Here is a 50,869-nt window from a genome sequence, read left to right as displayed (position 1 = left end):
GATAATATCTGATTATTACTTAATGATATTACTTTGATTGCAAGCTCCACAGTGGCAGGAATTTTTGTGTTTTGCTCACTATTGTATCCCCAGTGCCTTGAGCAGTGTCTGATGTGTGACAGATGACCAATAAATATTTGTTCCATGAGAAAATAGAGTCTACAGGGGAGCCCCTAATATGAAATGAGTTCTTTTTACATGTTGAAAAAGTACTGAGAAAAACTGCTAATGATGTCCCCAAAGTCAGATCGGTCTTATTTGAGGCATGCTGTGAGAGTGCCATACAGCTGAAGATAGTCAATTATTATCTCAGTTTACTTATTTATTTATTTAGTTAGTTAATTGGTTAGTTTAGATGAGGGGGGTGGAGGAGGGCAAAGGAAGAAGAGGGAGAATACCAAGCAGACACCCGCTGAGTCTGGAGCCTGACTCAGGACTCTATCTCAAGACCCTGAGATCACAACGTGAGCTGAAACCAAGACTTGGAGGCTTCACTGCACCAGCCAGGCACCTCTATCATACCAGGGTTTTTTTAAAAGTTAAAGGAGAATGTTGTAAATTATACATAAAAAGCTATTATTATGTGAAATCATACATTTTTGAATCCCGGGAAAAATTTATAAATCTTTTTACTCTGAGCACTTATTAAAAGGATACAGCAGAGAAAGCTTTCGTTTACGAAATCATGGCTGATAAAGAGCTAGTTCTTTCAGTGATGGAATTATCAGGTTGTTGGATGGAGAAACATTAGGCATCAGAGAAAAAAACAAACATACTAGCCTTGTACACCATACAAAAGAATTTACTTAGGGGATGGATTACAGTTGTTTAAATGATTAACTTAAAAAGAAAATTCAACTGAGAGAGCTATGTCTAATGATAGGTGGTAATATGAATAATTGCTCTATCCTAGGCAATCAACCCTTTTTGTAAATAACCTGAATAAAGACAGACATGGCATTCTTCCCAAGTTCACAGATTTTATGAAACCAAAAATAACAATGTGGTGGGTGGCAGAATCAGGATCCCAAATGATTTGCAGTGTTTAGTATGCTAGATATTCTCTCTTGGATCCTACAGATTTTTTATGTTTTTCTGTTCTGTACCTCAGAAGATTTATATATAAAGACTGTGCCATCTTGGGTTCCAGGGACTTCCTGCTTCCAGCTGAGGCTGGCCAACTGAAGTCACAGGGAAGGGATCGGAGGAGGGGAGGAAAGAGAAGTACAGTATGCATTTCCAGGGCTCCCTCCCCATCAGGCCATTTTGACAATGGCTGTGCACCTCCACCTAAGGCCACTGCTCCCTTCTATTCAGCAGTAACTCTCCATGGCTACAAGTTTTCCAATGTTCTGGTAACTTCTCTTAACCACTCCACTTTCTGTCCAAGAGGTTGCAATGGCTGTCTACTATTGCTAGATTCAAGGTGCTTTTCCATCTCCTGAATGTTCCCTCTGTCTACACCTTTGTAAATTGACCCTTTATTAAATTATCTTTAATTCCTTTTTGAGTAAGCCATCTCCCCCCAACCCCGCAAGTTTTCAATTCTACTTGGGGTGGGCGGGGGCAAAAACATGCAAGATGGAGATGTGAAAAAAAAGCAGGATCAAAAAAATTATAATTACAGGTGCAATATGAGACTCCAAGTAATGTGATGTGGCTCCTGAAAAGCATTTAACTTAGAGTTATCCTAGTGCATCTATCGGTGACCAAAACAAGAAAAGTCATACTCACATATACCTGGTTCTGCTGTTCTGTACTCTACTCTGCCACTGATCTATTTGTCTTTTTTTGTGTGAAAATCACACTATCGAATGATGTTAATTACTACAGGGGGGCATTTGGAGTTTGTTTTTAATGATAGGGATAGAGGAAATGCTCCTATATTCTCAGTAGCTATCTGCTTCACCAGGCAAAGCACTTATATCCCTGTTTTAACTAGTGGCTAAAGGCCTCCACTGCTATTCTTCAGCAAAAGTAGGGATGGCCGGGGCGCCTGGGTGGCTCAGTGGGTTAAAGCCTCTGCCTTCGGCTCAGGTCATGATCTCAGGGTCCTGGGATCGAGTCCCACATCGGGCTCCCTGCTCAATGGGGAGTCTGCTTCCTCCTCTCTCTCTCTCTCTCTCTCTGCCTGCCTGCTTGTGATCTCTCTCTGTCAAATAAATACATTTTTAAAAAAAGAAGAAAAAAAAGTAGGGATGGCCAAATGCCAAATGCCCAACTCACCTCCCAGCCCATACCAACACACTCTCCCCAGAAAATACCATTCATAGTCTCAGCTTGGAGCAGTTCTGGAATGATTCCATCTCCATAGAAGACCTAAGTATACATGATTTGTGGCTCCTTTTATCCTTACTCAGAAATTACTCAAAATTTCTACTCCACTGGTGATAGTGTTTCTTGTTTTCCTGTGCTCTTGAAAACTTATGTATTTATCTTTCTAGTCAATTCTAAGGAAGTAGGTTTATCAGATGAAGCTGCCACCTGGATCCAACCCCAGTAACTATTACACTTTTACTACTTTAATAATAGTAACTAATACTTATTGAGAACAATGTGCCAGGTACTGTGCTAAAAGATTAGCTTATATTATCTCCATCTTTGAAACAACTTAATGAAGAGGACTGGAGATGTTAACTTACCCATGTAAGCAATGGAGTAGAAATTCAAATTAAGACAATCTGACTTCAGAGCTCCGGCTCTTATTTCAGAAAAAAATACATTTGCTTTTATAGAAAGTATATATACACAAATCCCTAGTGGCAAGACATTATGTTTTCATTTACCCCTCAGAGTTCATGAAGTTGCACAGCAGTAATTACAATGATTATTAAGTAATTCACAAATTTATGAGAACTGAACTACTGAAAGAGAATGGGAGCTTGGAGAGTGCAAGCAATGGGACACATTTCTTGCCCTGCTGACATGCAAGTGGAAGAGTGGGTTAAAAAAAAACAGGAATAAAAGCAGATTGTATTATTTATGGTTTTTTAAATATTTTATTTATCTATTTGACAGACAGAGATCACAAGTAGGCAGAGAGAGAGAGAGAAGAGGAAGCAGGCTCCCCACTGAGCAGAGAGCCCAATGCAGGGCTCAATACCAGGACCCTGGGATCATGCCCTGAGCCTAAGGCAGAGGCTTTTACCCACTGAGCCACCCAGGTGCCCTTATGTACTTTTTTAACCAAAGAATTCATCATTCTGTAGATAATAAGCATTAACAAAATCAGGCTATATATTCTTACATTGGACACCATTTATATTGATAGAATTAAACCCTCAAAAATATTCCAACATTAATTACAATCTGAGCTGTTATTATGATAATCTGTATGATTGTAACATAACCTGAACTGCTGTTAAAATACTTCACAAGAACCATTACTAAAATAATTGACTGCACACTATAGGCTGAATCAGCCTGGATCCAATCAGTAGAGATAAACCACACACTAATTTCAACAGGGAAAGTTTAATAAAGGTTTATTAACTAAAACAGGATTAGAGTAATTATGGATTGTTTAGAAAGTCTACACAACATAGGAATAGCAGATATAAAGAGCAGTAACCACCCCTGGGGCTGAGAGTTCAAGGAAGAACACTCCTCAGGGTTGCAGTCTGAATCTTGTTGCAGAGTGAAGCCATAGCTCATTGGATGGCGGAGATAGTGCTGTGATATTGACTGGTACAACTTGCTGGGAGGTCACCCTCTAGGATGCCAGGTAAAGCTGTTGACAGGGAGATGTCTCACCACATGCACTACTACAAAACCACCACAGTGAGTTATATGGGAAGGCTCCTGGTCACCGGGTGTTACAGGAGCCAACCGCACAATACCAGATGGAGAAACTTCGAGCACCGTAGGAGTCTCCCTGTACTCCCAGAGAATGGTCTGGAATGCAAGAGGCTACCCTGGGAGCAGACCAGACCTTCCTCCTGAAAGGTCTCTCTAACACAGTGCCTTCCACTGACAAAATTCAGCATCATACCAGTGGTCAAAGGAAAAAAAATCCTTCGGTGGTCCATTCTCCTTTTTGCAGAAGCAATGAAGGGTGGGTTTAGAGCTGAGAGACAGTAGATTGATAACTGGCACTTAAACCATTGTTTCCGTATCATGAGTGAATGCAAAATACCATATATTGAATACGCTTGCTAATGACCTGATTTCTAAATCATTTTGGGAAAAGACTTTACCCTAGGTAAAAGGCATTCACATTTGCTGCTGCTCAGAGTCCCATGTGGATCATGTTTCAGACCTATCATTCCAAACTGTCATCCTCAAGCACTATCAGATGTTGCTACTGATGTACGGTGTGGCCCATTTGCCAGACCCTGACTCGAAACCTGCAGTGGCTAGTATTAAACTACCACAACAACATGCATTACATGAAAGTCTACACAACATAGGAATATGTCCTTCCTCCCGCCCTTTCTTCTAACAAGCAATTTTTGAAAGACTACAGTGGAATACACACTGGTATAAACAACATAGTAAAAATCTCTGCCCTGTTCAGGAGCCCAAGTTTTGATGGGAAAAACAACAAATTAAAATATATATAGAATGTTGGTAATAATTAGGGCATGCAGTAAATAAAACAGGAAAGGGAGATAAAATATTAAGAATGGGGCAATTTCATCTGTACCCCAATGTTTATAGCAGCAATGGCCACAGTCGCCAAACTGTGGAAAGAACCAAGATGCCCTTCAACCGACGAATGGATAAGATGTGGTCCATATACACTATGGAGTATTATGCCTCCATCAGAAAGGATGAATACCCAACTTTTATATCAACATGGACGGGACTGCAAGAGATTATGCTGAGTGAAATAAGTCAAGCAGAGAGAGTCAATTATCATATGGTTTAACTTATTTGTGGAGCAAAACAAATAGCATGGAGGACAAGGGGAGTTAGAGAGGAGAAGGGAGTTGAGGGAAATTGGAAGGGGAGGTGAACCATGAGAGACTATGGACTCTGAAAAACAACCTGAGGGTTTTGAAGGGGCAGGGGTGGGGGAGGTTGGGGGAACCAGGTGGTGGGTATTAGGGAGGGCACGTATTGCATGGAGCACTGGGTGTGCTGCAAAAACAACGAATACTGTTACGCTGAAAAGAAATTTAAAAAAAAAAAAAGGAAGGGGGTTAATTTTGAGTAAGATGGTCAGAGAAGGCTTAGTAAGAGTTAACACAAGCACAGATCTGATGTTTCTGGGCAGAAAAGTATTATAGGTAGAGGGAAATGCTGGTAATGTTGTGGAGTCTTGATTATGCATTTTCTAGCAACAGCAGAGGCTGGTGTGGTTGAAGCAGTTACGGAGAAAGCAGCAGCAATGAGGTCAGAGAATAATGGGTGAACATGGGAAGTAGGAGCCAGACTGTGTCCAAATAATCTCAATGCTGTCTAGAATATTCAGTAGTTTGAGTAATTTAGCATATTCTCTTGATTTAAAATACTAGAATGTTTTATTGAATTCTGTCATTTCATCCACAGTAATGTCAATTATAAAATCTTACTTTACTTTTTCAATTCTTGAAGCAACTGCCACAACAAATCTCCACAGGCCTTTAACTAACTTATATTCCAAAATGTATGATTTTGTGTCCTGCCAACAGGTTTAACCCAGAATTTGACAACAAATAGGTAGTAAATCTTTTAAAATAACCTCAAAGAAATACATATATTAATAGCAGAAAATAGTAAATATATTATTTTTTATTAAAGTATATCAATACCTAGAAACAATAAAGGGTACATACATTATAAATACAGATACAAAATAAGTAGGTCAAAGAGTCACTTGAAATAGAAAACTTTTTAAGTTATTCTTAAAAGTATATCAATGGAAAAAAACATAAATTTGTTAACTTTAAATGCCCCTATATGTACTGTAAGAATATATAACTTTAAGATCTTCTTGTTTAAATTCTTAAATAACTAGAGTGACTAAATATGTTCAGGATCCTTTGGGCACAAAAATTATTTAGACTCACCTAACAAACCAAATACAGTTGACCTTTGAAAAAAATGAGTTTCGACTACATGGGCCCTTTTACATGCAGACTTTTTTGCAGTCCAGTACCATAAATTTATTTTCTCTTCACTATAATTTTAATATTTTTTCTCTAGATTACTTTATTAGAATACAGTACATAATGTATCACCTGTTTACCTTATTGGTAATACAGCTTCCGGTCGACTGTAGGCTATCAGTAGTTAAGTTTTGGGGGAGACAAAAGTTATACATTGATTTTGGGGAGAGTTTGGGGGAGTCAAAAGTTAGACGTGAAAAAAAAAAGTTATACATGGATTTTGGGGGGAGTCTGGAGGAGTCAAAAGTTATACATGGAGTTTTGACTATGTGGAGATTTGATGCCCCTAACCTGTAATTCATTATGCTGTATTTCTGTTCTTTTACAATTTTGCTCATAAAGGTGTTAATTCATTAATTCAGAGTAATACTGTAAAACAATACTGTGACTTGTATTTGCTACATTTTGAATATTTGGAGAAGTTACTTTTGAGGGGGACTTTATATATTTGAACCATTTGAGTTACTAATAATCACACTGACAAATTCAGAAAATTTCCCCACCACCACTGAAATTATCCATCAGAATCACAGTAAGTTCCCTATGTCACATGCAAAAATACCTTCCAAGTTCTATATCCATATATTTCAATCAGGTTCAAAAGGGAAGAAGGGATGCAAAAGTAAAACTATAATAACAATTTTAAATACCATACTCCATTTTCCCTGAAATTTTTGTCTTTGAGTTAGTATAATGGTCTAAATTTTGCCCCCCCCCCAAAAAAACTAAGAAAAATATTTCTTCGGTCTTCCAAAAATTTAAATACTTCTTGGATTTTCAACTCAAATTATATGTAATCACAAACCTATAATAAAGCACAAGGTTAGCAAAACATTAAAAAAAATATTAACCTCAAATAAATATAATTTTATCTTATGTTATAGTACCTTTATTCTACTCACTTTTTTTAGCTTGCTAAGAAGACTCGAGATTTCTTTTCAATGTTTAAAAGCAACTGATATTTTCATTTCCTCTTCCCTTTAAAAATGGTAGAAAAATCTATTTTAAAATAGAGGCAAAAGCTCCTTGAAACATTTTTCCTCGCCTCAAAACAGACCTATATTTGGTATATATATATTTTTTACATTTTTAAAAAAATATTTTTTATTTGTTTATTTTGAGAGAGAGAGAGAGATAGAGTGAGAGAGAGGATGAGAGGGGAGGTCAGAGGGAGAAGCAGACTCCCCATGGAGCTGGGAGCCCAATGTGGGACTCAATCCCAGGGCTCTGGGACGATGACCTGAGCCAAACGCAGTTGCCCAACCAACTGAGCCACCCAGGCGCCCTTTTTTTACATTTTTAAAATGAAAGAGGATCAAAATTAAACAATTTTCTTTTTATAACTAGGTCTGACAGAGTGACATATCCATGGGACACACAAGAAAAATACTGTGTGTGTAATTTTTATACGTATATATATACATATGTGTGTATATATATATGAGACACACCATTGCCTTATATAGTACCCCTAATTTAAAAGACTGCATTAAATTCACTTATCTATTTATCTATTTTAGATAAGCAATTACTGTCATTTAAGATAAAACAATACTGATGTTCAAAGTACTTCTGTAGATGATACGGAAGATAAGTGTTTGCCCCATAACCAGATAACTACAGGCAACAACTAAGCACACAAACCAGAAACATAAATAATATACTATTCATTATGAACAAGCTCTAGTCAGGCTTCATATCATATTTAATGGCTAAAAACTAAAAAGCACCTAGCAGAAGAAATAAATGCTTTCATGTGAATAAAAAAGGTTCACTTAGCAAACCCTCAGCAATACTAACCATAAAGACAACATTACACATCAGCCTCTTAAGATTCTTAAGATTCTATCTCCTTGGTCTGCTTCAAAGAGCTCACTATAGGTTGATTACATACATTTATGCTACTTCTCAAGAGAAGCAAAGTTCATAGCTTTGCATGTGATGGCATCCTTGACAGGATGACAGGATGTCTCAAATACATAGAGGTACTCAATGTGCACCTTCCAACTTACACATAGGAATATGCTTGCTTTCTATAATGTGTATTTAAGAAGAGCTCAAGACTTTCTTAATAAAATCTAGATGGCAATGAAATTTTCTAAGTCATGAAAGACTATCTGAAAGCTATTAAATAAATTCTATCTTAATTACTGTAATTTTAAGTACACCTTATTCTGAAGAATTCAAATAATATCTTTAAGCAAATTTATAATGTACAGAGTTTAGCCTTGCCAATATGGAAACTTAATTTAAAAAAGAGAGAAAGAAAAGAAAACTATTCAAAGCCTCTAGCCAGAGATAAAATTGTAAATCATTTTAGGCTTTCTAACAAAGTATTTAAATTTTCATACAAAACCATAACTCTTCTTTCCTTAAAAATATATTCTCTAGTAGAATACCAAACTAGAAAAGAGAGCTGAATAAATCATACCTAAAGCATGATCTTTCAGTGTAAAATATTTTCCCACAGATCCAAGGAGACCAAAAACTATGACATATAACCCAAAAACAGAAGCCTAGGGACCCAGGATATGAAAAACATAAGAGGGGCGCCTGGGTGGCTCAGTGGGTTGAGCCGCCTTCGGCTCAGGTCATAGGGTCCTGGGATCGAGTCCCGCATCAGGCTCTCTGCTCAGCAGGGAGCCTGCTTCCCTCTCTCTCTCTGCCTGCCTCTCTATCTACCTGTGATCTCTCTCTGTCGAATAAATAAATAAAATCTTTAAAAAAAAAAAAAACATAAGAGACCACCAGATCACCAAAAGAAGCATAAGCTCACATCACATAAGACAGAACATCTATACAAAAGTTGTAAAAATAAAAAATAAATACAGGCCATAGAATTAAGTTAAAAGTGAAAAGTCAGTACATTTTCATGAAAGGATATAAAAACTTTGTGAATACTGTAACCACTATGTAAATACAGGCCTATACCAGAGATACTGTGGGTTCAGTTCCAGACCACTATAATAAAGCAAATATTGCAACAGTAAGTCAAATGAATTTTGTGGCTTCCCAGTACATGTAAAAATTACATTTATACTACACAGTAGTCTATTAAGTGTGCAATAGCATATTTTAAAGAAACAATGTCTATATCTCAACTTAAAAATATTTAAATTAATTAAAAAAATTTTTATTGCTAAAAAATGCTAACCATCATCCGAGCTTTCAGAAAGCCTTAATTTTTTTGCTGGTGGAGGGTCTTGCCTTGATGTTGATGGTTGCTGACTGATCAAGGTGGTGGTTGCTGAAGGTTGCGGTGGTTGTGGCCATTTCTTAAAATAAGACAATAATGAAATTTGCCTCACTGATGAACTCTTCCTTTCACGAACAATGTCTCTGTAACATGAGATACTGTTTGACAGCATTTTACACACAGAACTTCTTTCAAAATTAGCGTCAATCCTCTCAAAGCCTGCTGCTGCTTTATCAACTAAGTTTATGTAGTATTCTAAATCCTTTGTTGTCATTTCAACAATCTTTACATCATCTTCACCAGGAGTAGATTCCATTTCAAGAAACCACTTTCACTGCTCACCCATGGGAAGCAATTCCTCATCCATTATAGTTTTATCATGAGATTGCAGCAATTCAGTCACATCTTCAGGCTCCACATCCAATTCTAATTCTTTTGCTATGTTTACCACATCTGCAGTTACTTCCTCCACTGAAGTCTTGAACCCCTCAAAGTCAACCATGAGGGCTGGAATCAAATTCTTCCAAACTCCAGTTAATGTTGACATTTTGACCTCTTCCCATGAATCACGAATGTTCTTAATGGCATCCAGAATAGTGAATCTTTTCCAGAAGGCTTTCAGTTTACTTTGCCCAGATCCATCAGAGGAATCACTATCTACGGCAGCTATAGCCTTACGAAATGTATTTCTTAAATAATAAGACTTGAAGGTTGAAATGACTCCTTGGTCCATGGGTTGCAGAGCAGGTATGAAAACAACATTAATCTCACTGTACATCTCCATCAGAGCTCTTGGGTGACCAGGGGCATTGTCAATGAGCAGTAATATTTTGAAAGCAATTTTTTTTTCTGAGCAGTAGGTCTCAACTGTGGGCTTAAAATATTCAGTAAACCATGTTGTAAACAGATGTGCTGTCATGCAGGCTCTGTTATTCCATTTATAGAGTACAGGCAGAGTAGATTTAGCATAATTCTTAAGAGCCCTAGGATTTTCAGAATGGTAAATGAGCATTGGCTTCAACTTAAAGTCACCAGCTGCATTAGCTCCTAACAAGAGAGTCAGCCTGTCCTTTGAAGCTTTGAAGCCAGGCATTGACCTCTCCTCTCTAGCTATGAAAGTCCTAGATGGCATCTTTTTCCAATATAAGGCTGTTTCATCTACATTGAAAATCTGTTGCTTAGTGTAGCCACCTTCATTAATTATCCTAGCTAGATCTTCTGGATAACTTGCTGCAGCTTCTACATTAGCACTTGCTACTTCACCCTGCACTTTCATGTTATAGAGACGGCTTCTTTCCTTAAACCTCATGAACCAACCTCTGCTAGCTTCAAACTTTTCTTCTGCAGCCTCCTCACCCCTCTCAGCCTTCATAGAATTGAAGAGAGTTAGGGCCTTGCTCTGGATTAGGCTTTGGCTCAAGGGAATGTTGTGGCTGGTTTGATCTTCTATCCAAACCACTAAAACTTTCTCCATATCAGCAATAAGGCTGTTTCGCTTTCTTATCATTCTTGTGTTCACTGGAGTACCACTTTTAATTTCCTTCAAGAACTTATCCTTTGCATTTACAACTTGGCTGACTGTTTGACGCAAGAGGCCTAGCTTCCGACCTATCTCTGCTTTTGACATACCTTCCTCACTAAGCTTAATCATTTCTAGCTTTTGATTTAAAGTGAGAGACATGCGACTCTTCCTTTCACTTGCACACTTAGAGGCCATTGTAGGATTATTAATTGGCCTAATTTCAATATTGTTGTGTCTCAGGGAGTAGAGAGGCCCGAGGAGAGGGAGGGATGGAGGAAGGGCCAACTGGTAGAACAGTCACAACACATGTAGTATTTATCAATTAAGTTCACTGTTACTGGGTCTGGTTCGTGGCACCCCAAAATAATTACAATAGTAACATCAAAGATCACTGATCACAGATCACCATAACAAATACAACTATAATGAACAAGTTTAAAAGACTGAAAATTATCAAAATGTGACACAGAGACACTAAGTGAGCAAATGCTCTCATTAAAAATGGTGCCGACAGACTTCTTTGATGCAGAAGTACCACTTTTGATTTGTAAAACACACATCTGCGAAGCACAATGAAGTAAAGTTCAATAAAACAAGGTATACTATATCTGTATAGTATACCTATACTGTATTAACCTGCAGATTTGGGTTATCTCTTTTGGGAGGTTTAAGGTATTAATTTTTAATCTCAAATTCTTTACAAAGAAATTTACCTCCCTCTGAAATAGTAAGTCAGGTAGTACTTCAAATTTTTTCCTTCATGGAAACAGTTACTGCAATAGAAAAATCTTTTCATGCTCTAATAAAGATTTTGAATGTAAATCTTTTTTTTCTACAGAAATCAATTATTGGTAATATATCTTCTTCTCTTAGCAAATTAAAGAACTGTTGAATCACATATTTAATACCAAAGAAAACATGATATAATTTAAAAATGTGTTTATACACCAGCTCAAGACACTCAATTAACATCCATTTCCACTTGAAAAACACAAGACAAAAGGAAGTTTTTCTGTCTACTCTTCAAAAAAGGGGACAGGTGGCTATAGGGGCTAATTCAGCAATTAGAATTGTCCTTTATCTGCCGGAGTTTAACTTATGAACTGTCACCCCTTTCTAATTCCTGTATGTTGTCACACTTATTGCTTTCTTTGCCCTCTTGGTATGTACGAAGCTGCTCCATGAAGCCAGCATTTGGACATATGGAAGGCCTTGCATTTTTCACCAAAGAGAAAGCACTTGTAAATGAAATTTCTTCAGAATTCATCAGGAAACCTATTACAATTGCAGCAGCCCTGGAAACTCCTGCATTACAATGAACAAGAAGCACTCCATCCTGCAATAAAACCAATCAAAAATCCCCATTATTCACTTAGAAAGGTTATTAAATCACTTGTGCATTCTTATGCTACTTGAAATTATTAAAAATACTCATTTTATCAATTTGTTTGATTCAATGTATTCAATGACCAAAACACAATTCTTTATAAGCAATGAATGGAAAAAATCAATTAATCCATCAAAAAACTTTTCTTCCTACGCCCCAGGGATTGAAATGCTTTGATAATGTATTTGGAATTTTGAAAAAGGTATCTTTTATCAAACTGAAGTAATCTAGTAAAGTATATGTAAAAGCCTGTGTTAGGAGATACACATCCATAAATAAAAGTCACAGGTAATATACGTATAGAAATAAATAAAACCATAGTCATAACATTAAACAGAAAGACCCAAACATCATAGGCACACAGTGTTCCTACAAAGAAACCAGTGTCACTGGCTTGGCAATCTATGTAAAATGACCAGAAAGGAAAAACTTTTCTACCCTCGGATATACTTTATTCTGGAAGGGAGTAACTTAAAAAAAAGTTAAATTTATGAGGTAGTAAAATGATGACACAAACAGCTCATGACAATGTGAAGTAGAAAAGGCAATTAGATACTTTAGCATCGGGTCAATAAATGAAAAATGTCTCGGATAACTTGCAAATGATACTTTACATGTGAAAAGGGACATGGTGCAAGACCAATGCTGATGGGTAATACTGCATTAATAATGAAATGATGGAGCTGATGGAAAAGCACTCATCAGGCTGTCTTGTCTCAGGCTTTTAAAAAGTTAATTATCTAAGCAAAATGAAGTGAACTGGAAGCACACCTTACAGAATTAGAAATTTTAGTTACTTCATTTCCTGATTCTTCTTTTGGTACAACACAAAAGAAAGATTGGAACAGGGTAGGGAGAAAAAATAAAACCTAAACTAAGTCTCTACCCAAAGCATATATTAACAATACCGTATTTATGACTCATAGGATCATTTCACTTTTGCAAGGTAGTTTTCTCACAATTGAACATCTGTTGAAAATTCCTTTCCTAATCTATTGCAATAAATTTACAAATGCTTCTCATTTCAAGAAAACCAAATGATTCACAATAAAATTAGTTAATCTTTTGAAAATCCCCATATCAAAAAGACAATTTCAATTGTTTTCTTATATATATGATTATTTCCAAATTTTAACTGTTTCTGTACAGGATGGGCTAACACCAATAGTCACTATACATACATGCAACTTTCTTACTTTGTATAATAGCTCATTTTTATGAGATTAAAGGCATTTAAAAATCATATTACAGTAAATTATGAAAACTAGCAAGGAACTTCTTTTATCTCAAAACAAATCAGATGTTCAAAAGAAACCTAAAATTGTAAGCGAAATAAGAGATATCATTCAATGTCATTTTTAATATTTCCTGACTACATACTAGTCATTAGTTTTGAGTCACAATATGTCTTTGCAAATGAAACAAGCTTTATTTTCAGCCTTACATACTATGTATCCATGGTCGGCTCATGTTTAATAATGTTAAGTATTCCTGGGTGGCTCAGTGGGTTAAGTATCTGACCTAAGTATTCTCAGGAAAGTTACTGGCTTTTGATCCCCCTTCAAAATAGTAATAATTTAAAAATTTATAAAGAAACTTTTTCTTTTACACCAGTTATTGTCCTCTGCCTAGAAGGCCTCTGCTCTACTTCTTGGTCTAGCTAATAGTGGGTTCTATTCTAAGCAGTCTGTCTCTTTCTGAGTGAGATGGGGTCAGGGGAATACCTTAGCCATCTTTGTATGCTGTGTCCTTAGTGCAGTTTTAGGCACATAATAGATATTCCATAAATGTTTGCCAAGCAAATAAATTAATTTTGTTTTTCATTTCCAAAAAGAAAGTGTTCTCTTAAAAATTTGAATCATCATTTTGCTCTGGGCAGGTAGAAATCATGTAAAAGTATTTCTAGTTTATCAAGCATTCTTTGTTCTCATGCTGTTGTAAATAACTTTTCAACTAGACTGCAAGCTCTGTGAGGGCAGTAGTATGTATGTTTCCCTCATATCTTCTCAGAATAAGTAATTAATATTTATTGACAGATAAACCAAGCCAAGTTTAGGTCTTTTTTAAATGAGTCTTTTGATATCAAATGTTAAAATATATATATATATATATATATATATATATATATATATATATATAACCAGTAGTTACGTCTACACGGTGTAAGGACAGTAAACTTTTAATTATCTGTATTTTTAAATTTTTCTACAATGACATTGTTTACTTACATCCTGTTTTTAAAATCACATCACATAAAATGAATAATAGAGTAAACATGGAATATCAAATACACCTTTTCATATTAACAAAACCTTCTGCACATAAAAATAGGGAGTCAAGTAAATTTTCATAAAAGAACTCTTAAGGCCACAAAGGTTACTCTACTACTTTCCTCTCATGTGTATTTCTGTCTCTTAATGCAAAAACCTAACAAATAATGCGTGAGGCAGAGATAGAGGAAAGGCAGAGAAACCAAACAATAGGGTTTTACAAGTACAGAAAACAATGAGAAAAGACATGGGAAAAGAGAAGAGAATCCTTTTGGCAGCTGAATGTGGAAAGATAAAACAAGTAAGTATAGGGCCTAGAAAGGTAGTTTTAAGACATTTAATTCACTGAGTAATCACATTTAATAAAATCTGTACATACAACAGAGAAAGTTGTGAAAGGATCTCTTCTAGAAAAAAATGAAAAAATTCAAGAATTCTATTGCTAAAACTAAGTATGTATTACTCTGAACAGCAGAGTTTTCAGGGCAAGGAAATATAGGCTGAGTTTAGGACTGCAGTATAAAACATAATGCTTGAGAAAATTAGAACAGATTATGGAATTCTAATACATTTTATAGCAGAAACATTTTAGGTACCTCCTCAGATTCTCTTGGTACCATCACGTCATGGACCCTAAGCTTCTCCACCTCTGCCTCCACTTCTTGGCCAACTGCTCCCCTTAGGCCTGATGAGTTTTGCTTGCCTAAGAAGGCCTGGCTCTTCCCCTGTGGTGGTCTCTGCATAAACAAGTAGGCCCTGAGTTCTGGACTCTCCTGCTGCTTCTGAATGTGGATGAAAAGTCAGACCACAGACTACTGAGTTTGGCTTCAAGGCAGCTGCTAAAGGAGTGGATTGTTGTAACTTGGAATTGTGGTATTAGTTACCTCCCCGTGGGCAAAGTTTGATCGTGTAGAACAGGAGCTGACAGAGAGCCAGATGAATTCTCTCTTCTCTCCCTCCCAAAGTCTGTACAGTGGTGCAGTTTCTTTGTCCTCCCTGCCGGAATGACTTCAGGAGCAAAGGAGGTACACCTCCTGAGCACCCAACTCTTTCACCGGCAGCTCCCTGTGCAGTTGTGCTGAGCAAGGAAAATGCATCATCCTTTCGCAGCTTCCCAACCTTTCCTGAGTCACCTCCCTTTCTTCCCACTCTCACTGCCCATGGATTCCCTCTTTCAAATGAAGCACCAGCTCTTAATCTTTTTCTCGGGTTCTGTTTTTTTAGGAAACCCAAGAAAAGGAAACTTTTAATTGATTATTACCCTTTCCACAATTTACTTGCAACATGTACATGTCTTCAAATATGAATATGCATATGGATGATGCCTACATTTTTCTTTTACCATTTAAGGCATATTCCACATCTCCTTAGAGAAGCAGCTAATAGAGAAACATGATCATGTTTATTTTTAACACTATCACAACTGACACACTGGAATGTTATAATCTAGACTTCATAGAGGTTTTCATAAGAGAAAACACTGGCCAATATTAGGCCTTGAATTAGAAACCTTCCTCCTCTTCTTTTATCTAAATATCCGCTATTAAATAAAGCTGAATGACAGAGTTGAATAGATTTATATTTTCCAGATAATCTAAAGGAAAGCACCTAGAACAGTGCTGGACATGTAAAGCATTCAGTAAATTTTACTAAATATAAAGAAGGAGGGGCAAAGGAAGAAAAAAAGGAAAGGAGAAAAGGTAGAAGGGAAATCATTACCCAGATTCAACTAAGCTGGATTCTGATGTTAAGTGTCATTAATTGTTAGGTACCCCAGGACAGTTAACTTTTCTCTGTAAATGCTTCTACATTCCCATCTACTTATGTCACATAAAGTTTGTAAGAATTATATACTAACTAAAAGTGACCTCATTTCAAGGTATAATTACTAGTAACAGCCAACCTAGAAGCCCAGTGTTAACTTGGATCTATTACCAAAGCTGAAGTAGGAGATTATCTGTTGGTCTTTTAAAATCAGAGAACCAATGGACAGCTTCTTATCAGCATTTTCATACAATCTCAATAGAGCAATACACATTTAGTCTTTAGGGCACCCTATAATTTTCTATTGTTAAAAATGCATAAATTCAATATCCCTACCACACCCATAAAAATGCAAATTAATCTTCATAAATACATTGAAAGGACTACAGCAGCGTCCATCCCATACTCCATCTGATTATCTTGCAAAGTGGTCAGAGAGCAGGTAGTTATAAACCATCGAAGGAAATCTAAGTACATATAAACACAGGAAAATTCAGTAAGTGGAGAATTTCATCTCCTACCATTTCTCAGGAAGCTATAGGAAGATGAGAAATTAATGTTAAAAGTAAGTATCTCTGAGTGCCTGGGTGGCTCAGTGGGTAAAAGCATCTGCTTTCAGCTCAGGTCATGATCCCAGGATCCTGCATCCGGCTCTCTGCTCGGCAGGGAGGCTGCTTCCCTTCCTCTCTCTCTGCCTGCCTCTCTGCCTACTTGTGATCTCTCTGTGTCAAATAAATAAATAAAATCTTAAAAAAAAAAAAAAAATTGTTGGGGGAAATTTCATAGTGATTCTCTATGTATTCATTATAAAGATTGAATAATGGACTTGTCTTTTAAAATTTTTGCCTTTGAAGAACTGTGGACCAAAACAAAACTTACCTTCATTTTCACTTGTTCAATAAATTCAAAACATTCTGGAAAATAAGACAGGATATTGGTTTCAGGCAGATCCAGTATAGAAATGTTCTTATATATGAAGTCACCAAGGAAAGCATTTTCAACTCCATATGCAACATTGAGAATATGAGTCACCTTAAAGAGAAAAAAAAAGATGATTTTTAAAAACTTAGCTATGAATTAATATTAGGCAAGAGAATGGGATGTTGAGATTTGTAACAAGGATAAACAATTTAAGTGTAATTCACTTGAATAATATGTGCAGGAAGCCACCTCTGATACCTCCCTCACCAGAAGTGCTAATTCTCTGTATTCCCATAGCACCCTCTACCCACCCTAATTATAACTCTCCCCGCTTTGAGATTATTTGTCTCCCTGATGGCACTAGAAACTCCAAGAGGTTAGGGACCATGTTTGGTTTACTCACTGTTATAGAGGTAAGCACTGTGAGGGGCACCTGGGTGGCTCAGTGGGTTGAGCCTCTGCCTTTGGCTCAGGTCATGATTCCAGGGTCCTGGGATGGAGCCCTGCACTGGGCTCCCTGCTCGTCGGGGAGCCTGCTTCCCCCTCTCTCTCTGCCTGACTCTCTGCCTACTTGTGATCTCTCTCTGTCTCTGAGTCAAAAAAAAAAAAAAAAAAAAAAAGTAAGCTCTGTGAGTGAGCAGTGACCTTAGCACAGAAAGCACCTAAAATATTTGTTGGGAAAATCAATGAATAGCCATATAAAAAACTTGAATAAGGGAAGTATATCAATAACACAATTCCCTTTCAGTAACTAAGTCCCAATTTCCCTTCACATTCATTAAAAATACGATGGTTCTCAAGAGTGGCCGCACCGGAAAACAATATGGAGGTTCCTCAAAAAGTTGAAAATAGAGCTACCCTAAGACCCAGCAATTGCACTACTGGGTATTTATCTGAAGGGGCGTGTGCACCTGAATGTTTATAGTAGCAATGTCCACAGTAGCCAAACCATGGAAAAAACCTAGATGTCCATCAACATATGACTAGATAAAGAAGATATGGTATATACAGACAATGGAATACTATGCAGCCATCAAAAGAAATGAAATCTTGCCATTTGCAATGATGTGGATGGAACTAGAGGGTATTATGCTAAGTGAAATAAGTTAATCAGAGAAATATAATTGTCATGTGATCTCTCTGATATGAGGAATTTGAGAGGCAGGGTGGGGAGTAGTGGGGTAGGGAAAGAAAAAATGAAATAAGATGGGATCAGGAGGGAGACAAACCATAAGAGACTCTTAATCTCAAGAAACAAACTGAGGGTTGCTGAGGGGTGGGAGGGTAGGGATAGGGTGACTGGGTTTTGGACATTGGAGAGGATCTGTGCTACGGTGATTGCTATGAAACCTGATGATTCACATACCTGCACCCCTGAGAAAAATAATACATTATATGTTAATTAAAAAAAAAAAAAAGAGTGGCTACACATTTGAATCACTCAGTGAGGTTTTAAAAGATGTCAATGCCATAGGGCCTCAAACCCAGAGCTTCCAGTGAATGAGTCTGGTTGAAAGGATGGTCATGAAAGATTTTCTTTCCAATGGTACACAAAAGCAAACTTCTACTCCATCTGTGCATTTGAGTTCCTTTCCTACAGCCTACCAAGCATATGGAAGGAGCCATGTGGAAAGTCAGTTAAAAGATTCCAAAAGTAAAATGGATCAGGAAAATAAGGCACTGTTTCTTGTTATGACATGCTTCACTGTGCTTATTCTCTCTCTCAACATGGGTGTTAGGTTTTGCCTGATCTCCGTATTTTCATGTACTTCACACATATTTTAGACTATGTGTCCAGCTCTACCTCTCTTGCCCCTACTATTCTCATAGATATGGTTCTGACAGTGCCATACTCCTCCCCCTAGTACAGTTGACTGCATTCAGGCAGACACCCAACTTAAACAAGACTAACCAAATTATTTGATCCCCAAACTTGATAGCTATAAGATAACCACTTTCTTTTAAGTGCTCAAAGAAGCTGCAAATTTTCTGCTCCCAAATAATAAGAGTAGATTTGCAGAGAGGGACCATGATGCCTGTGGGAGAGAAGCACCATCTTGCATGGCGTTCTATTCTCCAGTATAGCTACTTTCCGCCCTCAGATTCCAGAGATCCCCCTAAAGCATTATACACGTTCTCTTTCCTTACTCGGGTTTCTGTGCTTCCCAACCCAGGATTTAGGCCTTATGAAAACAGGCCATAGGCCATTTACTGACCTAACTGCCTTGTGGAAGAAAAACAGAAAACATCTCATATGTCTACTCAAGAAAGACTCTTAAATAAGGAGACAGGAGAAACTAGAAAGAAAGGTAAAAATATTTTTAGAAGATAAAGTCTGAAATGTCCTTCTGTTTTCCCCAGTGAAGTCCTATCTATGTCAAGTCACTCACAGCCAGTATACTTCTGACCAGCATTATGATTCTGCCCTTATTATGTAACAGCTTCCAATGTTTTACATTATCGATGTGTTGGCCTTGTCTTTACAATTGTATTGTACATTCCCAAAAAACCAGGAATGAGGAATTTTATATATGGATGTATTCATGTGCATATATATATATGCACAAGCGCAAACACATACACCTCTCACTATCTATAGATCTTCACAGGATTATGGAGAAAAACAAATGACAATCTTGGGAAAACCTGCTGAAAAGTAAAAGTGCTTTACAAATATTGTGGATTACCAATGCCTGGGGAGTTTGGGAAACTGCTGGGAAATGCAGTTTACATGTGTATTGATTAGTTCTGATTAAAAAGAATGGTACTAGGTCACAGGTGGTGGTGGTAATAGGCATCCAGTCTAAAACCCTTTCTAAGCATACTTCCAAAATGTAGTTATGGAGGTCCTAACAATGATTGCTCTTGGGAAGCCTTCTGCAACAGGGATAGTAGTAGCCCCTTATCGAGAACCTAGTATGTGCCAGGATATAAGTTATCACACTTAATCCTCACAGTTAGGCATTCTTATTTCCAATTTTAATAAATCTTGTATTTTGAAAATGGTTAAAAAATCAGAACATTATAAAAAAGAAACATAAAGAAATCTTGCTCTCACCATGTCCCTATCTACTCCATTATCTCCCACCTTAATGGTAACCACCTTTTTGGTTTTTTGTATATCTTTTAGAGCATCTTTAGACAAATAATTTATTCCCTTTCTGACACAAAGGCAACACCTTGGGTTCCCCTCTCTCTTAAATTTATCCTGGGGATTTTTTCATATCAGTATTTACTAATGTTCTTTTATATAACTATACTGTATTCTAAGTACACTAAGTACACTATTGTTTATTTAAACAGTTCACTATCAATGAACAAGTAGGTTGTTTCCAATGATTTGCTATTATGAACAATGCAGCAATAAGTAACTTGGAACATTTTATGTTATACTCAACCTTCCATCTTTCACAGTGCTTTATAGGGCACACACCAGGCACTTGGATACCTTACCAATAAAACAACTACTATTACTATACCCAAACATTAAAATGAAATTCCTATTGAAATTTCTGAAATGATCCTCCGCAAGAGAATTTCTATTAATTATAGCACTTTACTTAAGTTCTAGAATATCCCTTCGAAATGTGCCATCCATTTAAGTGAATAATCTAGTTTTGCCAAATCACTAAATTTTTCAATAAACCCTCTACTTAGCTGCTCAGTTTACCTTTGCTTCTTTTAGGCCTCTAATAGGGCCACATGTACAGAGACAGAGGGGTCTTTTATTTAATTTTTTAAATCATTATTTATTTATTTGTTTGACAGAGAGATAGCACAAGCAGACAGAGCAGCAAACAGAGGGAAATGGAGAACCAGGCTCTCTGCTGAGCAGGGAGCCCAACATGGGGCTCAATTCCAGGACTTCGGGATCACAGCCTAAGCTGAAGGCAGCCACTTAACCAAGTGAGCCAACAGAGGGAATCAACCAACAGGCGCCCTCAGAGGGATCTTTTAAACAGCTGCTTGATTCACATCACCCGGGTGAAAGCAAATTTGAATTGGTGTACCCTAAGAGGGGATAGATCATGAAACACTTGCCAATGAATGAATTTATCAGTTTTTTAATTTTTCATTTTTTCCTTGAGAAATATTAACTTACTAAACAAGACTTTGAAACTTATTCTACTTATGTTAATCCATCTAAGATGGATTCTATTAGGAGATACAGTAATTCTCATAACCATATGCAATTCCAGGCCATTATCTCTACTGTCAGGCAGTTATAACGGTTACTGCAACTGCCCCCTTAGTTTCTCCACACTAGTTTGTGCAACACTCCAATTTATTTTCCACAATGCCTCTGACAAGAACCTTTCAAATTGCAAATTTGATCCTATTACTCCCCTGGGTAAAGAATTTCAAAGACTTCTGGAAAAGTCCAAAGCGTTTACTCTGGTTTACATGGACTTTAATGATCTTACTCTTGCTTACATGTCTGGCCTTGTTTCTTGGTCTCCTTCTTTCTCACTCTCTAATTCCTGGGTTACTGAAATTTTCTTTTTTTTTGTAATTTTTTTTTTTAAGATTTTATTTATTTGACAGAAAGAGAGCGAGATAGGGAGAGAGGCAACACAAGGAGGGGGGTGAGAGAGAGAGGAAGGCTTCCCGCTGAGCAGGGAGCCTGATATGGGGCTCGATCCCAGGACCCTAGGATCATGACCTGAGCCAAAGGCAGACGCTTAACGACTGAGCCACCCAGGTGCCCCTGAACTTTTTTTTTCCCATCTCTGAAAGCACTGACCTTTCTCTTCTGGGCCTCCAAACAAAGCATTTCTCCTAACTGAACACTTTTCTGTCTGCTCCCTCCCCATGCCATTCTGAGCAAACTTCAGTTATCATTCCCTCCAGGAAGATTTCCCTGATCTTACAATCCCCAACCCAACCCAAACAAACATGGACAAAGGGCATCATCTCATATGCTCTGCAACAGCACCTGCATTTCCCCATCAAAGCACAAAATACACTGGACTAAAGCTGCTTATTTGTCTTTCTTCCCTCTATGCCTCTCAAATCATAAGCTTCATGTGACTAAAAACCTCTTGCATTCTACAAATCACAGCAACTCCATGATGCTGAAATACTGTTTGACAAAATAGATGGCTGAAATTTTTTTAGTAAATTCTGAAATAAGTAATAAATCACATAGTTGAGGGTAGGAAAAGATAGCATTGGGGAAGAAGAAGTGATTATGTGAGTTGGGACTCGGGCATGGGTAGGTCTTGGACAAGAAAAGAAGAGGAAAGTCTATCCTACACAAAGGAACTACACAAACAGAGTTAAGAAAACATGCTTCGAAATCTGGTTCATAAGAATACATGAAGGGAGGGCACCTGGGTGGCTCAGTTGGTTGGACGACTGCCTTTAGCTCAGGTCATGATCCTGGAGTCCCGGGATCGAGTCCCACATCGGGCTCCCAGCTCCATGGGGAGTCTGCTTCTCCCTCTGACCTCCTCGCTCATGTTCTCTCTCACTGTCTCTCTCTCAAATAAATAAATAAATAATCTTTAAAAAAAAAAAAAAAAAAGAATACATGAAGGGAGACAGAGAGAATATAAAATTGGAAAGACAGATTATAAATCCACACATTTTAATTAGGTACAATAATTGTTGCAACTTTATTAAAATGACAGCCAAAAATGTTATCAATTAAACTCTGAAGTGGGGGCCCCTGGGTGGTGCAGTCGATGAAGCATCCAACTCCTGAGTTTTAGCTCAGGTCACAATCTCAGGGTCGTGAGATCAAGCCCCACATCAAACTCAGTGAGTAGTCTACCGAAGTTTCTCTCCCTCTCCCTCTGCCCCTCCCTGTGCTCTCTCTCTCTAAAACTAAATAAATAGATTTTAAAAAACCCCAAGTCTGATATGGACTAATAGTTTCCTAAATAAATGTAAAAATTAAAATACTTCCTATCCATTGTGCCAGATCTGAAGCATTTTTTTTTTACCTTGTACTTTTTCAGGGTATCCAGATCATGAGCAGCATCTTGTGACCCTATAAGAAATAAATCATATCATCTTGAACATAAAATAATCATTCTAACTTTTTAAATTAATTTTTGCAGCAATTCTATTAGTTATTTATTTTAAAAATGCAACTTGGAAGGACCTCAATCCAACCTCTAAAAGGCAATTTAGAAATATTCACTCAAAAATGTTCATCTTGCGGGGCACCTGGATGGCTCAGTTGGTTAAGTGTCTGCCTTCATCTCAGGTAATGATCCTGGGATCCTGGGATAGAGCCCCACATCATCTAGCTTCTTGTTCAGCGGGGAGCCTGCTTCTCCCTCTCCCTCTACCACTCCTCCTGCTTGTGACTGATCTCTCTCTCTGTGAAATAAATAAAATCTTAAAAAAAAAAAGAAGAAGAAATAAAAAATGAGGATGCACAGGCACCTGGCTGGCTCAGTGGGTAGAGCATGTTACTCTTGATCTGAGTCATGGGTTTAAGCCCCACATTGGGGGTAGAGTTTACTTAAAAAAAACAAAAACAAACAAACAAACAAAAAAAAAAAAACAAGGAAAATGCAGAAGAGTATCTATGGCATGGAAATACATTCTCAATATATTAGGTGGTGATACCATTAGGTTACAAAATCTATTTTTATAAAAACAAACAATATGTAAATGCCTAAAAATGGACAGGAAGTATAGAACAACATAGAACAAATGTTTACAGTGGGATTACAGGTGATTTTTTTTCTGTATGTTAATTTATATTTTTTTACAATAAATATTTCTTTCTTTTGTAACTTAAAAAAGGGTATTTAAAAAGCCATCCACAAAAAAACTTAATGCCCTTTGGTTTGGGAATACCCAATAGCTTAGAGCAAACACTGTTGGTCTATGAATTCTAGCCACTTTCCGAGTACCAATAGGGCTACCCCCTTTTACCATTTCTTCCTGTCAAAGTTGGCTCTCCAGATCTACCAAACCTGGAAAAGGACTCTAACTAATAAGCAAGTCCAAATAGGAGATAACCAGTTAAAGTGAGTTAAACAATTTGAAACTGAAAAAATTGGACATTTACTATTTAAAGATTTTAAGAATTTCTTTCCTAAGTTAGGATCCATTTCTACGCACAATATTTTTCTTACCTTACCGAAGGAATCTGCCAGCTTCTATTAAGTGATTTTGGGTAGCTGAAAAGCCAGTAATCTCCTTGTAACCTGAAACTCAGTTTCCTTACTGAGCCTACATTTAACTTTATTCCTAAATGTTAGCCTATGAAAATATTAACATTTGTTAAAAGCTGGATGCTGAATACATAGTTGTTTGTCATATTATTGTCTTTAACTGTCTATACCTTTGAAATACTTCATAATTAAAAAATAATTTTGGGGGGCACCTGGGTGGCTCAGTGGGTTAAGCCTCTGCCTGCGGCTCAGGTCATGATCTCAGGATCCTGGGATCGAGCCCTGTCAGGCTCTCTGCACAGGGGTGGGGGGGGGGGGGTACTGCTTCCCCCTCTCTCTCTCTCTCTCTGCCTCTCTGCCTAATTGTGATCTCTGTCAAATAAATAAATAAAAATATTTTAAATAAAAAATTTTTAAAAATAATTTTTCAATTTTATGCAGGAAGTTCTAACCATCTCCAGGGGGAAAATGGCTTCAAATAAATTAAATGTAAATAATCTCTTAAATAACAATTAATTCTACTCTGCCTGTCTCTTTAAAGAGAAAAAAAAAAGGAAGCATGCATGAATGAAATTCTTTAACAATAGATTGCCATTATTATATTTATCACAGCTGGATACTTCGATCATTTCCATTAAACACACACCCCAAACACAACAGGTTGATTACATTTCAGAATTGGCTGCTACATTTTGAAACTCACTTCCAGAATATGAACTCTATTGAAACAGAATTAGTATCCTTGAGGCCAAATAAATGCAACTTGTATGCTCTGCCTTTTCAAACAATAAGAAAATTATGAGTGTTAATAGGTGGGGAAACAATTTTAGTCAGCATAAATGGATTTCAGATCATTGGTTTGTATGTTACATTTATTACTTGGTAGTATTACAGTTCAAGTTAATTCTCTCTAAATTCTAGATATAAACATCAGCTTTTCTCCAATTTTAAGTGACTGGTTTGTGTTAGAGTCCTGTGTTAAAGTTTTATTGGAAAGACACATTAAAAAATAAATACTATAAATCATATATCATGACAATTGTTTTTTGTTATTTTTGTTTGTTTGTTTTTTAAAAGATTTTATTTATTTATTTAACAGAGGGAACACAAGCACAAGCAGGGGGAACAGCAGAGGGAGAGGGAGAAGCAGACTCCCCACACAGCAGGGAGCCTGATGTGGGGCTCAATCCCAGGACCCAGGGATCATGACCTGTGCCAATGGCAGATGCTTAAACAACTAAGCCACTCAGGTGTCCTGACAATGTGTTATTTTTGTGTGTGTTCCTTTTTTTCCTGAAAAAGTAAAATGTTATTCTTTTATAAACTACCTTGAGATTGAAAAATAAGTATCAATTTTAAGAATTTTACCGTTTTAACAGTGCTACATTAATCATAATTGTGTTAAAACTCATAAAACTAAATACCAAGTACTTTACTGTATGAATAGTTTTGAAAATAATTAAAAAGTTGATGTATAAGGAAAGAATTAAACAAAGAGGGCTAATAATAACAATTTACAGGGTTGGTTTTTTTTTTTACATTGATACTTCAAGCCACTAATATTCATTATTTGGCCAAGGATTCTTATGGAAATATAAAGAGGTATTTATAGTATTTTGCCGTCATAATATACATATCATCTGTTTCTGTTTAAGAGATTCTTTTTATGGGGGCACCTGGGTGGCTCAGTCGGTTAAGCCTCTGCCTTCAGCTCAGGTCATGATCCCAGAGTCCTGGGATCGAGCCCCACATCAGACTCCCTGCTCAGTGGAGAGCCTGCTTCTCCTTCTCCCTCTGCCTGCCAGCTCTGTCTACTTGTGCTATCTCTCTGTCAAATAAATAAAATATTTTTTTTAAAAAGAGATTCTTTTTATGAAAGTACTAATTATTGTATAAATTCTGATATAGTATGTCTTAATTTATAAATCACTATTTTCTTTCTTTTTTTTTTTATAAATCACTATTGCCATCATCACAAAAACAAACCATTATTGCAATGGAAAAGAAATGATATCCAAAAAAGAAATGTTTTATTTGAGAAAATTTGTAGGAGTGAGCATTCATAAATGAATAAACACAGGAGCATAAATTACTATAAGGATAAAGTAAAAGAATATTTGCGGAAGAACTGCACAAAATAAAAGAGCTAAACAAATTTAATTTATTATCACCTCCCAAGAATACGGGGCTTCCTAGATATCAAAAATTCTCCATACCCTTATAAAAGATTCTAAGATTTTCACTTAGAATTGAAGAGAGGACCTCAAATATCACCAGTTGGGACTTCTTAACAGAATATATATATGACAAATAATACATGTACTTTTCAACTACCCAAGAGAAATGAAATTTTCTACTTTTACAAAGTAAGTTGGTTTTAAGAAAAGTCCTAGTTATTTTGTTGTAGAAATATAATCTTAAAAGCCTAGGACAAAAATGCTATAATCTTTTTGTCAACTTGTTGGATAGTTCAAGGGCCTAGATAAGATTTTTGAAATGCAGAAGCTGGTCTGAATTTATGAGATAACTGAAAAAGGTTAGTTTTACGGCTTCACTTTCTTTATTCCCTGCAGAAAACAAAAATTAATTTTATATAGTCCTAGGTGGAAGTTGTGCTGCTTTGAAGAGATAAAGGAAGCTCTTTGAAGTAACCTAGAAACAATCCCCCCATCTCCAGAGAGAAACTCAGTCTGGTCAGAAAAAACCCCTGTATCATTCATGTGGAAGAACTTAAGATGTAATCATTCATGCGTCCCTCAAGAATAAGGCACTTGTAACTAGGCAGAAAAGGGTCCATCTACCTCTCACAGGAAAGGAGGGTGTACCTAATAAATATCCCATTTCCTGGTCCAGAGAGGAGACCATATAGGGTCTAGTTTCAGAAATCTCTCCCAGAACTCTCCCAGGATTCTGGGAAGGGTTCCAATACCAATATGAGAATACTACCTTGATCAACTCACTTTGGATTAAGTCTAGATTAAAAAATCATAAACAGGGTGCGTGGGTGGCTCAGTGGGTTAAGCCGCTGCCTTCGGCTCAGGTCATGATCTCAGGGTCCTGGGATCGAGTCCCGCATCGGGCTCTCTGCTCGGCAGGGAGCCTGCTTCCTCCTCTCTCTCTGTCTGCCTCTCTGCCTACTTGTGATCTCTCTCTGTCAAGTAAATAAATTTAAAAAATCTTTAAAAAAAAATCATAAACAAAGTTCATGAGAGTGAAACGGTATTTTAAAATTCTACAATAGAATTTTAAATCATTATTACTACAATGGAAGCCATATAACTGAAAAATGTGCCTGGGCGTATTTTCTTTCCTAGAAATGGTGTGCAAGTCCTGGATGAAACTTTAGACTAATTAAATGATCCCTTGATTTTCATGGGGCTTCAGAAACTTGTTGGAAATATTTATTTAAAATGAAAGATATCTCATGTAGCAATTCATGTAATACATAATACAATAAAAACTCATATGTATACTTGCAATTAATTTGTTTCAGAAACTTTTCACAACCTCAGGATAAACCTAAGAGAGAAACAGACACCTTTACTTTAGTTTTACAGGTGGTTTCTTGGAGGACCAGAAAGAACAAATGACTTGTGCTAGTTTATTTACCAAGAGGTAGAGCAGGACTGAAAACCTGGACTCCCTGAGGAAGTCTAAACGACAATGCAGAGCAGGAGTGGATCAGACTTGAGCTTGAGGTCCATCCAGCTCTGTTATTTACTAGGTGTGTTACCTTGTGCAAATTATTTGACTATTGTTAAATTCAGGTCCCATCTGTGAAATGGAGCTGATAATCCCTACTTCCGAGAGTTTTTTTAAAAGATGCTACTGTGCACTTCACAACAGGACCTGGCTATTTCTGACTCCCAGTTCAGTGTTCTTTCTACTCAAGAATGGCTTGACTGCATAAATACTGGCAAATCATTAATCTTTCCAAGTCTTAATTTCTCTATTCACAAATGAAAAATAATTCAAATCCTCTTGAACACACTAATTTTTTTTAAAAGAATGCCATGCCACATTCTTGCCAAGCTAACAAGTTTGAGCTTTTCATAACTGTTTCATTTACTATTTGCCAACCGTGCTTTATGTAGGGAAGCAATATTCTTCCTAATACAAGAAATTCACTATCAAACTATCAAATTCATAGCTATGAAATGAAAACACAATTTCTCCTTAACACTCCAAAAACAGGTACTTCGATAGAGGTGGCTATCGGAGGCATGCATTCCATGATTTGTAACAGCAGAGGCAGCAAACAAACATTCCGCAATTTCAAGTACTAACTTTTCTATACCCTTAACCCTTACTATTTACAGCTTTGCCTAATAAAAGCATTCTTTCTAATTTGATTATTTTAAAGGCTATATCCATTTATAATCCAAGAACATACAACATTAACATGCCATCCTCCAGAGACGAAAACAAAACAAAAAAAAAGGGTAAGTTCTAAAATCCATATGCCAGGTGCCATGTGGTACTAGAATCCATGCTTCTTATGGATATATTGTGGGGCAGAAACATCACCAGCCAGCTAATGGAAGTTCCCAATCTAAAAAAGGAAACATTTCAGCTTTTCAGCAGAATAGCTGATAGAACAGAATATTACACATTTGGGGGAAAAACAAACAAACAAAAAAAAAAAACCGATAAAGTAATGTCGCTAAAAGGAATCAATGAGTTAATGCCAAATCGATATACTCACCCAGGAGCAACCATGGCTTAATAACACCAATATGCAGGTCCAAGCTAAGATCCTGCACAAAACCACAACTACCCCCACTGCTCGGCTCTACTTCTTCCACAACATGAATTCTGGCATCTTTCCATGTTTCTATAATTTTCTTTCCAGTTAGCGTTGTCACCCTGGTACATTGCTTCCTGAGATTATCCCGGGAGAACGCTTTAATTTCCTGGTTAAGGGAGTGCATTACATGAGCAGTGGCTAAGAACAAAATACAAGCAAATCCAGCCAAGACTGGAAAAGGCCGGAACCTCTTGTCCCTTCACCGTCAAATTAAAAAAAAAAAACAACAACAGAGCCTCAGGTGTTCAATCCCCTCCAAGGGATGGCGGCCGCACACCGGAGACAAAGACTTCCAGGTCCGCTTCCCTTCAGCACGACCGAGTAAGGCGAAGTTTAATTGGCCATTGAGAAACGAGCCCCGATTGGTTGCTGTTTCTTCTTCCGGTCAGCCGAAAATCTGCATTCTTTCCACCGACTCCAACAATCTGCTTGAGTTTGTTATTGTTGCTGCTTAAATCTAGCTTTATTATTCATGCAGGGGAAAATAGAAGACGTAATTGGAGAGACGACGGGTATTTCCTCGCTCTCAAATGCAGTCATTTTCTGGCTGTGTTGTTGGATTGGCATCACTTGTGACCATAACCAAACGGGTTGAAGGAAGTATAGCAGCTGCTTTTAGTGGAAGGACAAGTGTTAGCGTAAATCGGATTACTTTGCGGGGCTCTTTTCGGTTTGTTGCTTATAGAATTTCTGCGGGGTTGCTGTAGATTTCGAAAGTAGTCTTAGGAGTTTTTTTGCTACCATTTCTAGGAAGAGCGTTTGTTGTGTAAATGCTTGTTGTATGAGTTTGTGAGATAAACCCACGAAAGTGCATTTTAATTTTTTCTTTTGGCCTGTTTTCGCAGCCGGTGGAGTCCTTTGTGAAGTGAACATACGACCGTTGTAAGTCTTCCATATATAGTTTCAGAGAAACGGGTACGCAGACATAAACATTTATAAAACAGATCAGTTAGGGAATGATAATTCTGCTTAGAAAAGAACGGTTTGTTTTGCAAAAGAAATCACAAGATTAAATGCGAATTTTCCTTACCTCACTTGAAATGCAATTTAAATGGTCTTACACATAATGTATGTTTACACATGTATGAAGTGAAGAAGTTGCACTACATTTCAAAATTTTTGTTGTTTTGAAGTTTTCTGATGTAGGATTAAGCCAAACTCCAGGCGCCTGGGTAACAAAGTTGGTCAATCAACTGCCTCTGACTCAGGTCATGAGCCTGGAGTTCCAGGTTCAAGTCCCACATCCGGGTCGCTGCACAGCAGGGAGTCTGCTTCTCCCTCTTACCTATCCTCTGTCAGGCTCGCTCGCGCTCTCTCTTGCTCAAATAAATAAATAAAATCTTTTAAAAAAAATAATAAACCATATTTCTCCCTGTTGAACAGTGAAATATAAGACCAGGCTATCTACAAGGTGCTCTAAAAAGAAGAACGGAAGAAATTATTTGCACCATTTAAACAATCATAGGTTCATCAAAATCAATTCAACCACACAGTACTCCATATGTTTATCATACAACAATAAAAACTATCAACTATTGAGCTCTTCCTACTTGCCAGGAACTGTGCTTGCAGGCAGTTTTTAGATTCTCATTGCTATCCATCAGGTGCTTAATGATGCTTTACACATTATCCCGTTTGATCTCACAACAAGTCTATTACAAATACAGTATTATAATCATCTACATTTTACAACTGAGCAAATTCAGATGCAGAGAAAGCAAATAATATATCTGATACTTCACAGCTCCTAAGTTTGTAACTACAAATAAACCTAGATTTGTTTTACTCCAATGCCTTAGCTCTTACTTTCTTTGAAATAGTGCCCCAACTCCCCAAAACTTAGAGCTAATGAATATTTGTTAAGTATCTGCTTTGTACCAGTCACTATCATAGTCACTGGGGATATAGCACTGAGTAAAAAAATAAAAGTCTCCTCTTTTATAGAGCTTGTATCCAAGTGGAGGGAGCAGATGGACAGACAATAAATAAATATATAACCATGTTAGGTCATGATTTAAGTGCTAAAAAGAAAAACTGAGTGAAATAAGGGAACAAAGTGAAAGGACAGTATGCTATTTGCTATGGGCCAGTAAGAGAAGGCCCCTCTGATAAAGTGAAATTTGAGCAGAGATTTGAATAAAGTTCAAGCGCCAGACCCTCTCAGCCATCTGGGAGAAGAACCTTGCAGATGGAAGAAATGGCAAGTGCTGAAACAGAATTGTACTGGTGGGAGGAAAGAGATGGAGATACACAAGAAGCTTAACAGGTGGCTAATGTGACTTCTAGGGGTGAGTAAAGGGAAGAGAGGGAAAAGATGAAGTCAAGAGAAAAATGATAAAGACTTTGGTTTTATCCCAAGTAACATGGGAAGCCCCTGGGGAAACGGGTAGAGAAGAGGTGGACCCTGTGTTGTGCTGCCTGGATGCCCCTTCAGTGAATGCCTGTTGTCTGGGAGCACTTTTGATAGTCCACCGCAGAGGGCTGCCTTGCCTTCGGTTGTGCCTTTCGCAGGATAGACCATATCTGTGACTGATGAGGAAGCATCAAGGTCTGGCCATCTTTGCCCAATTTGAAACAACTCTGAAGGGCACTGTAGTTCTGAAGTCCAACATACAGTTGGCCAAGCCCGTCACTGGTCATGCATAACCTCTTGACTTCTTTGTCTCCCCAATCCTGATCCTTCCCTTCATTACCACAAACGTCGATACCGAAGACAATCCTTAAATAAGTCCTGCATGCCAGAACCCTACCTCAGTCCGCTTCCAGGGAAACCCAATCGGTGACAAATGACATGAAATTATGCTTAGGCTGCAGAAGGATCTTTCTGGCTGCTTCTGAGGAGAGGGGATAAAATGGAGGCAGGGAGATTTGTTAGGGGGTTACGTGGGAGTAAACAGTTGCTTGGGCTAGAGTGGCAGCAGAAGGAGAAGTATCAGTAGTCATATCCTAGATATATATATGAGAAACAAGCCAAGAGGTTTTATTAGCAGGTTAATGTGGAGGAGCTTAAAATAATTACAAGGATTTTTGGCCTGAACAACTAATGAGATTTGCCATTTAGCACATATGGGGTGATGTGGAGATGAAAAGTTCAGTCTGGGACATGTTAATATGTCTATTAATCAACTAAATAGGTATGTCAAGTGCCCAGCTGCACATATGAATCTGGACTTCATAGAAAGAATCTCTGCCAGAGGTGTCAATTTTGGAGTAATCAGTCTAAAGATGCCTTTTAAACTATGAGACTAAATGTGATGATCTAGTAGTGAAAACTGCTAAAGAAGCCTGATGTATGCCCTCATTCAGGGGTGAGGAAGATGAGGAAGATCCAGCAAAGGAGACCAAGAAGGAGCAGTCCAGAAGATAGGAGGGAAAAAGGAGGGAGAAGTCAGAGAGTACAAATGAAAAATGTGTTTCAAGGAGGACAGTGTGATCAACTGTCACATGCTGCTGGTAGTGTTGATTAAGATGAAGACTGAGCAATGTTACTGGCTTTAAAGACCTCCTTAGCAGGAACAGATGCTATGTCCCAGCACTGTATGAATAATACCTGATTCAATCCTCATGACAACCCAATGAGGTAGATAATATCTAGTACATTTTTAAAGAAAGTTACAATTAATTTGGAACTTCAGGACCCAGCCTTCGGTCACAGAGTTAGGGTTTGTTTGTAAGATTCTAATAGCAAGGCTAAATACAATTCCACCTTTACACTAAAGCCCATGCTCTTGCACCACATCATTCTACAGAGGATAGGCAGAATTCTTGGTTATTCATTGATAGCTCCAGTCCCTGCTGATTATACTATAATACTAACATGCCTGCAGTAGCACTGGACACTTAAGCATTGATTCTATTCACTGACTCTACCCAACTCAGCCCTTCTTTCTACAGAACAACAACCAAGGTCCAGAGAAGTAAACTGATCTTTCTAATGGCACAGTGCTTGTGATCCCAGGTCTCTTGATTTAATAGTTAATGCTTGTTCCACTTCACTACATGGTTTTTCAAAAAGTCCTTTAAAGGCAAATCTCATACTTAAGGTCTCACATAGTTAGCCTGGATGCAGAGGAATTGAGAGAAACACCAGTTTTTCAGGACTAGACTGTTGGTAGAAGACACAGAAGAGGCAAAAAGTTATGAGACTGAGGCCAGAGGGAGAACTCAGCAGCATTTCATCCATGGAGAAAGCATTGTCTTTGCAGGGACATGACTGATAAAGAATTATCCTGAAAGAGGGGGCACATCCTTACAGGGACTAAGGGGCCCTGGGCTGGACAAAAAGGGAAGATGTGATGTGAATACACCGTGGAATATGTTCCTGTGCCCCCTGTATAATTTCTCCTTCTAACAGATTAACAGATTTAGAGTATTTATACCAGGCGCTGTACTAGGCATTTTCCAAGTATTATCTCCTGTCTTCACAAAAATCCCATTTTTAGATAAAGTAATTGAAATGCAAAGAACTGGTCAGCAATGGATCTAGTATTCAATCTCAGATCTGTTGGATCCCAATGCCCATGTTCATCCCACTACATAACACATTCAGGCATTTTATATAATAAAATCATCATGAAATATGCAATCTTAAGTAATTCAGATATGACTTACATGAGCAAAAACATCGATAAATAATAAAAAAGCTACTTTGCATTACAGTGTGGGGCTTGAGTTAATTATCTCAATTCTGCACTTTGCTGAGAATGTGCAGACGTAAGCTGAAATAAATACAGAGAAAATCCAAACTTCTCTCGTGATTATGCCACTGTTCCCTGTGCAAGCTTTTAAAGATATTTTTAAAAAATCAGTTCAACTGAAACAAGTTTGAATGCAAATTTTCTTTACTGATACAATGCCTATTGTATGAATTTGTTACTGGAGCATTTTGATTACAGAAGATGTTTTGTTTATATATGCATAGCTATAGAGCTAATATAATAGTTAAGGATCTCACAGGGTCCAAAACAAGTGAGATCTTTTCAAAGCCTGGAGAAAGAGAGTTTAGGATATAATTTAGAAATTTAGAGTTCAATTCTTTGTAATACACATTTTTTCTATCATCTTAAATTTATTTTTGCACATTTGTAATTGGTAATGACACAGATAGAAAGAATATCACATTTTCTGTACACTTTTATAAATGTCTTTTCAGTACTTGAACTCTTCCTACATTATGCAGAAATAATCTGTCACTAATTTAATAACTTCTTTTTTAACTTAAATTCAATTAATTAACATATAGTGTATTCTTTGTTTCAGTAGGACAGGTCTGTGATTCATCAATTTCTTTTCTCCCCTCAAAAAATATGGTTTTGTTGTAATTTTTGAAATCAGTAACATGGCAGGATGTGGATTCTCATTATTGTACCACTTTTGTGGTTCAAAACCATATTACTAGAAAACAAATCAACCAACAAGTATTTATGGCATATCTGCAATGAGTCTAATATTACTGTATTAGAGCTGTAAAAGTAAAAACATATAAGTAAATAAAAATAATAAAATAAGAATAAGAAAGGGAATAAAGGTTATATTAGATCTTTTGCTGATCTCAGTTTTGGATTTTGTTAATTTTTCAAATGAAGAATATACCCCAGCTCTAAAACTACATGATTCCTCAGTTTGAAAAGAATAGCAAATAGTAAGACACTCTACATGACCATTTTTTATGGAAAGACTGTAAAAGATGATGCACTCTTCCGTAGTTGTACCATACAACTTTTGCGTGCTCTTTTAGCAAGTATAGAGTATTTATCTACTAATCGAATATGTCAAAATTGCTCTCTTGGGGAAAAAAGCAAAAATACATTTTGTTTTGTTTATTTAATGTGTATTTCTTATGTTTCTATAAAACAAATCAAGGTTCATTTCTTCCTTTAAGTACATATACACTAATTAGACTAAGAAATTTAACTATGCTGCATTTGAAAAGATTCTTTTTACCCAAGAAAGCATCCAGGAGTACCTAGGTGACTCAGTTGGTTAGGCGTCTCTCTGCCTTCGGCTCAGGTTGTGATCTCAGCGTCCTGAAATAAAGCCCCACATTGGGCTCCCTGTTCAGTGGGGATCCTGCTTCTCCCTCTCTGCCCCCTCTTCCTTGCTTGTGCTCTCTCCCATGCTTTCTTTCTTTTCCTGTTCAATAAATAAATAAAATCTTTACCAAAAAAAAAAAAAAAAAAGAGTCCAGCAGTGCTTCAAAGCTAAATGTGGCTAAATCATCAGTGTATCCAATGTTTGAATGTTCAAGGAAGACTTATTATTCTAGTTCTAATCATTCTTACTTACACTACCAAATTTAGGGTCTCATATTGTACCCTATTCACAAAGAGACCTTTGAAGTTTCCAAGAAAAGCTGAAAAATCAAATTATGGAGGATGATGTTTTCTTGTTGGCTAATGGAACTGATTTGAAATGATGGAGGAAGGTAGGTTATAAATAAAACAGAATTATCTGTGGTCAGTAAGTACCGAAGCTAGGTGTTGGTTATGTGCGAGAGAGGTTAATTTCACTATCCTTTCTCCTGTTATTTGAAAAATAGAAAATATCCATTATTGAAAAGTAAACAAATAAATAAAATAAATAAAAACAAGTTAACTTCAATCAAAATATATACCTTTGTGGGGAGCTTGTGTGGCTTAATCAGTTAAGTTTCTGAGTCTTGATTTTGACTGAGGTCATGATCTTGGGGTTGTGAGATTGAGCTCCATGTCAGATTCCACAGTGGGCATGGAGACTGCTTTAGATTTTGTCCCTCCCTCTCCCTTTGCCCCTCCCCCACTTTCTCCTTTAAAAATAAATAAATCTATATAATATATAATAAATATCATATATAATAACATATATACTTTATAGTTTATATAATGTATTATTATAATAAAATTATATAACCATACACTACATAATTATATAAAATATATAATATGTAATATATTTACCATATAAAATGTATTTATATTTTATATATAATACAGAATATCTTTATTATATATAAAATATACTATACATATAATATTAACTATTATGTAATCTATATATGGTTATATAATTATATATGAATAGATATATGATTACATAATTATTATATACCATATGATCATATAATTATTATTTATTATTTAGACATTATATATCTCTAATAATTATATCTAATATCTAAATAATAAATAATAAATGTATTACTTAATATTTATTTATATAATATAATGTTATATTATCATATACAACAATATAGTATTATATATTAATATATTATATATTATAACATTGTATTATAGCATAATAATTATTATTTTAATATTTATTATTTAATATAAATAAATATGTTATTTAATAAATAATAAATAAATATTTATTTATAATTATATATGTTTTATATATATATACCTTTGTGATCTCCAAAAGGAGAAGGAAACAAATGAAAAAAAAAGAAAGAGAGGCAGAGAAAGACTAGCCAGAAAACTCTGCCCTAATATTATCATTATTATTAATAACTGTCATTAATATTAACAATATATTAATAAATTATTAATATAAAATGCTTTGGGACAATAGCTTTAATAAATTTTTAATAAGATACTCTGGGTTTCTTTTACTTTCTTATTTAAAAAAAATATATATATATATATTTTTTAAGTAAGCTCTACGTCCAATGTGGGGCTTGAATTCATGACCCCAAGAGTCATGTGCTCTACTTTTTGAGGCAGCTAGTCACCCCATTGTACTTCCTTATTCTTGCATTTCTACTTTAAAGAGGAGTGGTATTTGGATGTATGGCCTCACTATTTGTTTTATATGTTAAGTATGTTATTAATCTTTATGCTTGATTCAGGTTATTGTTACAGTGTTTTTAAAAAGTGCTTTTGTGTCTTTATACAGCACAACATTTTAAAATGTCTAGAGTTTGCAGGTCCTTTCACCATCAGAGATCAGCACTGCATGGAGTTTTATTATTATTTTACAAAAAGAGAGGAACAGTATGACTTCATGGTGTATGTGTGCATTGGCTGGTGTGCATGTATGTGTGTGTATGGCTATTTATGTCTTAGTAGCATAGATGACTTGTAACTCACAAGCTGTAGAGTCATACAACGTGTGCTCATCTCCATGGTAACCATTTCTAAGATAAATGCACTTCTGAACAATGATCCCAAAATAGTCTATTACCCATTTTTGTAGATTTCCATTGTAACAGCAAAAAAATAATTTTGAAAAATTTTGATCCATTCCTTAACCAACAAAAATAGAGAAAACATATATATATTCAAATCTTTGGAGAAACTGTGGTTAAGTGCAATGACAATTTCTATAATAAATTCAAGATTTTGTTCAGTCTCATTTTCATTTTATGAACTATCTATACTTACTGCTTCTCCTGCAACTTTTTGACTTCTTATATTTTAGTCATATATTCTTTTTGATATATGGATATCCTTTTTGGGTATATGGATATACTGTCTTGGCTATAAAATGAAGAGGAAGAAATGATCAATCTTGCAGGTCTCTCTCAGCTCTAAGATTTTATGATTTCTCTACTCAACTTGAGACATTATGAGAACATCAGCTTGGAAAATAAAAACAATTGAAACCCAAGTCAGGCAATTTTTTCTCCTTCCTAGGTTAGATAAAGAAGAGGGTTTTTTGTTTTGTTTTGTTTTTTAAGAGTGTTCTTTATTAGCAATGCACCTTTTCATACTTTTTTTTTTAAGTAGGTTCCACACCCAACATGGGGCTTGAACTCATGACCCTGAGATCAAGAGCTGTATGCTCTACTGACTGAGCCAGCCAGGAACCCCTCTAAAGGAGAGTTTTAAAACTATTTACTATAAGGGTGCCTGGGTGACTCAGTGGATTAAGACTCTGCCTTCAGTTCAGGTCATGATCTCAGGGTCCTGGGATTGAGCCCTGCATTAGTCTCTCTGCTCAGTGGGGAGCCAGCTTCCCTCTCTCTCTCTGCCTGCCTTTCTGCCTACTTGTGATCTCTCTCTCTCTCTCTCTCTCTCTCAAATAAATAAAATCTTTAAAAGAAAAAAACTAGTCACCATAATGACTGGATTGCTGCTCCTATAAATTCCAAAATTTTAGTCTTTTTTTCCTATGTAAGTTGTCTACATTTTCTTAACCATTATTAGAATATCTTAATTTTCTAAAATGTAGTCAAGCTGATGAAGTTCTTACGTTGGGGAAAATCCTTTCTATAGTTTTAAAGATGCTTATTTCACACATACGCCTTCCCATTTTCTCTGTTGGCATTTCAATATCTGAGTCCTCTGAGGGACTGGGAAAGTCTCTGTGACCCTCTCAGATGGGCTGGGTCAGAATATAAGTCAATGGAGAAAATGGTGAAAAGAAGGGCTGATTCCAACACACTTTCAGTTCTTGGGAAATAGAGGGCTAATTCCTCGGGTTTTAGTTTCTCTACCACTCCTCCTCCCTTACCCCAACAACTCCCAGGGCCCATACATTCTCTGTCTTCTAAGATTTGTACGGATATGGAAGAGGGAATTTCCCTAAACTTTCTCTCAGAGCACCCTGGGGCAGAATTTTAACACCATACTTCAGTGAGAGAAAACTTCCTCCTTCTCTTACCAGGGCAGACTCCTTGCTCTGTGGGGACCTGTTTCTCCCTGTCTCCCACTCTCCCTGCTTGTTCTCTCTCTTCCTCTCTGACAAATAAATAAATAAAATCTTAAAAAAAAAAAAAAAGAAATTTCTTGGTATGAATATGCTATAATTCCTGTAACTGTAAGGATTTAGGCTGTATCTAATCTATGTAGTTATAAATAGTATCCTCACACACAAATTTTTTTTTTTTATTTTGGATTTTTTTTCTTAGGGAATATTTCCAAGAGTCAAATATTCAATTTGTGAATATATATGTCTATATATATAGACATAGATGTAGACATAGATATAGATACATATAGATATAGATATGTCTATATATATCTGTATTTAAAAGTCTTGGATATTTTAAACGATTCTCACACATATGTCCAAACTGATCTCCAAAAGGGTTATAGCACTGTATAAAAGTGGTCTTTTAACCTCAAAACCAACTTACTTTTAAACTTAATTTTTCTTTTTTTCCAAAGTATGAAGTCTTGCTGCACTAAATTTTGGAGATTTCCTTTTTTCCCATATTGTAAATTCTTAAAGAAAATGCAGTTTGGATTTTTTGTGTTATAGAGAGGAAAAGGCATTTGATATCATCAATAACATGAAATTATAAAGATTAATATTTCTCTATTTTGTTATAGGTCTTTTTCTTACAATGAATCTTGGGCTTAACTTAAAATTTACTGAACAAAAAAATAAATGAGGAGTATATTTATCAAGCTTGTCAATATAATAAGTTAAACTTCCTAAAGCTACAGCCAATATTGCCGGCAAAATTGGTATTCCATCATTTTTTTGGAGATGAAAAAAGGAGAAACTGTTCTTAGACTGAATCAGTCAAAATGATTTTGTAATCTTCATGTCAATTAGTGTAAATACCCAGCAAATGTTTAATACTAACCTGAAAAGGTTTTGATTAACAAAAAACTTTGCTATGATTCTGAATATTATCTGATTACAAAAATTTTTTCTTTTACTTTCACCTACGTACCAGCCAGAGAGCTTTTTACATAACCAAATTCTCATAATCAAAGTTGCCTGAGATCAAAATTTGAGAACAAGTCCTGGGTGAGTATTGTTGTAGACAGGACAGATTAACACAAGACCTGGAGGCTTTAGAGCCTCCAGCCTCTCTGCTGGTCCTCAGAGACTTGTAAATCACTTAGAAGAAAAATATGTCATTGTTCCGTAGGTGGTTTATCTTTCTTCCATCCCAGTGACTCAGCACAACGAACGTATTCGGTGCATTTATTATTTGCTTTTCTGATCAAACCAAGATTTAGGGAGCACTACTCAGAGAGCTGTGATAGCACATGCTGTTAGTTTAGCTTCAGTTTGATAAAGAGATACGAGTTTAACTGATCTTAGCTAAGTTTTGCCCCTTGGTTCGGTTATTGCTAGACATGCCACTTTGATACTCATCTTCACACTCTTCTCTTTTAAAAATCTGTCTAAACATTACCACTAAAAAACATGAAAATCAAATTAACCCCATTTTGAGAATACTGTTTATATTCAGGTACTTCCTGAGGAAAAATAATTATTTGTCTTTTTTTTTTTTTTTTAAGATTTTATGGGCCCAGCATGCTTCCGCTGCACCACTCTGCTTAAAGATTTTATTATTGGGGCGCCTGGGTGGCTCAGTGGGTTAAGCCGCTGCCTTGGGCTCAGGTCATGATCCCAGGGTCCTGGGATCGAGCCCCGCATCGGGCTCTCTGCTCAGCGGGGAGCTTGCTTCCTCCTCTCTCTCTGCCTACCTCTCTGCCCGCTTGTCATCTCTCTCTGTCAAATAAATAAATAAAAAATCTTAAAAAAAAAAAGATTTTATTATTAAGTAATCTCTACACCCAACCTGGCCTTAAACTCACAACCCCAAGATCAGCATCATATACTCCACCACCTGAGCCAGCCAGATGCCCCTAAATAGTTAGTTTTTTAAAATAATTATAATTATTTTATAATTATATCTACATAGATATATATCTATATCTGTATCTATATCTATAAAAAATAAAAAATAAAAAAGTGTGGCGATCAAGTCACTGGGTGATGGGCATTAAAGAGGGCATTTGATAGAACGAGCGCTGGGTGTTGTATGCAATTTACGAATCATTAAATTCTACCTCTGAAACTAAAAATGCACTATATGTTAATTAAATTGAATTAAAATTTTTAAAAAAGAAAAGAAATAATTCAAAGTGATCTCCGAAGAGTTCCTAGTTACTTATTATTTATATTATAATCACTTATTATTTATCATAAATCAAAAAATTCTGGTTTAGATTATAGACAAGTTAAAACTCTTCACGTTTAAGTTTTGGAAAATATTGTGTCAAACCTGGGTAATGGATACATGGGAGGTTATTATACCTTCTCTACTCTTTTTATGTTTGCAAACATTTGTAATAAGTTAAAATTTTAAAAACCTTCCCTTTGAATAAGTACCTCTTGAAATATCTCCTGAATTAAAAGAGACATAAAAGAAAAATAAATCGAATTAAATTAATCTGTTCCTCATGGAGGGAAAGGGGAAAAAGTCCCTTAATCCTAATATTTGGTTATATATTTACATGACATCAAAGAGTTTGAGGCACCTTACCTAACTCCGATAATTGTAGTCAAGTTCATTGCTTTATGTCAAACTGTTATTTAATGTTAAATGATGCTGGTAGTAGTGGCGGTTGCATTTACTTATATTTACATTTTGCTTACTTGGAAAAGCATTAGCAGCATGAAACATAGGGCCAATTATAAGCTGGTAGATTGGGAATTTGCCACCTGGCATAGAATTCAAGAGAGGGATTATTTCATGCAAAGTCATGTTAATGTCTAGGTATTTGAAAACCAACCAATACTGGATTTTCTTGGAATTCATTGTTTCTTCCATTTTTGTGAGCCTTTCATGTATCCTATGTCCCTTTCTTTCTTAAGTGAGGTTTGTGAAGTCTTATTCTTATGAATAGAGTATGAATAGGGTGTATCAGCAACAGATTTCCAAATGTGCCACTTTATACAGAGCAGCTTTGAAAACTGAAAAGCTGGCTGAGTCCGCTTTAAGCAGCGGGTTTCTGAGACTAAATTTACGATTTTTCTGCAATCATTCCGAGGCCGGCTAACTATGGTTTATGTAATGTGCAGAAGCCACAGGATCTCTTTAAAGCACTGCACATTTCATTAAGGAGGCAGCCAACCTTGTACTACATATAACAATAGGAGAAAGGGATATGTAGGCAAATGATAACTTGCATACAATTCAAAGATTTACTGCTAAACACCAGTTTCCATCTTTTTCTTGCACTAAACTGTTTAGTCAAGGTATTCAACTGAAAGAAAAACAAAATAACTTGAGTCTCCTGGTTTCAGTTCTCCTTCCCTCCTGCTGTTGGAGATGCCAACATTCCGGCCACCAGAGGAGGCAGATAAAGAGAGAACCTGAGTCAACCATCTGCAGTGGGATATTTAGTCCTGATATTAGCCCATAAGATTACGAAGGCTACACTATGAGGTCTGTGGAAAGATTATCATGGAGTTGGTCAAGATGCATTGAATTGATAAGGAAAAATACTTTTTAGGGGTGCTTGGGTGGCTCAGGAGGTTGGGTGTCCGACTCTTGATCTCTGCTCAGGTCTTGATCTCTGGGTGGTGAGTTTGAGCTCTGCATTGGGCTCTGCATTGGGCTCCCTAATGAGCATGGAGACTAGTTAAAAAAAAAAAAAAAGAAAAAGGAAAAATACTTTTTATTCCTTTGGATGATGGTCTAAAAAACACTTATGCCAAGTTAAACCTAGACACTTAGCCACATGATTATTTGGATATACAGTTGTTCCTGTTGTGCCTCTTCAGGTGGACTCATAATCCAGAATGTTTCTGACTCTTGGGTCTATGAAGCTGTATAGAGCCTTTAATGAGACCATGCACTCTTTAAAATTGTGCTAAAAATTTGTATATTTTTCTGGATAGGATGCATAGCTTCATTAGATTTACAAAGGGATCTAAGATCCAAAGTTAATTAGGAACTTAAGTTAGAAACAAGAATTAATCTGGTCCAGTTAGAATGGCCAAAATTAGCAAGACAGGAAACAACATGTGTTGGAGAGGATGTGGAGAAAGGGCAATCCTCTTACACTGTTAGTGGGAATGCAAGATGGTGCAGCCAATTTGGAGAACAGTGTGGAGATTCCTCAAGAAATTAAAAATAGAGCTTCTCTATGACCCTGAAATTGCACTACCGTGTATTTACCCCAAAGATACAGATGTAGTGAAAAGAAGGGCCATCTGTACCCCAATGTTTATAGCAGCAATGGCCATGGTTGCCAAACTGTAGAAAGAACCAAGATGCCCTTCAATGGACGAATGGATAAGAAAGATGTGGTCCATATACACTCTGGAGTATTATGCCTCCATCAGAAAGGATGAATACCCAACTTTTATAGCAACATGGATGGGACTGGAAGAGATTATGCTGAGTGAAATAAGTCAAGCAGAGAGAGTCAATTACTATATGATTTCACTTACTTGTGGAGCATAAGGAATAACATGGAGGACAAGGGGAGATGGAGAGAAGGGAGTTGAGAAAAATTGGAAGGGGAGGTGAACCATGAGAGACTATGGACTCTGAAAAACAATCTGAGGGTTTTGAAGGGGCAGGGGGGTGGGAGGTTAGGGGAACCAGGTGGTGGGTATTGGAGAGGGCACGGATTGCATGGAGCACTGGGTGTGGTGCAAAAACAATGAATACTATTACACTGAAAAGAAATAAAAAATTTAAAAAAGCATTAATTTGGTCTATAAACACCAAAATAAAAAGAAAAGCTGATTGTATCTTTGTTTTGTTTTTGCTTCAACTCTTTGGAGTACATGAGTAAAAGTGAGTTGCTTACTTCTTTCCTTTCTTCTGATTTAATTCCTTTAAATCTATCTCATCCTCTCTTAAAACAAGTGAGTGAGCTGGACTAATTCCATTATTTCCAGAACTGATTACACAGTCAAGGTTCTCTTCTGATGTTTAGAGGTTCTATAGTTTATATCTGAGTGGTTGTCTTTTTAGTTGATATATTAGATAGCAGAACTACCATAACTATTTTCTATTTATATCAATTTACTGATGTTTACTGTTGCATCAAACTATTCTATAATTAAAATCTAACATGAGAGAGGATTTATACATATACTTGTATTGCAAAAGTTTGCTTTAATGTGCTCCTAATCTTTTAAATACAGAAACTACTATGTAAAATAAGTGATAATATAAAACTAGTTAGAAGAAATTATTTCCCTTTCTTTATAAACTGAAAGTTAATTGCTTTTCCTATCATTTCAAATATGGCACAAATAACGATTAAGAATGGGAGAAATATAAGAAGTATGAAAAATTTTTGAGTAAACTCTGATTGTAAAGTTTTGTCGTGAAAATAGTAATCAGTTGAAGTAATTACAAATAATAGAAGAAATGGTAAGAATAATAGAAGAAATTGTTTGACATGCAAACAATCCAGGTGGAGCAGTTGTATATTCATAGTTTTAAAGCAGAAAAAAAAAAAAAGGATTTGACAATAACAACTTAGTTTTTGTGACAGCGTTAAGTAACACTGGATTTGAATTTAAGTGGGAATACAAACTTGAATTTAAGCATCAGCGAACACCTGATTCATTGTAAACATTTAGACTTCAATGATGTTTTAATGGCAAAAAAAAGTCATCTTATAATGAGTTTATAATATTTTAGCATAATGTATATTTTATAATAAGAACAAATTTAAAGTCCTTAACATTTGCACATAATCAACACTTAGAAGCTTAATGATTATGGTGTGTGTCTAACATGAAATAGTGAAAACATCTTTTTCAGAAATTATTACTTTGAAGTAGGAATTTGTCAAGCAAAGCAATGTTAATACAATTAGGTAGACTTTTCATTTTTTTGTCAAGTGCTAAAGCACAATGAGTTAGCTATATTATTCCCTAACCACTTGTCTCAACAACTTTGCTACTTTCTCTCTCTTTTGTACTCACCTAAAAAAAGAGAAATCCACGACATTCCGTCTTTTTTGTGCCATGACCAACATAGGAAATTACACAACTGAGCAGACTGGGGCAATGACAATAGCCATAGTAGTAGTAATGACCAGTAACATTTATTCTCACTGGATTGTATAAGGTGCAGTGCTAAAAATTATTTCATGTAGTCATCACAACAATCTAGTGAGGTTGGTACAAATATACCAATTTAAGGTGAAAAACAGATTTAGAGAGCTTTGGTTAGATGTTCAACATCACATTGCTGTAGGTGGCAAAGGCGGGATCCAACTCGATCAGTCTGACCTTAAAGCTAAGGTTCTGTTCTACGAACCATTTAAATACATAACACTGGGGCACCTGGATGGCTCAGTGGGTTAAGCCACTGCCTTCGGCTCAGGTCATGATCCTGGGGTCCTGGAATCGAGTCCCGCATTGGGCTCTCTGCTCAGCAGAAAGCCTGCTTCCCTCTCTTTCTCTCCGCCTGCCTCTTCCTACTTGTGATCTCTCTTTGTCAAAAAATTAAATAAAATCTTAAAAAAAAATTAAAAAAAATACATAACACCAAACTCAAAGGAACACTTAACATTTTCTGACACATGACCTTCCATTTAGGCTAATGAACTATTTGTTATGAATATGAATCACATTAATGCCCGAAAAGCACTTGGAATAGAACGTGACACATTGCAAGTACCCGGTAAGTGTTAGCTAATATCATTATCTTGTCTCTCCCTATAACACCCAATCAAATATCAGTCTGGCTCTGTATCATCTGTTTCCCCATCATCTCTTTCCTTCCTGTTCTAGCAAAGCTTCTGTTTTTTTTTTTTTTTTTTAAAGATTCTATTTACTTATTTGTTTATTTATCTGAGAGAGAGAGAAAGAGAGAGAGAGAGCAAGCGCACATGCATGTGCCAGACCAGGGCAGGAGGAGGTAGGGGTAGAGGGAGAGAGAACTCAAGCAGACTCCATGCTGAGTGGGAGGTCGGGGGCAAGGGCAGGGGGCACAGCAGGGCCTGACCTCTGGACCCTGAGATCAAGACCTAAGGAGAAACCAAGAGTTGGATGCCAAATCAAGTGAGCCACCCAGGCGCCCCAAAGTTTCTGCTCTTTTGATTATCCCATCTCTTTGCACTGAGTTATAAATATCTCTTTCTACAGGATAATTTGGCAACTACCTACTGAAAATAAACAAAAAGTTCTCCCTTAACTCCTCAAGGTATTACCCCGGTCTCTGGTCCCTTTCACAATTTTATTCAGTCTCAGTTTGCTAGCTCTTGATTCTTAAAAGTTAGAGTTCCTAAGGGTTTTAGACTAGGTTTTATTTTCCTTTTTAAATTATTTGCTCCAAAAATGATCTCGTCTATTCCCATGGTTTCAAATAACATCCATATTCTGATGATCCCAAATTTGTATCTACAGTCTAGGCCATTCTTTGGATGTCCAGTTCAGAATATTCAATATCCTTCCAAATTTTTGAAAGACTGTTTACTTTTGGGATTGACTAAATGTAAATATTTTGGGTCTTATATATTCAATTGGAACTTGAGTATCATAATAGTCTTATCCTGTATTCTAATTCAAGTTTTGTTCTACCATTGACTTTGCCAATTTTCTATGCATTCATATTTAAAGAAGACTTAAGATTAAACTAAAAAGATTCTGATATTTGTATACACTGATATTTGTATACACTGATTTGTATTTCATCATCCATTATTAAAGTGTAAGTCAAAGCATAACACATATCTAAAACAAAACCAAAAACTTCACAAATCCTTTGTACTGTGAAAATAACCAAGAAAAATTAAAATCAATCATAAAATAAAAATATTCATTACATTAGGATTTTTCTACAGGGAAAACTGAAGTTGTTTGGAAAGACATTATATCATTATTTTTGCAGAACAGAAGCAAATATACATGTGTGAAGTGCATTATCAAAGATCTGTCAAGCCAAAAGATGAAACTAATTGGATGTGATTGGTCAAGATTAAGACTGTAACTAATTTTTCATTGTTTTCTCTTTGAACTTACTGGATCGGTTTTATTTCTGGCATCTCTTCTGCTGATTACTGGAGACATCTTATGTTTCATTTAGGCCTGTCTTTGTTACACCTTTGCAATACCAAGTGGCAATCTCTGGCTAAGTCTTAACTCCCTACTTCATTTACTACAGATACTGGGATACTGTTGCTCCATCTTTTTCCTATTCTCTTTCCTAATTATTTTCTAGTAGAGTAAATTTTCATACCTGGTTGTTTTTGGATGTAGGGCAACAGAACTTGAAGTATTGATTTAGCATATATGTTATTGTCTCTCCTTTCTATGACCATTGTTAAACAACAGTGAAATCTTCTATCGTCCTTCTCCACACTTCTTTATTCATAGTTGGCTCCTTTGTTTGCATTATTGTCCAGTTACATGTAGTCTTTGAAACAATTTTTAAAAATGATAATTCTTTGCAAAACTCCATTAATTTCTTTTCTTTTCTTTTTTTTTAAAAAAGATTTTATTTATTTATTTGACAGAGAGGGAAAACATAAGCAGAGGGAAAGGCAGGATCCCTACTGAGCCAGGAGCCCAATGTGGGACTTGGTCCCAGAACCCTGGGGTCATGACCCAACCTGAAGGCAAACACTTAACCAACTGAGCCACCCAGGCGTCCCTATTAATTTCTGTTTTATATGTGCCTGACCCTTCCCATTGCTTGACTCATTTTCTCTTTCTGCATTCAATTCTGTGCGAATGTAGCTGTTTCCCAAAGGAAGGGATGGAGGACAGAAAAACCAATATATATCTGCTGCACCATTCTCAGGTTGTGAGAAATCTATTTCTGAAGTCCAATGGGGGGCAAAGGTTGCAACCGTCTTTAAAAACAAGTGGAACATTATCTTTGACAAGAAACATCCTAATCAAAAGCCTTTATCCCAAGAACTCAAAAAGATGTCTTTTGTCAATTTTTCTCTCTTCTTGCTTTAAGTAGTGAGGCTGGCTCACGTAAGTGATTTTATTTTATTTACTTTTTAAAAAGATTTATTTATTTATTTATTTATTTGACAAAGAGAGAGATCACAAGTAGGCAGAGAGGCAGACAGAGAGAGAGGGAGAGAAGAAGGCTCTCTGCTGAGGGGGAGCTTGACATGGTGCTCGATCCCAGGACCCTGAGATCATGGGCCTAGTTGAAGGCAGTTGCTTGACCGGCTGAGCCACCCAGGTGACCCTTGAAGGAAATTTAATGAACAGATTATTTATAAAGGTTTAGGCACAGTTAAGGAACTTTATAAATAACTGTAGAGTCATGTTCACTGGGATACAGGAGAAATTTATGCCATCCAACTGCTCTGCAGTGACATCACAGTAATTAAGAGTATGCATGAATTTTGGTCAGACTGATAAAGGATCCAATACCAGCTTTAACACTTTCTATGGCAATTTAAAAAACCTATCTGCATTCCTATTTCCTCATTTGTAAAATGGAGATGATAATATATCAAAGGATTGTTGACAGATAGAACAGAAAATGTAACTCAAATAGTAAAACCTACACATAGTGCAACAACACTTGAATGTTAAATTTTATTAGTATTCTTTATTTGATTCCTAGTAGAGATATTATAATACTGGCCACAAAAAACAATATTTAGGATCAGGTGTGGCTGTAATAATAATTAAAAAAAAACAAATAAAAGAAGCTTAAATATAAGTTTCTCTTTCACAAAAATCAGGATCAGGATAGACAAGGTTTTGTATGGCAGTTCTGCTTTTAAAAAGCCCACATACATCTTCCATGTCAATTTTTGCCATCCTTAGTATGTGGCCATTATCTTCACGGTCCAAAATAGTGGTCTTTGCATCCTTGTTTCATGTGGCAGAATGAAGTAAGTGTAGCACTGGCAGAAGAAAAGTTGCAGCAGTCTCTTAAGCAAGGTTCTTGAAAGCTTACATTCTATGGGCCAGAACATCAGTCATATAGCCACAGTGGGCTGCATGAGAGGCTGGGAAATATAGTTTTATTTCTAGGGGAGAAAGAGACCATAGATATTGAAGGATAATCTGAAATCCTTGTCACAGTCAGCAACTCTTTCAAACTATCTTTATTATCCTTAAGTTCCCCAAAGTTACCTTTTGTTCTCCCATTTTTAAAAAATCTTTCTTCTCCATTGAATTTTTTGTCCTGCTTTAACATTCATAGGCCTATATATTTTCTGTCCCACTTTTCTTTCCAACTTTCTCATCCTGTCTTTGTGTATGTAATGAGCATTCCTGTTATTTGCCTGCTATTTTGCATTTACTAAGGTTGAACTTTGTGCATAGAATGTAATTTTCTACAGTTTATAAGTCCAAGACTTCACTCTTCACTTTCACAAAAGCCAAATGTAAGTTACTTGGAAAAGGGCTCTTAGAAGCTTCAGTTTGAAATTGTTCTAAGTCTTCTGTAACCTTGTACCTGAGGCTCCCACGTATTAGATCTCCTTATGTACATATCTATTCTTATCAGGATGTGAGTTCAAGGAGATGAAAATCTGTATCTTACACAGCTTCATATCTCCTTCTGTAGAATAGTATTCTGCATGTTTTAAGTATTTGATTAGTTATGTATTATATAGAACTGGATAATTTTTAAAGCCATCCATAATTGTTACTGTAAATGATCAAATGTTTTATAACACCTATATAAGAAGCTGTGTGCTATAGTTTCTGAAATTTTGTGAGAATTTTATAATTGAATCATTGTAAAATATATTTAGAGACCTCAAATTGTAATTGTAACATAAATTCTTCTGTAAAGCCAACTTTACTCTTCCTCTAATTTTAATATTTTCAAGTTTGCATTTCCAAATGCTTATCTTCCTTAGAGTGAGTACCATTATACTTGCCTCAAAAAACAGTTTTTCAAATGTAGATATATAACTTTTTAAGGATCAGATTTATTGAGATAATTTTTTAAAAAGATTTTATTTATTTATTTGACACAGAGAGAGAGATCACAAAGTAGGCAGAGCAGCAGGCGGGGGAGAGGTGGGGGGGCATGGAGCAGGCTCCCTGCTGAGCAGAAAGCCATGATGTGGGGCTCCATCCCAGGACCCTGGGATCATGACCTGAGCCGAAGGCAGAGACTTTAACCCACTGAGCCACCTAGGCACCCCGAGATAATTTACATACGATAAAATCCACATTTTCTTAGGCATACTAGTCTCTACTAAGTAATTTCACTAGTTAGTTTTTTAAGATTACTACAGATTTGAAGCTATTACCTACTTTCTATATCTCTGAAGGCTTATAATTTTAATGATCTCTGAATATTTTCTAGGGAAAAACAGTAGAAATCTCTTAACTGAATGGAAACTACTTGGAAATCTTTAGTACCAAATGAACTGTTAAACTATGCTTTATATGATGAGGGAAGTAAAATCTCCAATAATGCTTTTAAAACTTAGTTTCCTAATCATTTAAAAAATTTTATGCTTTCCCAGAAAGCTATGGTAGGAAAAAACCACAACAGGCACAATTTTTGGTAATAGTTTTATAGGCTGATTAACATGGTATACCATATTTTCAATGACTGAAGAACTGAAAGAAAATATAAAATGATATATACTAATTACGACTGCCATAAAATTATATGTACATGGCAAAACATATAATTACCTTAGTTCTGATAGTATGCTTTTTATATATATAGGCAAATACCGAAAGGGTTGAAAAAGATGCTTTTTGATGCAAAATGTAGAAAAAAATGCAAGAATTATGAATTCTTCCTCTAGGTCTAATCTCTTTTACTCAAATAGGTATATTCCATTCAGTCTAGGGTCAATATGTCTAGAAATTATAATAAAAACTGAATACCGGACTAGATCTAAAGAGTCTCCCTCTATTGTATATTCTGAATTATAATCAGGTACAAGTGCTCAAGTTCATATGGAAACATGATAGTGGCTTTTCTTAAATAATAGTTGTGTTCAAATTATAATATGGTACCATTTTTTTGTTCTCTTTTTTTGTTTTTCTGTTTTTGTTTTTTGTTTTTTTTTTTTTTTTTTAAAGATTTTATTTATTTACTTGAGAGAGAGACAGCGAGAGAGAGCATGAACGAGGAGAAGGTCAGAGAGAGAAGCAGACTCCCCTTGGAGCTGGGAG

The 50,869-nt window shown here is 36.2% G+C and overlaps 2 protein-coding genes across 2 annotated transcripts; both read right to left on the bottom strand.

The window, feature by feature from the left end:
* Positions 1-5,697: 5,697 nt before the first annotated feature.
* Positions 5,698-11,005, bottom strand: LOC132013889 (tigger transposable element-derived protein 1-like). Its single transcript, XM_059394302.1, is given in 2 exon segments — positions 5,698-7,070; positions 9,247-11,005. Coding segments are annotated over 2 exon segments (1,773 nt in total). The 3' UTR covers positions 5,698-7,056.
* DUSP19 (dual specificity phosphatase 19) lies at positions 5,698-29,405 on the bottom strand. The gene is made up of 4 exons (XM_059394304.1): positions 28,994-29,405; positions 23,101-23,147; positions 17,111-17,263; positions 5,698-12,146 (listed from the first exon to the last, which is right to left on the bottom strand). Exons 1-4 carry the CDS (start codon positions 29,217-29,219, stop codon positions 11,907-11,909), a joined length of 666 nt encoding a protein of 221 aa, XP_059250287.1. The 5' UTR covers positions 29,220-29,405; the 3' UTR covers positions 5,698-11,906.
* Positions 29,406-50,869: the final 21,464 nt, after the last annotated feature.

The sequence above is a fragment of the Mustela nigripes genome, chromosome 3 (genome assembly GCF_022355385.1).
Source record: "Mustela nigripes isolate SB6536 chromosome 3, MUSNIG.SB6536, whole genome shotgun sequence".
Classification (NCBI taxonomy): Eukaryota; Metazoa; Chordata; class Mammalia; order Carnivora; family Mustelidae; genus Mustela; species Mustela nigripes.
This window is presented reverse-complemented; position numbering and strand designations above follow the sequence as displayed.

Excerpts from the sequence above, each read along its gene's own strand:
- DUSP19 (XM_059394304.1), bottom strand. The coding sequence starts at position 29,219 with ATGCACTCCCTTAACCAGGAAATTAAAGCGTTCTCCCGGGATAATCTC. Across the intron at positions 23,148-28,993 it reads TAAGCCATGGTTGCTCCTGG|GGTCACAAGATGCTGCTCAT; the intron begins GTGAGTATATCG and ends TATTTCTTATAG. Across the intron at positions 12,147-17,110 it reads TTGAACAAGTGAAAATGAAG|GATGGAGTGCTTCTTGTTCA; the intron begins GTAAGTTTTGTT and ends GTTTTATTGCAG.